This window comes from Zea mays, chromosome 1 (genome assembly GCF_902167145.1).
Source record: "Zea mays cultivar B73 chromosome 1, Zm-B73-REFERENCE-NAM-5.0, whole genome shotgun sequence".
Taxonomy (NCBI): domain Eukaryota; kingdom Viridiplantae; phylum Streptophyta; class Magnoliopsida; order Poales; family Poaceae; genus Zea; species Zea mays.
In genome coordinates, this window is record NC_050096.1 from 183,672,252 (window position 1) to 183,728,537 (window position 56,286).

General features: G+C 49.2%; 3 protein-coding genes and 1 pseudogene across 10 annotated transcripts; 1 reads left to right on the forward strand and 3 right to left on the reverse strand.

The window, feature by feature from the left end:
- The first annotated feature begins 1,947 nt into the window (after positions 1-1,947).
- Positions 1,948-6,454, forward strand: LOC100192481 (uncharacterized). Of its 2 annotated transcripts, none has more exons than NM_001137701.1 (5): positions 1,948-2,021; positions 3,175-4,138; positions 4,240-4,616; positions 4,716-4,776; positions 4,871-5,751. In NM_001137701.1, the coding sequence occupies exons 2-5, from the start codon at positions 3,287-3,289 to the stop codon at positions 5,585-5,587; spliced, it is 2,007 nt and encodes a 668-aa protein (NP_001131173.1). In that variant the 5' UTR covers positions 1,948-2,021; positions 3,175-3,286; the 3' UTR covers positions 5,588-5,751. The 2 variants fall into 2 exon arrangements, with proteins under 2 accessions (NP_001131173.1, XP_008677487.1); XM_008679265.4 differs by lacking the exon at positions 1,948-2,021 and adding an exon at positions 2,030-2,194 and having other exon boundaries at positions 4,871-6,454.
- A 330-nt stretch (positions 6,455-6,784) lies between these two features.
- LOC103645096 (heat shock protein sti1 homolog) lies at positions 6,785-11,047 on the reverse strand. 7 transcript variants are annotated; one of them, XM_020546549.2, is made up of 10 exons: positions 10,889-11,047; positions 10,705-10,776; positions 10,133-10,271; positions 9,742-9,827; positions 9,475-9,601; positions 8,693-8,837; positions 8,130-8,231; positions 7,387-7,557; positions 7,216-7,295; positions 6,785-7,117 (listed from the first exon to the last, which is right to left on the reverse strand). In XM_020546549.2, the coding sequence occupies exons 6-10, from the start codon at positions 8,711-8,713 to the stop codon at positions 7,096-7,098; spliced, it is 396 nt and encodes a 131-aa protein (XP_020402138.1). In that variant the 5' UTR covers positions 8,714-8,837; positions 9,475-9,601; positions 9,742-9,827; positions 10,133-10,271; positions 10,705-10,776; positions 10,889-11,047; the 3' UTR covers positions 6,785-7,095. The 7 variants fall into 7 exon arrangements, with proteins under 7 accessions (XP_020402138.1, XP_020402141.1, XP_035820047.1 ...); XM_020546552.2 differs by lacking the exon at positions 9,742-9,827; XM_035964154.1 differs by having other exon boundaries at positions 8,693-9,601.
- A 481-nt stretch (positions 11,048-11,528) lies between these two features.
- Positions 11,529-16,720, reverse strand: LOC100283782 (RING finger protein 5). Its single transcript, NM_001156681.2, has 2 exons — positions 16,586-16,720; positions 11,529-12,505 (listed from the first exon to the last, which is right to left on the reverse strand). The coding sequence occupies exon 2, from the start codon at positions 12,472-12,474 to the stop codon at positions 11,749-11,751; it is 726 nt and encodes a 241-aa protein (NP_001150153.2). The 5' UTR covers positions 12,475-12,505; positions 16,586-16,720; the 3' UTR covers positions 11,529-11,748.
- A 2,272-nt stretch (positions 16,721-18,992) lies between these two features.
- Positions 18,993-21,213, reverse strand: LOC103645097 (uncharacterized; annotated as a pseudogene).
- Positions 21,214-56,286: the final 35,073 nt, after the last annotated feature.

Genomic DNA, 56,286 nt, shown 5'->3' on the forward strand with positions numbered 1-56,286 from the left:
GTCCAAAGAACAAGGTAGCGATCAAACTAATTAATCTCGTTCGAATAAGATATATATCGATGGCGGGCGGTTGCTGGAAACTGGCTTCAACTTGTATCGAAGCATCCAATCGATGCGTTTCCCGGGTCTAACAAGGCATCTTTAATTAAATTTTTTTCCTTTCTTGTGAAGATAATATATATGTAATTCATGTAGGTGGGGTAATCGGTCGCGCGAGGCTTTATTTTTACTCAAAAGATAATATATGTAATTCCTGTAGAGGCTGTATGCTTGTAGCGAGTGATCTGGGATAGATCGTTGCTCATCTTTTTACCAGATCGGATTACCATGTTTAAAACACGGAAGCAAACTTAACAAGTGGTTTAATTATTAGTGGGTGCATGGAAATTATTAAGTAAAAAAAAGAAAAGAAAAGACTGGGCAGTAGATTGTAAGAAAGTGGGCAGTAGCTAGGAATCTAGGATATAAAAAAGGGAGAGGCAGGCATGCACTCACTCGACACTACAGGCTACTTACTGCAGGTAGAGTGGAGGGGTGGATGGATGGATTTGAAGTCCAAGACAATGCAAGCCTAGATGGAATGGATTGTTTATATAAATATAGTATTAGGTCCACCCACTGGTTGTTAGCTTGGGAGATCGATGACTAGATGATGAGACGAAGGGCATCCATCCGTCCGTCCGTCCGTCTCTAACCACAGTCAGCACCCAGGCCATGCATGCAAACCTTTGATTTGAAGAGAGGTTACTAGCTAGTAAGCATCAACGCCGTACGTGCGGCTAGCTAATAAGCCAGCTCTGCAATTTGGTGCACAAAGAAATGAGGGGAGGGTCTGGTCTGGTTGGTGGACCCGTGCCACCGCGTAAGCTCGTGGACCACCCAACGAGGAGGAGGTGGTGGGGACGGGAATGCAATTGCAAGGAAGAAGAAAGGGGGAGGGGAGGGGAGATGGCCCCCGCCCGCCACTAATTGTTTTTGGGGTTGGGGGTGTCACACGTGATAAATCCCCTTCGCCTGCCTCCATGCCTTTGTCCTCAGATGATCTCTCTCTCTCTCTCTCATGATTCTGCGTATCTCGCCCATCAGCTGTAGCTGGCATCAGAACCAACGGAAAAGGGCAGCAGGGTGCACTATAGGAGCGGGCACTGATGGAGTGATGGGAGTCGTCACCAGTGATTTCCAACGCGATCCATCTCCAGCTTTTTCATCAGTCTTGTTTTTACTGCACGAGACAAACCAATCTTCATCACAAATCAGTTTTTTTTTACTGCACAAGAGAAGCCATAGCAGGCCAGCACAAGGGCTCGCTATAGCTAAGGTAGATAGATATAGACAGCGAACGATATGTAAAACGAGCGAGAGATGCAGATGCCTAGGCTTTGTCGTAAAGAAACAACTCGGCGGCAAGTAGCTGGAGAGGAGACGGCTCCTACTCCTGCTCTGCTCCTGTGGTGGTTACACCAGCAAATAAACTCCAAGCTGCCCCAACAGTAGCGAAGGGAAGGGAGGGAGGGGTTAGTTAACCCTGGCCTGCCCAGCAACCAATTCATACATTTAATTTAATAAAGTGGGGGCAAAAAATCATTTCTTTTTTGGAGGGAGGAGGCACGCATTATTCCATATTTGGTGCTGTTGTTAGTGGGTGCTGCTATAGCCAAGCACAGCTTCAGCTCCAGCTTCTTGTCCCCTCCCAGCCCTTTTCCATATCACTCGAGGTCAAGGAGGAGAGGGAGGGAGCTCAGACTCTTGCCTGCCTGGTGCTCTGCAGAGGAGAGAGAGGAGGAAGAGGAGGAAAGGGAGCTATAGATTAGCTCCTTTTTTTTCTTTCTTTCTGGAGCTGTTATTTTATCCGGGGAAGGATCTGGTTTTGTCCCCCGTATTGGGAGGATTTATTATCTTTCTCCTTCTTCCCCCTCCCCTCGACCCTCTCAGCCTCACCAGGATCAGCTTTGTTGCTGCGGAGGCAATCCCTGTCGCCTGCTCCCTCCCCATGAGAGTACCACGCCACGCACACCCTTCAGGTCCAGCTCGCCTCCCCTCCCATTTTCTCAGTACAATCTGCACCATGCTGCTGCATGAGCAGACGGAATTCTTCTATCTGGTTCGCCCGATGAGAAGAAAAAAAAAAGTAGTCTGAATTCTGCTTTCTCACGCTTGCTGTTCATCGCTTCCCGAGCCGATTAGCAGAGAGTCGGTAGGGTGCTGCTGTTTCTTCTCTCTGAATTTGGATGGAGAGACTGAGCTCCGAATTCAGTTTCGACACGGACGCGGGACGATGAATCAGTTGGTCTTTTTTTTTTCTTTTTCTTGTGCTGCTGTTGGGTTTTCTGAGATTGAGGTGGTGGCACGCGCACGCGCTCACCAAAGTTCTTCCTTCCCTCGCTCTGCCGTACGCACCGACGACCAAAGTTACTGATGATGCTGCCGAACCACGTAGTATCCCGGTTCCTTCGAATTCTCTCTTTGTTTCTAGCGTTGGGGCCCTCGGGGTTGGGGATGGATGAATTCTCCGAATTCCCCCTTCCTCTTTGGATGTTTCTACCATTGGAAGAAAGCCAAGCTCTGTTCCCTTTACTCCTGCCCTTTTTTTATGTGGTTCTATTTGTGCTGTGTTGCAATTACTTATTACTGCACCCCAAGTGCGTTTTTCGACCAAGGAAATCTTACGTCTTTTCATCTTCTTCTCTGTTATCTAGTATTATACAGCCGCATCTGTTGTTGCAGCTGTTCGGATTGGTATAGCTGCAATCCGTAGAAATACTGTGCCAGTCACAACTGAATTAAAGCTGCGGGTGTTTTTTTTTTTTTGCCTCCTAATTCTCTCCTGCTTTCAGCCACTTTTACGTCGTGAATATATAGTTTCTACTAGAATTTTTTTTGTTGTTTTTGTTGTGTGTGCCTCAAGACCGTGGACGAGGAGGCTAAGCAGTTTTATCTCTTCTCCCAGATTGAACAGAAAAAGGGCTTATTAGTTCGAATTATTTGATTTTTGGTTTCTTGAGGCGTGTGATTGTTTGTCTTGGTATAGCAGATCGAATTTTGTTTCGTACTAAACCGTTTTTTGCGAACAAAGTTTCTGTTTTTTTTTGGGTACTAAATCGGCGTGTCATTTATACTGCTGCAGAGAAGAGAGAACTTATAATCGATCTTGGATTTCTTGTGACTCGATTTCAGGAACGCCGTAAGCTGAAGCTTTCAGTCGGCTGCTGAAACCTCGTTCATCAGTCAGTCTCCAAGGCGGTTCGATCGTGGTGGCCATCATCAGCCGAGCGGCCAGAGCTGCACGATGGCTACCTACTACTCGAGCCAGGGCAGTGAAAGGGAGCCGTCGCAGAACATGTACTCCAGAGACCCCGGCAATGGCACCGCGTCCTACCCTCCTCTGCCGTCGGCTCTGGGGAACTTGCTCTACTTGAACAGCCCGGCTTCTGGCGGGCCGTACACGGATTTCGGCGGCGTCCAGCAGGACTGCATCGAGATGCCTGAACCTGGACATCCTTCGGTGATGTCCCATGACTCGTCTGCCAGGGAGATCGAGCCCGACATGCTGGGGCAGCAGCGGCGCTCGTTCGGCCTAGCCAGAGGCATGAAGGACGAGGTGCTGATGCGCATGATGGATGGATCAGGATCACATAGCAGCGCAGCCGATGCCATCCATGACGACGCCCCGAATGGCATACAGCTCGATTTCGGCGTTCTGGGCAGCCACGGCCCGCCGGCGCAGGGCGGCCAAGGCTCCTTGTCTCTGAGCCTCAACACGCACATCATGGCGCCTGCCTTGCCGTACTGGCCTGTCGTCAAGGCAGACATGCTGTCGCCGCACTCCTACGACCATGGCTGCGGCGGCGGCAGCGGCGGCCTTGGCTCGGAGCCGTCGCGGGCGATCCGGAACTCGAGGTATCTGAAGGCGGCACAGGAGCTGCTTGACGAGGTCGTCAACGTCTGGAACAGCATCAAGCAGAAGGCCCAGAAAGAGCAGGTGGAGGCAGGGAAGACGGAAGGGAAGGAGAACGAGGGAGGAGGGCCCAAGAGTGAGGGTCCGCAGGAGTCTGGCGCCAACGCTGCACCGGAGCTTTCTACTGCCGAGAAGCAGGAGCTTCAGAACAAGATGGCGAAGCTGATGGCGATGCTGGACGAGGTGGGTGACTGAAAACTGAAAACTTCTTCTTCCTCCTCCTCTTCTTCTTCTTCATAATTTCTTTTTTTTTTCTTAATGCTGTGGAAACGTATTATTCCCAGGTGGACCGGAAGTACAAGCACTACTACCACCAAATGCAGAGCGTGGTCTCGTCCTTCGACATGGTAGCGGGGGCTGGAGCCGCCAAGCCATACACCGCGGTGGCTCTGCAGACGATCTCGCGCCACTTCCGGTGCCTCAAGGACGCCATCAACGACCAGATCAGCGTCATCAGGAAGAAGCTCGGGGAGGAGGAGAGCTCGTCCGGCAGGGAGGGCAGGCTGACCCGTCTCCGCTACATCGACCAGCAGCTCAGGCAGCAGCGGGCGTTCCAGCAGTACGGCATGATCCCGCAGAACGCTTGGCGGCCACAGAGGGGCCTTCCTGAGAACTCCGTCACCATTCTTCGTGCTTGGCTCTTCGAGCACTTCCTTCACCCGTAAGCAGCAGCTTCTCACCTGTGGCTGTGGCGCGCGCTAGCTGTTCTTTTCTCCTTCTTCCTCACCATCTTGTCATGGCTGATGGCACTGTCCTGCAGGTACCCTAAGGATTCTGAAAAGCTGATGCTGGCAAGGCAAACAGGCCTGACGAGGAGTCAGGTGACGACGATGCCTCTGATTAATCAAGACTAGAGTCGTCTCATGAATCTTTACCTCTGTATTCTGACCGTGCTCCCATGCCTCGGGTCTCCAGATTTCGAACTGGTTCATCAACGCCCGCGTCCGCCTCTGGAAACCCATGATCGAGGACATGTACAAGGAAGAGACCGGAGACATCGAGCAAGACTCCAACTCCTCCTCCGACAACGCGCCAGCAGGAAGCAAGGCCAAGACGGCGTCTTCGCGAGACAAGGAGGACCACCTGGCGAGAAGCTGCTGCACGCCGCGGGCCGTCTGCGAGAGCAGCAGCCAGCTGAGCGAGCCACCAGGAGGAGCCAGCATGAGGGCCATGAGCGTCGCCGCCGCCGCCGCTGGAGCGCCCATGGGGTTATTCCAGAACGAGCCTGGCCACGACCACGACCACGACGACAGCTTCATGAGCCTGATGCTCAAGGAGCAGCGACCGAACGACGGCGGCGGCGGCCTCCTCCTCCACCACAGCGCCGTGGCGCAGCACCAGGACGAGAACGCCCGGTTCATGGCGTACCACCTGGCGGAGCTGGGCAGGTACGGCAACGGCAACGTGTCGCTCACCCTGGGGCTGCAGCGCTCCAGCAGCAGCCTCTCGGTTCCGCACGCTCAGCAGAGCTTCCCCGGTGTCGGAATCGGTGTCGGAGACGACGACATCTACAATGCCACCGCCGCTCCTCTCGGTGTCAGCGTGGCGTCGCCGGACTACGAGTCCATGAGCCAGATGGATCAGCGGCAACGGTTCGAGCAGTCGCCCCTTCTCCATGATTTTGTGGCGTGATTGTTCGTTTGCCTATACTCACTCTCCGTTCCAAATCGCAAGACGTTTTTTTTTTTGGCTTTTCTAAATCCATGGCCTTTGCTATACTAAATATAAGATATGTGTTTAGATATACCCAAAACGTTTTATAATTTGGAACGGAAGAGAGTACCTCAGATGATTATATATGTGTTACATATGTGCCTGAAAGGAGCATTGGGTTGTAGTAGCCTGTAGTTTTTCAATTGTATACAGATTGGTGGTATACTGGTATAGCAGGAAATGTAATGTAGCGTAGGTGGGTTGGGGTGATAGGGGTGAAAAGGAAAAGGGAAAGGATCTTGTAAAGATGAAACACACTATACTATACGTGTAAAAGCTTGTGATTTGGCCACCATACTGTTGTTATGTGATGACATTCGAACGGGGCCTAGCCAGTTTAGACCAGTAATCAAGTTTTAAAAGCATTTCTACGAGTTCATCGCAATCAGGTGTGCGAATGACATCTAAACCATGTCCAGAACAACAGCTCCTATGAACATACACACTGCTCCTTCGTGTCAAGTCTGGTGACCTGAGAGATGTATGCAAATGAAAGATGAAATGCATTTAGAGAGGATGTGTTTAAATGCACTAGAGCTAATAGTTAGCTTAGGGGGTGTTTGGTTGTAGGGACTAAAGTTTAGTCCGGGTCACATCAAGCATTTGACTTTCAAATAGGAGTATGAAATATAGACCCAACCAACTGGACTAGATTCGTCTCGTCTTTTAATCTTCGGCTGAGAAATTAGTTTTATAATCCGACTACATTTAATACCCGGAACGGAGGTTCAAACATTCGATATGACAGAGGCTAAATTTTAGTTTGGGGTAACCAAACACCCCCTTAATAGTTAGCTGTTAAAATTAGTTAAAGACATCTAAACATTATAGTTAATAATTTAACTATTAGCTACTTTTAGCAAATTACCTAATAGTTAGATATTTACTTGTTAGCTAGCTAACTCTACTAGTAACTTTTTAGCCAACTACATATTAGATCTAGTGCATTCAAACACACCGTATTTATGAAACAACAAAGCTTGTTGCAGGTCAGTTCTGTCATATCACCTCAGCAATAGAAGGAAGATATGCTACGACCTTGGCACACTTCCTACTTTGTAAGTACTTTGCTCCGATCAAACAACACGAGTTAGCCAAGCAAAAACATGTGAAGGGGGACCAAGCATGTCGGCAAAGGCATCTCGGTGAACACATCGTTTCAGTTAACAGGGCGTCAGAAGCGTTGTAGCTGCGGCTACCACGATCATATCAAAGATAGTTAGCAGCCTGCGGTGGTCTCTAAACTGCCGCTACCCTCCGTGAATTACACACGACAGAAAAAAAGAGGCAGCATCGTTTCAGGACTAGCAAACTTAGGTCAATGCAAAAGTAGGCAACCATCCGAGTGTTCGTGTCAATTCTACGACACCAAAATTGAAGAGATTCCAGTTCTCAAGTCATCTTCTTACGATCCAAGACATCAACTACTACTTCAGGTCCATCGCCTCCCTGCAGCAACCAGATGGCCATAAGGACATGAAGCAAAAGAGGGTGCCAAGACAAGGGCATTGGAGCACAGTGGAGCTACAGCTAGTGATTTCTCCTACCAAAGCATTTTCTCCATCTCTTCGCTTTCTGGGTCCAACTCCAAGCCATGAGAGAACGCATCATAAGCACTGCTGTAATCCTGAGCAAAGCAAGTGCATAGTACTGACTTAGGTAGCAGATGAGGAACAGCAGAGGTTCTTAATCTGTAATGTAATCTTCTGTTGCTGCACCTCCAGAGACATCAGGGCAGCTCCTTGCCGGTAGTAGGCTTTTCCCCAATTCGGACGCAGATGTTTGCACTCTATAGCATCGAGCAAAGCCTTCTTTCCATCACCCAGGCGAAGCCAGCAAAGGCTCCTGTTTGAGAACAGTGTTGCGTCGAACTGATCAACCTTCAGGGCCTGCAGTCAACAAGACAGTATCAAATGTGTGTGTGTGTTTGTGTGTTTTGGCTGCCGCCACATCCGAGAAAGTACCACTTGATTTAGAGAAGTCATTTGCCATTTGGTCTTTAGGTGGGATTGTTTAAGTGTATAAGTGGATTGACTACCTTCTCCTATCGGCTTAAACTTTTGGTTTGAATTGTTTAGTGCGTCTACTCTAACAAGGATGAACAAAATTCAAATGCCATGTAGAATAGCAACCCAACCCAAATGCAGAATTGCTCCAAAAGCAACCAGAGTATGTATCAGTGCCATGTATTGTTGAGGTGATCCTAATCTTTTTAAGGAGCCGCGTGGGTAGTAGTATAAAAATGTTGCCGGGGATTTTTTGTTAAGTCAGCTAACAATATCACCCAAACAAAGAGAAAGGCAGTCAAGATAAACAGCTTGGACCCCCCCCCCCCCCAATTTCAGTAGGACAAAACACAGGAAATCGTAGATCGAGGTGACTATACAAAGGCACACTAAGGAAGAACATGCTTCATGGACATGGATCTGCCTCCAAGTGAAAGTGATGTCTAAGACCATACCTGTGTGTAGAATACTGACGCGTTTAGATAATCCTCCTTGCTAAACGCATCAGCTCCTTGTCGTTTCAGCTCGGACTTTTTCTTATTGACAATTTCGTCATCCTAGACAACTCACAGCAAACTAAATCAGGCGTAGGTCCAACGATCCAGTGCATGTAGAAAAGAGGCAATGGTATAACAGGTTGTTATGGTGAAGCGTAACGATTTTTTTCATTGTGTTGCTTATCGTTGTAACAGTCCCAGTTCTGACTTTGCTATTCCAGACAGAAAAAATACTCATTTGAGAAACTGGTCTACGTGGGTCCTTTGAATAGTACAGGAGTTAAGGAATCTCCTAAGCCTATTCAAGAAAGCATCATTCAATCAAACAGTTATCCAGGAAGGGAGTTTAGGGAGCAGCTCAGATGCATCTCTAATACAAATTAAACACACATGCATATCACATTTGATAGGTCAATAGAAACTCATTAAATGTTGATTCAACAAGGTTATGGTCATAATTGTACAAGGAATGAATGTGCACAGAACTGTTGATGATGCATGATCATGTTGAAGTGGCATACCTCTAGTTGTGTGACTTCCATGTGTACATTACTAATTACTCCATTAACACTCCAATCTGCCACTGTTGGAATTTTGGAAGTGACAGGGAATAGAAGTTCAACATCTTCCCATGTACCATACTCAGCAGCCAATTCTATTGGCAGCCTACCAAAATGTTGAGCAAACAAACATATTGATGAAGTATAGAAAATTTTAAAATAAAAAGAATAGCAAATTGAGCATTCTCCAACTAAATATTATTAATTCTTGACGGACTATGCTCCAGCAGTAGCTACACTAAATCCTGAAGTGAACAAAATCAGAGTAAGCGCCTAAAAACTATTAATCTTTGAAGAACATTGCTCCAGCAGCAAGAACACTAAATCCTGAACACAATCAAAGTAAACGCTAACAAAGTACTTAACTACTTATAGATCCAGAACGCAATCACTTCTAAGTCCATTCCATACACAGACCAACGCAAAGATTATTAATTCACTCCTGTCATAGCAGGTCAAGGAAGCCTATTATGTTGCAACCATATGTATTCCTAACATAACTAAAACATAAGACTTGCCAAAACAGTAATAAGCTTATGCAGAAAATAAGTAAGCAAGCAAAGCAGTCCGACCACATCTTATTGTTTACTTCCCACACAGACCTTGTACTGTCATAAGAACATTCTTGTATGGCATCATATTTTGTGTTACCAGCATTGCATATGTGTATTAGATTACGCTATGGAAGATATAAAATCAAGCAAATCACTATAGTGATGCATGTAACAAGAAGCAAATCTCACTGTGTCAGGAACGTTTGGATTTGCACCAGCTTCCAACAAGCACTTGATAGCTTCAGTCAAACCTTTCTCTGCAGCTCTTGCCAAGGGATTATAAGATAGATCCAAAACCATTCACATTAGCTCCAGCCTACAAAGGTAATTTAAGAAGACAAAGGAATCATACGCTTTCTCCATAAACCGATGACTAACAAAGACATAATTGCAGAGCTAGACCCAGCATCAGTAGGGGGAAATTCGATTGCAGTCGGAATGTAGCAAACAGCTTACTTGAACCAAAAGTTTCAAACAAGACACATAAGAGTGTTTTAATGCCATGCTTAATGGTGTAACTTTATCAATCAAAGCTCGTTGGGCTGCAAGAACCGAAAAATCAATATCAATGCCAAAAGAAAAAAAACGCACTAGAGAAGCAGAGAATTTCAGATGGAAAAAAAACAATAGTATATTATTGAAGTGTATATGTTCCTAATGTCCTACTGTTTGAATTTTAGAACATCATAGCTGCTTATGTCTGGGTGTCCAGTTACCCATATCTTTGATCAGGGTCACACATCAGTAGTTCAGAGAAACTGAGAATACAACCGGGAACAATGTGGGAGAGCAGTGAACCGTGCAGGTTCCAGAGCAAATAAAAATAAGAGTTACAATTAGCACATACATCTGCACCGTGCTCCAATAAAATCTTCACGATACTAGATATCCTCTAAAGGTAGCAATAATCAGTGGGGTCAAGACACTTGATTCCACATCAACACGAACTCCTTTAGAAAGCAAGAATTTGGCTATTTCAGGACGCCCTGAAGAAACATATGAAAAAACAGATGGTCACAGAATGTATAGTAAATAAATGGTTTCTGGGGAATAAGTTTTAAATTTCAATAGCTACAGTGCTACTCCAAATAAAATGCTTTTGTTCGCAGTTCCTTGAAGGGCATACATGGAAACCAATGATTATCCGTACAAGAACTAACAAATTTGTCCATTTCATTTCCGTGCGATGATCAAACCATACGCTGTGATGGCGCAGTGCAATTTGTGATGGAGATGCACCAAGCCATACGCTTGGAATCAGGTAAGTCCCAACACAGCACAAACATCGATCGATCAGTCATCATTGTAAATGATCAAACCCCTTAATCTGACAGTAACACTTCCCCTAACGCAAAAGGCAAAACCCCTGAGCCGTGGCGGAGGGCTGGAGAGGGGGCGTACGCAGCAGGCAGCACGTACCCTTGAGGCGGCGGATGTCGCCGTAGTAGGCGGCCACGAGGAGGCCCGCTGCGGGAGGCCAGTTGTCCCGATCTGCTCGGAGCCAGAACCGCCAATGCAGCACAGCAGCCAGCAGCAGTGAGTGAGACGGGGAGGGTTTAGCGGATTCGGAAGAAAGAGAACAGAAACGAAACACACGACGAACCTTTGCCGAGGACGAGATTGAAGGCGTCGGGCAGCGACACCTCCCGGCGCGGCATCCTCTCTCCTGTTCGGTAGCGGTACGGTTGGCGGAGGCGCGGCGGCCTCGAATCGATCGGAGAAGAGTGGTTGGGCTTTGGAGGTGTGGGGACTGGGGAGTGAAGTGCAGTGGAGGGTTAAAAGGAAGAGACAGGCGGGAGGGCAGCGCGGGCACGAGTGGGAGCTCGACACGTGTGCTCCTCCCCCCACTCTGCCTCTGGAGCAGCAGAGTCAAAGCTATTTTCAGCTTCCGCCGAACCTCAGCCAGTGTTTTAAAAAACCGATTTGATAAAAACTAGCTAAAATTAATATAAATATATATTCGGTTGAGTCGTTATAATATTAAAAATTTATTATTTTCTTTTCTGGATTATGAACCATGTAGACACCTTAATATTCCTTAGTATATAATCTTATCGATACTTAGATTTTCTTTACAACCATATTCTTTCCATTATCAGAAAAACTAATTAAAAAAAGTTGAACCAAATAGAACCAAAGCTGCCACACAGGGAAGAAGGTATCAGATTCATCCTTTCAAATTGGAACCAAATCGCATTTGACATGAAGGTTTTCATTGTTTCTTCACAGCAAACGAATACAGATTACTTCAAACAGAGCCTCCAGATTATTATTCGATAATAATGTATGTTCAAAGACCACAGTATACAATCATGTATCAGCATGTACAACAACAACCCTTCTATCAACACATTGCACCGCTCTGAATAATTCAGTTTCGGTCGTGTTGTCTCTGTCTCTCTCTCTTATTTATTACCAGCAAGGCAGCAACAATATGATGAACACCTACCAACAGGCGACGCCCTAGAACGTGACGAGGCTCGCGATAACCAGAACGCCGACTAGGATGAGCAGCGCCTTAAGGTACACATCCGCCTGCTGCTGCTGGTGCTGCGCGTGCCGAGGAGCTGCAGCTGCGGCGTGGGCATGTGCTCCAGCGTGCCCGCCATGAAAAGCGTGGCCGTGGCCGTACCCGTACGGGAACCCAGCTGGCTGGCCATAGGCCGTGGCGTCCGGGAACCCGTGCACCTGGAAGCTGAGCAGCGGGAACAGCCCACCGAACGCCGCCGAGAAGGTGTAGTTCCCCCAGCGCGCGTTGGCCAGCGGGATGCCTCCGCCGCCGCCGCCCATGAACCACGGGTTCGCCGGGTTGGCGGCGTTGGGGAAGTGGGCGTTGTTGGGGTCCGCCTGCGGAGCCGTGGCCGGCCTCTGCCCAGCCGGACGGCTGGGGATGTCGGCCGCCCCGGGGACGTTCTTGGACCTCGGGTCGACGCGGTCCTTGCCGCGGCCGTACAGGGGCACGAGCTTCTCCTCCTCGACCACGGCCTTGCACACCGGGCACTCGGGCGAGTGCGAGTGGATGCGCAGCCACTTGTAGAGGCACGGCCAGCAGAAGAGGTGCCCGCACAGCGTCACGATCGGCTCCTGCGGCAGCTCGAAGCATATGTTGCACTCGAATCCGCCCCCGGCGTCGGCGCCGCTGCTGCTGCTGCCGCCGCTTGTTGATTCCCCAACATTAGCGGCCGCCATGTCGAGTGCTCTTGGAACTGGAATTACCTACCTGCAGAATGGAAATTGCCACAATTGTCATGCACACAATTGCTCTTGGAAGACTGTGCTGTAATCGAATCGCTTGCAGTGATTTGCAGCTATCATACTCGGCCGTTCTGTTTTTAAGGTGTTAGGCATAGTGCCATGTGTGTGATGTGTTGGTTTTGAATTGGAATACCATCTAGGTGTTGTTTGGTTCAAAAAAATGTAACGCAAATGGTAATGGTAACGGTTTACGATCTATTACTAGTGGTAACAAATTTAAATAGGCTGGTATCAATTTTTAGTGTGGTATGTGATTACGGTTAGACTAAAACAAACATGATTTAACGTTATCAGTTACCCATTACGTTACAAATATATGAACCAAACGGCACCCTATAGAGCCAAAGCTCTTAAAAGCCATCCGGGACATAAACTCCTAGTTAGACTTTTTTAAAAAAAAATCAGACGCTCAGGCAACCAATCAGGAGCATATTTCTTGAAGAATAATTGTTTTCCCCTCTTTTTGTTCTTTGTTTTTTTCCCTGTCGGCACCAACTACTGCTTGCATTACACCAAATGTAGAAGTGTTTCCATGTCCAAAAGGAGTAAAAAAATGCGTGTGTCACATAGGGGCTCGGGCTGCAAGCACATTGGTGTACCGAACAGAACAGAACAGAAATACTGCGTACTTTACTGATGAAACAGGAACATAGCTTTGCTTTGCTTTCAGTCCCCAACCTGAGGTAGTGAGTTTGAGGACTGCATTCAGCTCTAGTTGGCACTCAATGAGCATGATACGCAGTAGCAGCATAACGCAGCACAAACGAATGATGCCGTCTGTTCGTGAGCATGTGGAGGACTGGAGGAAGCAAACGACTACAGTACTAGCATGGTGGAAACGAAAGCTGAAATACCAAGTGATTGTGACTGTGCCTGTAAGTGCGAGTGCTCCGTTGCACCCAGGGAGATCCCCCACCCCCACCCCCCACTTGACATCTATCCAGGGTCTCACATGACAGTCTGCTGACATTCCCCACCGTTTGAAATGCAGCTTGTCCCCAAGCTGCTGGTCTGCTGATCATTCCATGTGTCTCACTGCTCAAAATTGTAAAGAGCATCCCAGTTGCTCTGCGGCTGGTAGAATTCCGTCGAGTCGAGTCATACGATCATGTGCTGCCTGCTTGTGTCAATCCAGATATCATGGAGAAATACATAACTGCATCCGGTCGATGCCCATGGTCCGCCATCTCATGCAACAACGCCATACGTGCCTTTGCAGTCAGAGCAGCTTCACTCATTTGAACTCTCTCTCTCTCTCTCTCTGAGCACATTTATCAAATATCTCAAATCCTCGTGCACGTGCATAGTCTCCAAGCTCATCTCCTACTAGTATGCTAATTGTTTGTGCCTTCAAACCACCTGGAAGCAAATCGACCTCGCTTGTCCGTTGATCATGACCAAGACCTTCAGCAACAAGCTTGCGCTCTGGACTGATCTCCTCGGTATGGATGTCGGCAATGCTCGCAACGCAGTTGGAGTGCATAGGTGGCGGCCATGGTTGCCTGTTGGGCAAGGCGTTGAGAACCTCGTCCACCTCCTCGGACACCACCAACTCGTCCACCATGCTCGTCATTGTGCACACCCACATGCACGGCTTCCCGTTGACGCTAGCACAGACGATGGGCGCGAGGTGGTACAGCTCGGAAACACCGTTGTCGTGGACGAAGCTGTTGGCCTTGGCGATCAGGTCACGCTCGAACGCCTTGACGCCCTCGATGATGGCCTTGAGGAACGCAGTGTGGTCATCGAGGAACTTGAACATCCAGGTGAGCACGGTGGCGGTGGCTTCGCGGGCGACGAACATGACGTCGATCACGTTGTCGGAGATCTGGGCGTCGGTGAGCGTCTTGCGCTGTCCAGGATGGAGGCCAGGAACAGGAGGTCGCACTCTCACGGCTGCCCGCGCTGGTACTGGCTGATGTGGTCCACGATGGCACCCAGCCGCTTGAGGGCCTTCATGGCCTCGTGAAACAGGGTGCCCGGCTGGCTCACCGTCATCGAGTGGAACCCCTTCTCCAGTGACATATAACACTGCTTCAACTCCTCGATGTACCGCATCTCCTTCTCGCCGAAGATGGACATCACATTCAGCGCGAACAGCTTCATCTCTTGGAAGGTGTTGATGAGGAGGTTGGTGTTCCCTTGTAGGACCCGCTCACGGACCTCGGGGTCCATGACCTCGAGTCCGGGTCTGAGCAGTAGGGGTCGCCGACGACGACACGGATGTCCAGGAGCAAGGCGACGAGGGAGCAGGCGATGGTGGTCTGCTGCTCTGCAAGAAGGGTTCGCTCAATATGGGCACCCCCGCACAGAGGCTCTCTAGGGAGAAGTTCCAGCGGGAGTGAGTGAGAAACACCCCGACCGCCTCATGCTAGAGTGCCGCCTCCTGCGGCCACCACGTCGTTAGCAACGTGCGGCCCTCGACGGCAGACACGAACTCCGGTGGAAGCACGGCGGAGACGCCCTTCACCAGGTCCAGCCGGATGTCGAACGGTACCCGCTGTTGGCCAGGTCCCACGTGAACTCGAGCAGCTGCGCGTTGGTGGAATGTTGCGATTGAAGGTTGCCCCCTTCGTCGGCAGATGCTTTAAGAGGAGGGTTGGGGACGAAGTAGGCACCACGGTTGAGGACCAGCATCGAACACTTGGTGGGCACGGTGGCAAGCTCGGTGTAGGGGAAGTAGCCCAGGGCCATGTGGTCCAGGAGGAAGTGGTGTCGTGAGCACTCGTGGCAGTAGTCAAAGAGGTCACGCCAGTAGGCGGCCGAGAAGCGGGGCAGTGCCTCCATGTCATGCCGCACGTCGAGGAGGCCCCCCCGAGCTGGAGTGGTACACGATCTCATCCAAGGAGTAGCACTCGCTAGGTCGCCGGTCAGGACTAGTGGGAAGGGCCCGTACCACACCGAGAGGCCCTACTTCAGGGCCGGGTACCGCGCCGCCTCCTCGTAGATGTTCTCATCCGTCGTATGTTGGTGCTTGGTAGTGACCGCGGGGAAAAGGACGGCGGTGGCGGTGGCGGTGGCGCAGCAGACGCGGTGGGCTGCCGGGCAGAGCGGGTGGTACAACTCGTAGACAATGGGAGGAGGAGTCACAGGCTCTAACTCGGACGATGCCACCATCTCCGCTTGCGACTGCGGGGCCTCCTCGGCAGAGGGATCCTGGGCGGCCATGGGGGTGAGGTTGTCCAAGCCGAACACCCCACCGAAGAGGTGGTCGACAGCGAGGTCTGCGACGACGCTCTCGGGGAAGTTGCGGCCGCGGTTGCCGACCGTGGCCTACGTATCAGAGAGCGAGGAACGCCCCTCAATTGCATCGGTGATACGAGCCTCCATCAGCGCCATTTCATCGAGCAGGCGCTGCATCATCGCATCCATGGTGGAGGTAGATCGTCCAGGATTGCAACTAGTCTAATACCAAATGTTAGCAACACTCGTCTCACGAACTCAAACCAATAGCGAGAGGAACACTGCGCATATGTTTCTGGACAAATTCAGAGTAGCACCTAAAGGTACTAGAAAGAGGATCCGGGTACATGAGAGGAAGAAGATGAACAGTAAATGTGAAGTAGAGATTTCAATTCTTCAACTGATTCTGCCGCTTGGCCTGCACGTTTGTCCTTTTTTGTAGGCAGAGATGCCCCCACCTGCCATCTATCCAGGACTACATGACAGTCTGCTGACCCTCCCCCCCCCCCCCCCCCCCCCCAAAACAAATCCCATATTCTCATCCCATTCCTGTCGAGGATACGACGTCGCGGCAGGGATCGAGGAAAAACAACAGCCGAGGCGATCGATCTGGTTAGTATAGTAGTAACAAATAATAAGTAAGCTAACGTAGCAGCTGGTGCCTGCCCAGCCCAGGCGCATCCGATGGGCGGAAGTGCGGAACCGGAATCGGGCGGAGTACCCAAGGGATCCGGGGACGGTCTGATCTGACTTACTCTAGTCCTAGTGCTAGTCAATCTGTAGGTGCAGGAGGAACCCAGCCGTGCGGTAGCAGGCAGCAGAGGGAGGGAGGGAGGAGATGAGGAGTGGCGGCGGAAGTTACCGGCGGTCGGGGCGGTGGCGTGGGAGACTGGACACGGCCACCCAGGAGACGCGAGAAGCTTCGAGAGAGGCAGGCAGAGCCGCAGAGGCAGGCGACAAGATCACAAGAGGAAGACGGGGACGCGAGAGGAGACGCACGCCTGGACCTGGACGCGGCGCGTTTTTTATAATTATTTTTTATTTTATTTACTTATTTAATTTAATTAATAATAATCAGTGTCGGTGTGTATGTACGGCTCTCGGGCCGTATGCGTATCATCCAGTAGACCAGTACACGTGCAACTGTAAGTAAGTTGGGCCTTTTCGCGAGCCCGGCCCGGATAGATGGCGCTACGAAATAGGAATGGCAACATAAAATTTCTCATTGCGAAATAGCTCCTCATTCGCGTCCTGATAAAAAAACTTTATCTTCGTCCCACAAATACTCACGGAGAGTTTTTTTCTCTTGTCTATGTCCCGTCGGGAAATTTATTCCCACGGATAAACCATACTCATCAGAAAGTGCAATATTTAAAGGAAAATTTAAATTGATTATATCAAATCAATATAATTTGTGCAAACAAGATTTAAAATTATAAGAAACATCTATTTTAGAGTTTAGTTCAACATTTTTAATAGGCTATGCATATAGATGGCCTAACGGGCCGGCTCGGCCTGGTACAACCCGTCATGGGCATGGCCTGCTAGACCTGACTTATTAATTGGGTCATGTCGAGCAGGCCCAGGCACTTCGCTAGGTCGGCTAACCGCGTTGGGCTGGCCCACTAGGCCACTAGCACCGTGGTCCATTCGAATATATTGTATACTAGGTGTATGCTCGTGCGTTGCTACGGGGCCAACATATAATGCTAAGATACATTAAGATAAGAAAGCACTATAATAAAATATATTGATATACAAAAACACTAATTGTTATTCGACACTTTTTATTAGCATCACTAAAAGGGAATGTTTACATACCTCAAAAAATATAAATATAGTTAGATAATTGTGTGTTGCTACAATTTTTATATATCACAAGTAGACCTTTTTTAATAGAATAGTTATTCAAACATATTCTAATCCGAGAAGTCTCTGTCCACTCCTATCCTCCGTTAAATAAACGGATGGTCCAAGAAAGAACGAAATGTTAGACTATACAAGATGTAGGATCAGCTACAGAAAAAGCAGAGCATCCAAATATCTTGCTTCCAAAACTCTAAGAGTTAGATGAAATGGGAAGGAACATGAGAAAACTGTGATAAACCACCGGCTTCCATACATGCTTGGGTTTATCATTTATTCAACAAAGTGTTCTCCCAATTTTGGCATGAGCTCCATAACTAATTTCTCAAACTGAGACAGATATTGTTGCAAGAGCGGCAAACCAGGCTATTCCAATGATAAAAACATATCAGTACAAGTTTATAGTATGTAGGTTTACTCAAGAAAAGAAGAAATTTTATATTTTTTTGAATCTTCAGCATTACTGATCACTCAAAACTGAAGATGAACACATAGCAAAATTGTTTTCAAATCCTAAAAAGTCTAAAATTCGAGTTGAACATGCATCAAGTAGGAACAGAAGAAGTCCAAGGATCGGATCAGACCAGAAGGTCAAACCAGTTCCATATTTGAACACAACTGCAAAACACATAAGCATGTAAGTTTCCTCCATTACAACAACACCATAGTTTTAAGAAAGCCCACAATTTAATGCACAGAATTTATTTCCTTGTTCTCATAATGGGAGAATGTATAACTTATTGTTCGCGTGCAATATCATTAATAGAAAATTAATATATAATGAAATGCACCAAGTGTATGAAGACAGGAAGAAGTGCTCCAACTAAAATAAGCCATTTTAAATATTAACCATACCGAAGGGTAAAACATTTATATGAAGTAACTAATCACCCATGTTCACTTGGTCTGTAAAAAAATTCTACAGAAGTAAAAAAGCTCTACAGAACCCATGATTCATGTTGGCCATGATAAATGTACTAAATATACTATTCCAATCACACAGAGATGGTTGAGATAGTAACAGGACAAAGATGTAATGCTTTGAATATCATACCTCTAAACTTTCATAAATGTAGGAATCAGTTCACATACTATACCCTATCCGCCAATCGTTGAACAGGGACCACCCTTGTCTGGGCTTCTTCGACTAAGTGAAGTATGTTAGACATGGCAGTCTCACCACCAGGTCTTCTAACTTTGACAATGAGTTTACCATTCAAGTTAATACTTCCTGATGATACCGGGGAACATTATGCAAGCGTCGTACTGCCTGTTAAAAGTAGATGTTTACATACCTTAAAAGATATATAAGATTAGATTGTATCCATGCTTTGTCATTGATAAAAATAAACAATGATAAATATGTAGTGAATATTAATCAACATCTCAAAAAACACGTTGACTCCATAAAAGGATAGTATATTATATAAGATTTAACAAGAAAAGTTAATGACAAAATTAAGAATGATCTTTCATAGATCATCATAGTTTAGATATTTAGATAACATAAGCATAAGTTCATTCATGAGAGCAAAATGATCAGCATCAGTAAAATGGTTTATGCCCTTCAAAAGTTCTTTCATTTGCCATCATTCTTCCTGTGTTCTTTGTCATTCATGAGCCATCAAAGTTGTCTACCCTTGGCAACGACACGGTTCAAAAAGACAAGATCGTCAAGAGACAACAACATGGGAATGCCAATTCCTTCCACTGCATAGTAGGATTGATGAGCTTGCCTAAAGATTTTAAGAAATCAAGAAGCCTTTCCTCATCCATGTGGTTGGCAAAAGATAAGAGAACTGCTCATCCATAAAAAATCAATCACATGTCATGCGTATTAGGAGTTCTCCTGGTACATGAAGTATAAAAATTGATCTACAAAATATTCTCCATTGGTATTTCACCATTTTAATAGAATTACCAAGCTCATCAGCAGACCAGAAATCTGACATACTCCAAGAAATTATCCATGACCCGGAGAACATCAGATCACGAAAATAGTGAGGCTTGGTAGCAACTACAACAAGATATTATCCATACTTGCCTTTTCACTCGAATTCTATCTGGCAGCTGCCATGATTTACAAATGCAAACTCAGAAAGTGCCTTAGCTCCCTTTCTATGTGTGGATTCCCCAGTAACAGCAAAGTGCCAAAGTGGCCAAACCACTGCATTATCCTCTTTGGATTTCTTGCAGATAGTCATAGGGGCATGTAAATTGTAAGCAATGAAAGCTGCCCCAAATAGCATCTCAACTAATTCTTGTTACATGGCAACCGTTCAATAGGGAATATAAAATATCACACTTAAGTACTTAACTTGACTGAGGGACTACTAAAGCAGTCAAGAAAATGGAGCAACAAAGCACGCTCAGGACAAAAGTGCCTTATTGATTTTGCTAGAGACTTAAGTAAGCAGACAAACATAGACATACGTAAATAATTGCAAGAAGTTTCAAGACAAAACTCCAGCACTACATGCCCACACAACATTCAGAGATATAGGTCGTACCTAGATACAATTAAAAATAGGCTGAGAGACTAATATGATGTAATTATCACGGAAACACTATTTTGGTTTCCTTTTTGTTCACAACAGTGTGTTACTAATTTCCATACAATGTTAGCAAATTTACATGATAGAGACACTAAAATAGGGTGAAAGATATGCCATTTACAACATAATAGTCCTTATAGACAACACAAGTTCAAATTGAGAATGTCGAGTTAGGGCCCTATTTTATATAGTTTTATGGCAACATATTTGGGCATATAAATAAAGCAAAACAAGATGTATTTGAGTAACAAATAAAATATAACAGTTTTAGCTCTTAGAAAATTTACCTCTGAAAACTCCTTCAATATATGGCATTTTCTTGCCAGAATAGACCTAACAATTTTGGGTTTCTTATCGAAAAACCATCCGTAGCAAACGAGCAATGACATTTCGCCTGTAATTCTTCCTCTCTAAGAGATAAATAAACAAGTCCCTCTAGTCACGGTCATTGAGCAAATGGACCAATGAGACAGTGGCACCAGAAATATAGAGCGACTACAAGTGAAGTATTACACATGCTAAGCAATGAACGAGGCGGAACTCGGAAAACATGGGCACATACAGTAAAGAGGATGTAACTATTGAAAAACAAATATCCAAAGACAGTAGGCACATATACACTTGCAATTAGATTAGATCCAAATACACATATCCAAAGACTGTAGTCTTTCTATTTTTCTCATTTGTTTGAAATTTGAATCCCTATGGCAGGTTGTTTGTTGTCTATTTTTTCTAATCATGGATATTTTCTTCCAGCCAACCTTGGTTTTAGAAAACTTTATACCACTTAATCCTTAGTATGCATATTTTGTTGGGTAATGTAACTTGTTGTTAAATACAAGTAGTCGTGTAACTTGCTTGGCAATTATTTTGGAACTACAATGAAATCTAAAAAGTGCATGAAAAGTACAAGAAAATCTAAAAAAGAGAAGCTTGTTTTTACCTAGGAGAATTTAGTTAGTCGTTTCTAGAGATCCTTTCGCCTACGGAGCTTCAAGTTCCTTTGTCGATGTTCTCTCTATATAGTTGGACAACAAATACGAAGACATTCAGTAAATACTCTATTCATATCAACACGCATGCATGCTAACTGCTTCAATTAATGCTTTATACCACTTAATCCTTAGTATGCATATTTTATTGGGTAATGTAACTTGCCGTTAAATACAAGTAGTCGTGTAACTTGCTTGGCAATTATTTTGGAACTACAATGAAATCTGAAAAGTGCATGAAAAGTACAAGAAAATCTAAAAAAGAGAAGCTTGTTATTACCTAGGAGAATTTAGTTAGTCGTTTCTAGAGATCCTTTCGCCTATGGAGCTTCAAGTTCCTTTGTCGATGTTCTCTCTATATAGTTGGACAACAAATACAAAGGCATTCAGTAAATACTTTATTCATATCAACACGCATGCATGCTAACTGCTTCAATCAATGCTTTATACCACTTAATCCTTAGTATGCATATTTTGTTGGGTAATGTAACTTGCTGTTAAATACAAGTAGACGTGTAACTTGCTTGGCAATTATTTGGGAACTACAATGAAATCTGAAAAGTACATGAGAAGTACAAGAAAATCTAAAAAAAGAGAAGCTTGTTATTACCTAGGAGAATTTAGTTAGCCGTTTCTAGAGATCCTTTCGACTACGGAGCTTCAAGTTCCTTTGTCGATGTTCTCTCTATATAGTTGGACAACAAATACGAAGACATTCAGTAAATACTCTATTCATATCAACACGCACGCATGCTAACTGCTTCAATCAATGCCAACTTAGGCAAAACACGCATGATCACCTGGGAGGCGAAGAGATTTGATTGATGGCTTTTTAATTAACTAACAGATCGGCATCCTCGTCTCTTTCTCCTGCCTTTATTTTGTCTGGTCTCAAGAGCCAAATGTTGCTTTGTCTCTGATTAACATTACGAGTGATGCAGTGCAGCAGCAGGCCACGCTGAAGCTGAACCTCATCTGCACGGGCACGGGCAAGGAGTAGATGGCGGTAGTGTAGTGACGCTAGTTCATGGAAAAAAGGTAGAACGATCTGAAGTAGGAGTTACAGACAATGAGGGAGATGTCAATGAGGGAGATGCGCTTGTTAACAACTCCCTAAAAAAGAGAGAGAAATGCGTCGACAAGGCCAACCTTGTTCATCATTTGGTTTGGATTTTTTTTGGGGGGGAGGGAAGGGAATCAAGTTGGTGTAAGCTGTAGTTGCTTTGTTCTGACCATTGGCTACCTGAATGAGTGGATTAAAATTAAACAGCCACTGCGCTAATTAAGTGCTGAATCGTGTTTGGAGTCTGTACAGATGGAGGTTTCTTATGGAGTACATGCTAGCAATGCAGAGATGATGGTTCCACGCATTGTCGCTGGTGCTAATAATCTACATAGTATTGGAGTAATACGACCTATACAATATTAGAGAGAGTCATTTAGGTCAAACTAATGAAAAAGTTTAAATGACAATACCGCCTGAGATTTATTTCCAACAGATCTAGTTAGTTTTTACATTTAAAATATTGAGATTCGATCATGGTGTTTTTTATTTGATTCTTTTATAGAACATGCCAACCTTGCAATATGAAAACAAGTGGCATTGTAATGTGAAAGAAGTGGTTGCAGCTAAAAGAGGTATTTAATATGCATAACAACATGTGTGATTTAGACAGAGATCAAGAGGTACTCACATCACTTGCCAAAACAAATAAAAGAGCTCCTGCAGCAATACCGCATGGAGGATCATCAATGTCCAGAACCAAAATAGCATCGATAATTTGTTGTACCAGTCTACAGGATATAAGAAAGGAAGGCATTTGTATAAGTAATAGAATGTGAAAAAGGTGACAGATCTAATATTGTGTTTGTTAATTGTTAAATGTTAACATCTTTAGAGCTGGAGAAGTTCTTAGATTCAATAATAATTTAATTATTCTTTTGGACTTAGAACATTTGACCTTGCTCCAAGAACTGAATCCCAGGTCAGACAGCAAAACAGATATCCCACACCTTCAAGGCTTCAACTTAAAACTTATTCTAACCAAGGTATTATGCTTTTAACTTAAAAATGAAGTACAACATCAATGTTGGCATAATTGTGAGTGTAAGAGTAAACCTATGAATCTATGATACATTTCAGCTCAAGTGAAACTTTCAGTTTATAAGATAATAATTATTATTGTTCAATCCCAACTAGAAACATGCCCAATTCTCAGAAGTCGTATATGCTTATTGTCTAAGGAGAAAAGTTTAGCTACACCTCAATAATTTCCATTTCTACCAAACAACATTTGTCAGATAACTTGCAATGATGCTTGAGCTGAGCAGTTATAATTCAGCCAAGATAGACCAAATTCTAGGCACAACCGCACAATTAAACACTAACCATGCTACTGTTTCAGGGACCATGCAGGATACAATCTCTCAGCTTAAGAAGATACCAATCTGCTAGAAATCTTCCTAGGCAACTCAAATGCGTGTGCATACTTCTTAAACACATTTGTAAAATTAGGTTCTAAACCAACGGAAGTGACACTAATGTTTGTTGTAATCAACAGTGTCAGTTCTACAATAATACAGAAAGAGTTCTGGGCAAGGAATTAGCCTACAAACAGAGAACCATTGAACCATATAACCAATATACTTGAGTTTTGGGCAAGGAATTAGCCATCTATTGCGAAACCAATCAAACAAAGGAAGCCCATGGTCCAAAGGCAGAAAGGTGGTCCCTTTCTCAAGGAAACCCTAGTCTTGAGCCCCAATCGCACAAGAAAACCACCACGCTTCTCGATTTTCCGGTCAAGATTACCAAGAAAGACAAGCAAGAACCTAATTGATATTCTTGGCTGAGCACAAGGGAAAAGAGGTGCCTTTGATGCACTCACCCTTGGGACCGGAGCACGCGGCGGCGCTCGGTGGAGGCGCAGATCCCGAGCAGCGCGAGCAGGCTAGCCCGCTGCGTCCGCTTCTGCGCTGCGGGTCAGAGCCCGTCGAGCGCGAATGTGACTTCGCCCACGCTCTCCATCATCTCTCCGTACTCCTCCGCCTCCATCAGCATTGCCGTCGGCGCCACCGCAGGGGCTTTCGCGAGCTCCCACCCTCCTCTTCTTGTCCCGCGCCGCCGCCTCTCCGGCCGGGGCCGCGACGAGGACGGAGGTGGGTCCTCGTCGAAGTCCCACATCGAAGAGGACTCCTACGATGGCGGGAGCGGGAGAGGCTACGAGGCCGACGACACCAGCAAGTCGGCGGCGGCGGCGCAGTCGAACGCGTCCTGCGAGGACGAGACCCCGCCCCCTCCGTCGGAGAAGGAGCGGGATCTGCGCCCGTACGTTCGCAGGATCATGGCGTCCGCACCATCGTCGAGGCACGGTGAGAGATAGGAATTGGGCGTGGCTTGGGTGTGTTCGGGGCGGAGGTTGTTGAGAGCGGGCGTAACGGGTGGTGGCGAGAGGTTCGGGAAGGGGGATTCGCCGCGGGTGGGAGGGGAATCGCGGCGGGGGCGGTCGTGCGCGCGATTCGCGGCATGCGTGCTGGGCTGCTGAGGCGGGGGCAGTCTACACTGTCCCCTTAATAGTTAGTAGAGATATCAGCAAAAATATGTGAAAGAGAGAGGGATTGAACCCATAACCAGCTATGCAAAGGGCTTAAAAGCACCCACATAATCAATGCATCTAAAGTTTGGTTGTGTTATATAATGAATTTGATATAATAAATATATATACTATTAATTTTAAAATTAAAAATATAACCGTGTCATGCCCGTGCAGCACTACGGGTCGAGACTCAAGCATGGCACTATAGCCGTGTCGTGCCATGCACTGGCACTATACTAGTGTAAAGCCCGAATTAGGTAAAAAATAATAATAAATAAAATAAAATAAACAAATATATTTATGATAGCGTTTTGAGAATTGTTGAAAACCCTTAAATGAGAATATAACATAACTTCTTTCAAAATAAATAGATAATGAAAATTTATTCTTGAAGTAACCTCTAATTCTTATCCCACATCCAAAACTCTATTGTCCTAAAAAGAAAGGAATAATATGAGTGTGTTTCAAACATCTACCAAACAAATAAAGTAATTAAAATAAATATTGTATCATGATTGATTTTGAGTGCACATTTGGAAAACATTTGCATAAATAAATAAAATGGTAGATAAATCACTATCATAAATTATATTGTGCATGCTGGATTCCTTTGAATGGGCATTATAATTGAGTTTGAAAATTTAGATCTTGTTTGAATTCAGTTTGAAAAAGAAATGGAAAAACATAAATTAAACAAAAAAAGAGCATGACAACCTCGCCTGGGCCGATTCTCCCCCACCTGCGGCCCACCTCCACTTTTAGCCCTCGCGCCAGCCCACTAATCGGCCAGCCCAACACCCCACAACGCGCGCTCCTGTGGCCACTGAACGATGGGACCCGCGGGTCGGGCGCTTGACGTTGTGCGCGCGAAGACAATGACATATGGGGCCCGATTGTCTGATGCGTCTCCTTCACCGTAACAACTCCTCCGCGTTTGCCGCCGCGCGCCACCAAATCCTGGTGTTCCAGTCTCAGCGGTTCCCTGAAAAGCTGGGTGAACTCCGGGCCGCGGGCGTATCCTACCTCCTGGTTGCGACTCGGACTCGCGGCTAGCAACGGAATCCACGGACCTCGCGCGGCAGAGAACTCCGTGCTCACCCAAATTCCGCACCTCAACCACCGAGCTCCTCGGCGCAATTTTCTTCCCCACGCCTCTATAAAAGTACTCGCGCAGCAGAAGCATGGAGAGCTTGGGCGTCGATGCTTGTGCTCTGGCATCGCGCTGCCGTAACCGAGCACCAAGAGCGAGAAGAGGGAGAGAAAATGGATGCCGCCGTCGGGGTAACATGCCACCACCACCGTTGGTGCCCCGCTGGCTGACCAAGGAGTTTCGCCCTGTCGTCAGGAACATTCTTGTAGCCTTCTCGGGTGGGGTGGATCACCGAACCACTGGTGATTGCTCACCGGTGCCCCGTGTCTGCCGCAGTCCGCATCCCATTGTGGTCGATCCTCACCACCGCTTAAGCACCGGTATGATCACGTCTCCCTAACTCGCCATCGACCCCTCTTCTTGTAGCATCCATCCAATCGGGGTTTGGGGCGACTAATGCGCCAATTGCACGTCTCACCGGCGTGCGCCGTCGCGGGCGCTTAGGCGCCGCCGTGCTGGTAGTTCTGGGAGGGGAGATGTGTCGATCACCGTTGATCCTAGACTCGATGGCCAAGATTATAACACAGGGTACCCCTTCGCTTAATTAAACCAGGACCGTTGAGAACAGATCGGTGGGCTGGGAATAGATCACAGCGGGGACGTCTATCAACCGCTGATTCTGGATCTGAGGGCTTAGATCGCATACCGGTTGAATTCAATAACAGATCTAATCTGGAACATTGTTTTTGATCGGACGGCCGAGAATTAACCGTACCCCTTCGCGGCTGCATCTTTTCAAAAGGGTCCCTGTTCTTTTATAAAATAAACATGTCGTCCGCGTGGGGTGAATCCTGAGTCTTGGGACATTTTGTGAGTTAACCCCTGTATTCCTCTGTTTTTTACGCCCAGTCCAGAGAATTAGAAAATCCAGTAAAAGTAAATAGGAAATGATTTTTAATGTGAAAATAAATGCTAGAAACATGTGAAATTCATAGTTAATTCATTTTAACTCCAAATTGAGTCATTCCAGTTGAAATAATTTTGTATTAACATTGTCTATCAACTAGTAACACTGTTTAGCCATGAAACTTGAATTAAAAAATTTCATTTGGATTAACCTATTCTAAGTGTTAAATAACTTCAGGAATTCATAGCTTAATAATCGTAGCTCCGAATTTAGTGGTTCTTGTTTCTACGATCTCGTTAGGACGCGTAGAATATTCTTATATAGTTTGTTCTTATGTTTGGTGTGATGTTAATTTTGTCTATACCATGCTTGTCTGTATTGCTACGTTTAGCAGTGAGGACACGTGTCACCTGAAGAGCAAGTTGGTACCTTCTCAAGTGCCAGGCAAGTTGTGCCCTTGATCACTTCTTTTTACCCAGTCATGTTCTGATTAATCATAATGATTTGCATAGGTTAATTTTGATGGGACCCAATAGGTTACCCTAGTTTGATTATCTTTATACCTTGACTCCACTAAACTTTTTGGGTAGTATCTGCTATTGCTTTATGTGGTTTTGGGTATGAAGATTACACTATTCATGATTATACTTTTGTTATCAGTTGTTATTTATTGTTCATGTTAAGATCATTATGTTAATTGGAACATGGAGAACCACCCGGGAAAACAGTGCTACCACAAGGGTTTATGGACGCCCTTGGCTGATTAACTAGGAAAGCTAGTGGATGATTACCTTACCTGAAAGGGGCAAGGGCAGTAGGGGAGTGGTCAGTGTAGGGAGGTCCTTGGTTGATTTTGCTGCGATGGCGGTCAGTCGAGGGACTCCTGCACTGGAGCTTCCTATAAACTGTAGCGGGTTTTCTGAAGCTAGTGGAACTTTGTAAAGGCCGCGTAGTGTTACCCTGCCTTGCCTCCTCGGTAGAGGTGTATGGGATTGGCCGTCTCTTAGCAGATGGGTAACATGACTTGTGGGTAAAGATGTGCAACCTCTGCAGAGTGTAAAACTGGTATACTAGTCGTGCTCATGGTCATGAGCAGCTTAGACACTCACATGATTAATTTGTGGAACTAAATTCAATTTGTCATATGCATTGCATCGCAGGTGACGTTGTTACTTTTGTTCTACTACTTAATTGGATTGGTATTTACTTATACTTAGTAACTGCTAATAAAATTTTGACCAACTTTAAAAGCAATGCTCAGCTCTAACCATCCTCTTTGGTAAGCCTTACACTTCACGTGAGCTCCCACCTTTGGCGAGTTCATGCACATTATTCCCCACGACTTGTTGAGCTATGAACGTATGTGAGCTCACTCTTGCTGTCTCACACCCCCACAGGTCAAGAACAGGTACCGCAGGATGAGGCGCTTGGAGGATGTTGTGACGTGTTCGTGAGAGGTCTAGGTCGTTGTCTCCCAGTCAACTTTAGGTTGCTGGACCATTGTCTCCTTATAATGTAATTATTTATTTATTTTGTACAGAACTCCTATTATATAGTAAAGATGTGACATTCGATCATGTGCCATGATTCATCATATGTGTGAGACTTGGTCCCATCACACCTGGTGATTATGTTCGCGCCCGAGTTTTGGACCCCCTAAAACCCGGGTGTGACAGAAGTGGTATCAGAGGAATGTTGACTATAGGACGAAACCTAGATAGAACTGGACAACCAATACTTACTTACCTTTGCTACTCTGATTCTTTCTAAACTTTTCTTAATCTTTTCTCATCTATTTCCGCTTTACTCTGATTATTCTTATATTTTGCTTCTAAAGACAAAACTTGGATTTCACACTTTGAAATCTTGTGCCTAATGTGACCTTTAAGAATAGGAGACATAATCTTAGGAACAAAAAAAATATTTTTGTAGGTATCTATACACTTGAATGCTTGTTCGTATGATACTTGTTTGATTTAGATCTTTGATTGAGTGTGATGAGTTGTGGAGTAATGTCCACAATTACATCTATACATATATATATAGAGAAAAAAATGTTAATAAAAATAACTAGCCAACTTAGATTATTCCCCACTAAAAGATATTAAGCTTAGTAGATTCATCTTATCTTGAATGATACTCCATTACCTTAGTAGACTCATCTTGAAAAGATTTTATCTTATCTGACTGACCTCAAAAGATTCTACCTTATCCCTATGGATTCATCTTGCCCTAATAAGCATATTTACCCCACACTAGTGTAACAACCATGATTTAATCCAAAGTAATTAGATATTGTTTAATCTAATCTAGTGATATCGATCTAATCTAGACTCCATCTAATATACTATGATCCAATCTAAAATGAGTTACCTAACAAGATAGTCAATCCTGGTGGAATACATTAGACCCTGCTCCTTTAAACAAGTTTGAGATCTTAGATCAACTTGACCCTACCCAACAACTTGACCTACAAAACAGGTTACACAACTAATTCCATCTAGCATATAGCTATTGAACCCTTTACCCATCTTAAACCCGGATGAAGACACCAAAGCTCGAGGAAGAAAGGATCAACCGTGTTAAGGAAGGATAAGAGTCAAGCCAAATATGGTCTTCAGCCCCAACTCAAGCCTTCAAAGACCAAGCTGGATCATCAGATGAGTCAAGATCCACTATGCATGATGGAGACTTTCCTTGCCAAAATCTTTCTTTCTTATACTTGTCTTGATCTTTCTTACCCCAACTTTCTTACTAATAGTTAAAACATGGTTATAAGGTACCCATGCTATCCTACTCACCTACTAGTTAGTCTTAAAAACACTTTATCGTTTGGTACCAATTGGAAACTAGAAGCGAAATACAAACAAAACCTTCTATATCCCCTTTCTTAGCAATCTCGGGGACGAGATTATTTTTAAGAGGGGTAGGTTTTGTAAAGCCCGAATTGGGTAAAAAAATAATAAATAAAATAAAATAAACAAATATATTTATGATAGCGTTTTGAGAATTGTTGAAAACCGTTAAATGAGAATATAACATAACTTCTTTCAAAATAAATAGATAATGAAAATTTATTCTTGAAGTAACCTCTAATTCTTATCCCACATCCAAAATTCTATTGTCCTAAAAAGAAAGGAATAATATGAGTGTGTTTCAAACATCTACCAAACAAATAAAGTAACTAAAATAAATATTGTATCATGATTGATTTTGAGTGCACATTTGGAAAACATTTGCATAAATAAATAAAATGGTAGATAAATCACTATCATAAATTATATTGTGCATGCTGGATTCCTTTGAATGGGCATTATAATTGAGTTTGAAAATTTAGATCTTGTTTGAATTCAGTTTGAAAAAGAAATGGAAAAACAGAAATTAAACAAAAAAAAGAGCATGGCAACCTCGCCTGGGCCGATTCTCCCCCACCTGCGGCCCACCTCCACTTTTAGCCCCTGCGCCAGCCCACTAATCGGCCAGCCCAACACCCCACCATGTGCGCTCCTGTGGCCACTGAACGGTGGGACCCGCGGGTCGGGCGCTTGACGTTGTGCGCGCGAAGACAATGACATATGGGGCCCGATTGTCTGATGAGTCTCCTTCACCGTAACAACTCCTCCGCGTTTGCCGCCGCGCGCCACCAAATCTTAGTGTTCCAGTCTCAGCGGTTCCCTGGAAAGCTGGGTGAACTCCGGGCCGCGGGCGTATCCTACCTCCTGGTTGCGACTCGGACTCGCGGCTAGCAACGGAATCCACGGACCTCGCGCGGCAGAGAACTCCGTGCTCGCCCAAATTCCGCACCTCAACCACCGAGCTCCTCGGCGCAATTTTCTTCCCCATGCCTCTATAAAAGTACCCGTGCAGCAGAAGCATGGAGAGCTTGGGCGTCGATGCTTGTGCTCTGGCATCGCGCTGCCGTAACCGAGCACCAAGAGCGAGAAGAGGGAGAGAAAATGGATGTCGCCGTCGGGGTAACATGCCACCACCACCGTTGGTGCCCCGCTGGCTAACCAATGAGCTTTGCCCTGTCGTCAGGAACTGTCACACCCTGTTTTGAAGGTAAACCGAATGCGAACCATGTACGTGCCAGGATCAGTAATTCACGTACACAGCGATTACATAAATGACTCATCATAGCACAATGCTTTGAATTACAATAAGGAGTAAGTAATAATATTACAGACTAGAGCCATTTACATAATATAAATCAAAGTACACAGAATCGAAACGTAGCCAACGTAAACAACCCACCACAGGAAGCTGACTGGGGTAGGTCGCTAGCCTAATCCTCGAACTCGTCGACGTCCTGGAACTCCTGGAGATCTGCCTCGACACCTTCTTTACCTGAGCATAGATTGCACCAAAGGCAACCTGGTGTTTTGTGAAAGCAAGGGTGAGTACAAATCAACGTACTCAGCAAATGTCCCGTTTGGCTGTAGTGGACTAGCTTTATGTGGGGTTAAGGTCAAGCAGTTGCTTTTAGTTGGTCATGTAATTATTACTAGTATAGAGCCAGGTTTTAGCATTAACCCAAGTTGTTAACCCAAAAGTACTCTTTCCAAATGGAAAGAATACCACTTACTATTACCATAGTCAATACCAAAACCATCATTCTCATCACCACCTGTCGTCCGAACATCTCTGATCAAGTATCACTAATCAATGGAGCTCCCTTGGCCGCTCATAACCGCGAGCACGACTGATATATCAGTTTCAAACACTCTGCAGAGGTTGCGCACTTTACCCACAAGTCGTGATTCCCTCTCTAGCCCGGGCTTGCAAGACCCTTATTCACTACCAAGGTGAATGGCCAGGGATTCACTACGAAGCCTTTACAAATATTCCCTGAGGCTGTAGCCGCCCGTTAGGTTTCCTAAATGCACCGCACTCCTCCCCAAGGGGCGAACCAACCTTGGCAGAGCGAGCCGCATACACCGAGCCCCATTAACGGCACGACGGCGAAGCGAACTACACCCCAGTTCCTCTAATTAGTCAGCTAAGGGCATCCCATTCCACTCTCATGGTTGCACTGTTGTCCCGGGCGGTCATCCAACGAACAGGTCCTTACGGAGAGGCACTCGAGAAACCGCTCGAGCCCCCTTGAGTGCCGCAAGTATAACATCATAACCATAGTGACAACATCGTATCATAAATGTTCACATCATGTTCATTGATTAAAGTAAAGCGATAGCATGAATCTAACCATAGTAGCTCAAAAGGTAATCAAGGACCAGGTAAATAGAAAGCTAGTCAATCCTTAGGTTGTTCATAGTATGCGGGACAGTGAATTATAAAGTAAATGAGACATAATGGGTCAGAGGACACTTGCCTTTACCAAACAGATGTTCAGGGTCTTCAACTTAGTGGAACTCGAGGAGCCTGATCACTTGGTCGCCAACTCTTGATCTTCGATCCCTCGAAGCTCGGAAACGGATCGCAAACTATTCGCGACGCACATCGAATACCAACAGGCACAAACAAACAAACAAATATATGTATATGCGTAAGAACATTACACCATTCAAATAAAACATAATAAAATATACACAACGAAATAGAGCTCGCTACTATGGCCGCACGAGGAGAAGAATTGTCGAACTCGAGACTACGGTCGGGAAGATATCACGTTTACGCTAAATAAATATTAACTATAACATTTAATTCGATATTATAAAATATAAATAATATTTACCATTTAGTTTTCGATTAATCCGTTACACTAGCCGTTGTTAGTTAAACTAGTAATTTAATTAAAGTTAGAGATTCTAAGTGAGGCGAATCTAGGACGTGCGAAACAACACGACAGCGCGCGAACGATGCAGGGACACACGCGACATAGCACACGAACGATGCACAAGACAGCGCGCGCGACCAGCACGAACGACGCGCGAAACAGACGTCACCGCGTGCTGAACAACACGCGCGACATAGGCGAGAAAGCTAAATCGGTAACGTGTTTATACTAAACAAGTCTTAATTAGAATATTAGTTCGACATAATTAATTACGTGAATTGACATTATCAGATCAAATATAAATTAAAACTACTACTTAGCTTTGACTAACTTACTATTTTAATAGTGGACGATTAAACAAATAGTTAACTAATTGACCTTAGTGATTATAATCGAACGGCTTTAATATCGCGCGCGGACAGCACATGAACGACGCGCGAAGCAAACGCCACCGTGCGCGGAACAGCACCCGCGACAAACGAGAATAACTAAACGGGTGACACGTTCATACTAAACGAATGTTAAATAAATAGAAAGTAGTTAAATTAATATTAGCCATGTTAATATTTATTATAAGAGTCCAAGACAAACACTACACATTTAATCTGATTGGAATATTAATCTAATAAATATTAGTCGAGCAATCCTTAAGTTAGTTATCTAAAATATATGACATGATGTATTAACATAGTTGACATGAGTGTTTATAAGCGACAAACTATTCATTATAACGACACACGTGATCGTCACGCGACGACGCACGCACACGACGTGTGACAATGCGTGAGAACGGCACGCGCGATACACGCAAAACAACGCGCGCGACAGTGCATGACACGCACGAGTCGACGTGACTATGCACGCGAACATCACGATGACGCACACACGATGTCGCGCACGAACAACAAACAAATATTTAATGAAAAGTATTTAAGCTAATATTGATCAAATTAATTATCGTTTATTTATAAAAGCGCGAGTTAAAACTATAAAACAGTTTTAAGTAGAGGGTCATTTTATTTACTAAATGTAGAATGAACAATTAATTAAACCATTAAAATTTGTGACATGATAAAATATGTTACTAATATGAAATCGGCGTTGCCACAGAGTTAAAGCGACTGAAACGAATAGATACGGGTTTATGGCGCATTATATATAATAGGTGACAATTCATGGCTAATAAGCACTTTTATTAAAGCGAGCGAATCACGACTCGCACGAACGACGACACGTGAACAGCACGCACGAACGTCGTGTGGATAGAACACGCGATACGCGTAGAACAGAGCACGCGACATGAGAGAATTACTAACTAAATGTTCTTTTATACTAACACTAAATAGATATTAATTACAGGTTGTTAAAATCACATTACCACGTACTTACAACCGCATAACTAAATTCATAATTTTGATCCGATTGAGTAGTTAATTTAATGACAGACAACCAAGCAATTAATCGATTAATCAACCTAAACGATATGACGAGATGGTTTTACTCAACCGCACACATAACGATTCACGCGAGCGACAATGCGGGAGCTGGTAGACGAGGGCAGATATGGGTGGACTGCTACGTCTAGAGGTAGTCGAGGGGCTAGGCGAGCGTCGTCGGAGTCCCGACGCGCAACGAATGACGATGCCATGGGCAGTGGGGCGCGAATGCGACGGGCATCGCACGCGCAGGAACGAGCCGATGCGACTGGGGACGAGAGGTCACGCATGCTGCACGGACTGCGCCGGGGCACGCTACTCGTCGCGGCCGTGCACGAACTGCCAAGCGAGTTGCGCACCGAGGTCGGGTACCGAGCGCGCCGCCGCGCGGGACTAGAGAGGGATCAGAGACTGGGCGAGAGAGGACCACGTGGGTTGCGCCATGATGGCTTCCAACGACGACAACGAAAATCGCAGAAGGCAGATTGATGAACGTGCTCACCAGTGGACTCACCCGATAACCGAGCAGGATCGGCCTGATGGCGTTGTGGCCCAACGTCACGGTTGCTGGCCGAGAACAGAGGGGAGGCAAACCGCGCCTGGCGGGGGGGGGGGGGGGGGGGGGGTCTGCCGGCGCGCCCGTGTAGAGCCTTGCCGCGCAGGGAGTGCTCAACTGCCATGGCCGCTTGGTCGACGCAGTGATTGAGGTCGGCTAGGGCTTGGGGGCGGGCAGCAGGAGGGCGAGGTGGGGGGGAGAGAGAGTGTTGGGCGACGTGGGAGGGAGAAGGGAGCAGGAGACACCAGGATAAGCGGGGAAGACGGACGCGTGGGCTCCTCCAGGCAGCAGCGATGGCGGCGGCCAAACCCGTCCACGTGCCTGCGCTGGCGGCCGAGGTGGCCAGGCCATGCGGGAGGGAGGAGGGGCGCGCCTGGTGGGCCGCACGGATGGGCGAGGTGGGCCGCGCAGGAAGCGCGCGCGCTGGATGGGTGGCTGCGACCGCGGGGAGCTGGGCCGAGGAGGGGAGGGCAGCTGGGCCACGAGCTAGGCCTGGTCGCTGGGAGAGCTGGACCTTTTCCATTTCTTTCCTATTCTTTTCTTATCTTTTGTTCTTTTCTATTCTTTCCACCATTTAAAATCGAATTCCCTATTAAACGGATGCTCCACAAAATCACCCATCCAACAAAATAAAAGTATGCTCCGGCATGATACAAAATTAGAGCACCTCTTAAAGTTTTATTTTACTATGCTTACACACTTACACATAGACACAAAACAAAATATTACTCCACTATTTAGGCAAAAGAAAAGAATAGCAAGGAAAAGAGAGGTAACACCCAAATTTGGTGGATATTAGAAAAGAAATGTTATACCCCAAATTCAGGGTGTTACAAGTCTAACCCCCTTAACAGGAATCTCGCCCTCGAGATTTGTCGGGAACCATAATTAGGGGTACCCTCAATACTCCTAATTCTCAGCTGGTAACCCCCATCAGCACAAAGCTGCAAAGGCCTGATGGGTGCGACTAAGTCAGGGATCGGTCCATTCGAGGGACTCGATCACGCCTCGCCCGAGCTCAGCCTCGGGCAAGGGCAGCCGACCCCGGAGGATCTACGTCTCGCCCGAGGCCCCCCTCCAGCGACGAACATACTTCCGGCTCGCCCGAGGCCCAGTCTTCGCCAAGAAGCAACCCTAGCCAAATCGCCACGCCAACCGACCAAATCGCAGGGGCATTTAATGCAAAGGTGGCCTGACACCTTTATCCTGACGCACGTCCTCCAGTCGACAGAGCCGAAGTGACCGCAATCACTTCGCCGCTCCACTGATCGACCTGACAGAAGGACAGCGCCGCCTGCGCCGCTCCGACTGCTGTGCTACTCGACAGAGTGAGGCTGACAGGCAGCCAGGCCCGGCCTCAGGCACCGTAGGAAACTCCGCTTCTGATAGTCGCCTAGAAAGGGGGGGGGGGTGAATAGGGCGAAACTGAAATTCTCAAAAATAATCACAACTACAAGCCGGGTTAGCGTTAGAAATGTGAACGAGTCCGCGAGAGGGCGTAAAAACAAATCGCAAGCGAGTAAAGTGGTGAGACACAAAGATTTGTTTTACCGAGGTTCGGTTTTCGCAAACCTACTCCCCGTTGAGGAGGCCACAAAGGCCGGGTCTCTTTCAACCCTTTCCCTCTCTCAAACGGTCCCTCGGACCGGGTGAGCTTTCTCTTCTCAATTACTCGGAACACAAAGTTCCTACAAGGATCACCACAAGATTGGTGTCTCTTGCCTCAATTACAAGTGGGTTTGATTGCAATAAAGAATCAAGAAGGAAGAAAGCAATCCAAGCGCAAGAGCTCGAAAGAACACAAGCAAATCTCTCTCACTAGTCACTAAAACTTTGTGTGGAATTTTGGGAGAGGATTTGATCTCTTGAGTGTGTCTAGAATTGAATGCCTAGCTCTTGTAAGTGGTTGGGAGTGTGAAAACTTGGATGCAATGAATGGTGGGTGGTTGGGGGTATTTATAGCCCCAACCACCACACTAGCCGTTTGGTGGGGCTGACTGTCGTATGGTGCACCGGACAGTCCGGTGTACACTGGACATGTCCGGTGCGCCAGCCACGTCACCAAAGCCGTTGGGTTCCGACCGTTGGAGCTCTGTCTTCTAGGCCCGCCTGGATGTCCGGTGGCGCACCGGACATGTACTGTAGAGTGTCCGGTGCGCCAGTATGGGCATGCCTGACTTCTGCGCGCGCTGGCGCGCATTCAATGCGCTGCAGGTAGCCGTTGGCGCCGAAGTATCCGTTGCTTCGATGTTACACCGGACAGTCCGGTGTACACCGGACATGTCCGGTGAATTATAGCGGACTAGCCGTTGCGAATTCCCGAAGCTGGCGAGTTCCTGAGGCGCCGTTCCTTGGAGCACCGGACACAGTCCGGTGTACACCGGACAGTCCGGTGAATTATAGCGGAGCGCCTCTGGATTTTCCCGAAGGTGACGAGATTGACTGGGAGTCCTCTGGTGCACCGGACACTGTCCGGTACAGTCCGGTGCACCAGACCAGAGGTGCCTTCGGTTGTCCCTTTGCTCTTTTGTTGAACCCGATACTTTGTCTTTTTATTGGCTAAGTGTGAACCTTTGGCACCTGTATAACTTATACACTAGAGCAAACTAGTTAGTCCAATTATTTGTGTTGGGCAATTCAACCACCAAAATCAATTAGGAACTAGGTGTAAGCCTAATTCCCTTTCAATCTCCCCCTTTTTGGTGATTGATGCCAACACAAACCAAAGCAAATATAGAAGTGCATAATGGAACTAGCTTGCATAATGTAAGTGCAATGGTTGCTTGGAATTGAGCCAATACTTATAAGATATCCATGGATTGTTTCTTCAATTTTTGACATTTTGGACCACGCTTGCACCACATGTTTTGTTTTTGCAAATTCTTTTGTAAATCCTTTTCAAAGTTCTTTTGCAAATAGTCAAAGGTAAATGGATAAGATTTTGCGAAGCATTTTCAAGATTTGAAATTTTCTCCCCTTGTTTTAAATGCTTTTTCTTTGACTAAACAAAACTCCCCCTAAATGAAATTCTCCTCTTAGTGTTCAAGAGGGTTTTGTCATATTAATTTTGAACAATTACTCTCTCCCCCTGGTGAACACAATGAGATACCAATTTGAAATTTACCAATTTGAAAATCCTTAGTTTTTGAAAAATAGGTGGTGGTGCGGTCCTTTTGCTTTGGGCTCATACTTTCTCCCCCTTTGGCATGAATCGCCAAAAACGGAATCATTAGAGCCCTAAAATTACTTTCTCCCCCTTTGGTCATAAGTAAATGAGTGAAGATTATACCAAAGACGAAGTCCTTTTGCTTTGGAGAGATGCGAGGAGCGACGGCGAAGGATGTGTTACGGAGTGGAAGCCTTTGTCTTCACCGAAGACTCCAATTCCCTTTCAATATACCTATGACTTGGTTTGAAATTCACTTGAAAACCCATTAGTCATAGCAATATGAAAGATACATTATCAAAGGTATATAAATGAGCTATGTGTGCAAATCAACAAAAGAAGTTCCTAGAATCAAGAATGTTTAGCTCATGCCTAAGTTTGTTAAAAGTTTGTTCATCAAGTGGCTTGGTAAAGATATCGGCCCATTAATCTTTAGTATTAATGTAAGAAATTTCGATATCTCCCTTTTGTTGGTGATCCCTTAAAAAGTGATACCGAATGGCTATGTGTTTAGTGCGGCTATGCTCGACGGGATTATCCGCCATGCGGATTGCTCTCTCATTATCACATAGAAGAGGGACTTTGGTTAATTTGTAACCGTAGTCTCTAAGGGTTTGCCTCATCCAAAGTAATTGTGCGCAACAATGGCCTGCGGCAATGTACTCGGCTTCGGCGGTAGAAAGAGCTACGGAATTTTGCTTCTTTGAAGCCCAAGACACCAAGGATCTTCCCAAGAACTGGCAAGTCCCCGATGTGTTCTTTCTATTGATTTTACACCCCGCCCAATCGGCATCTGAATAACCAATCAAATCAAATGTGGATCCCCGAGGGTACCAAAGCCCAAACTTAGGAGTATAAGCCAAATATCTCAAGATTCGTTTTACGGCCGTAAGGTGGGATTCCTTAGGGTCGGATTGGAATCTTGCACACATGCAAACGGAAAGTAGAATCTCAAGATTTGTTTTAGTAAATAAAGTAGAATCGGCCTTTCCAACTTTGAAGCCATTAGCAATGAGGAAATCTCTAAGGCATTCATACCATGCTCTTGGGGCTTGCTTGAGCCCATAAAGTGCCTTAGAGAGCCTATAGACATGGTTAGGGTACTCACTATCTTCAAAGCCGGGAGGTTGCTCAACATAGACCTCTTCCTTGATTGGTCCATTGAGGAAGGCACTCTTCACGTCCATTTGGTAAAGCTTGAAGCCATGGTAAGTAGCATAGGCTAATAATATACGAATGGACTCAAGCCTAGCTACGGGTGCATAGGTTTCACCGAAATCCAAACCTTCGACTTGGGAGTATCCCTTGGCCACAAGTCGGGCTTTGTTCCTTGTCACCACACCATGCTCGTCTTGCTTGTTGCGGAAGACCCACTTGGTTCCTACAACATTTTGGTTAGGACGTGGAACTAAATGTCATACCTCGTTCCTAGTGAAATTGTTGAGCTCCTCTTGCATCGCCATCACCCAATCCGAATCTTGGAGTGCTTCCTCTACCCTGTGTGGCTCAATAGAGGAAACAAAAGAGTAATGTTCACAGAAATGTGCAACACGAGATCGAGTAGTTACCCCCTTATGAATATCGCCGAGGATGGTGTCGATGGGATGATCTCGTTGTATTGCTTGGTGGACTCTTGGGTGTGGCAGCCTTGGTTCTTCATCCTCCTTGTCTTGATCATTTGCATCTTCCCCTTGATCATTGTCGTCATCTTGAGGTAGCTCATCTCTTTGATCTTCTCCTTCATCAACTTGAGCCTCGTCCTCATTTTGGGTTGGTGGAGATGCTTGCGTGGAGGAGGATGATTGATCTTGTGCATTTGGAGGCTCTTCGGATTCCTTAGGACACACATCCCTAATGGACATGTTCCTTAGTGCGATGCACGGAGCCTCTTCACCTATCTCATCAAGATCAACTTGCTCTACTTGAGAGCCGTTAGTCTCATCAAACACAACGTCACAAGAAACTTCAACAAGTCCTGAGGACTTGTTAAAGACTCTATATGCCCTTGTGTTTGAGTCATATCCTAGTAAAAAGCCTTCTACAGTTTTAGGAGCAAATTTAGATTTTCTACCTCTTTTAACAAGAATAAAGCATTTGCTACCAAAAACTCTAAAATATGAAATATTGGGCTTTTTACCGGTTAGGAGTTCATAAGATGTCTTCTTGAGGATTCGGTGTAGATATAGCCGGTTGATGGCGTAGCAAGAGGTGTTAACTGCCTCGGCCCAAAACCGATCCGGTGTCTTGTACTCATCAAGCATGGTTCTTGCCATGTCCAATAGAGTTTGATTCTTCCTCTCCACTACACCATTTTGTTGTGGCGTGTAGGGAGATGAGAACTCATGCTTGATGCCCTCCTCCTCAAGGGAGTCTTCAATTTGAGAGTTCTTGAACTCCGTCCCGTTGTCGCTTCTAATTTTCTTGATCCTTAAGCCGAACTCATTTTGAGCCCGTCTCAAGAATCCCTTTAAGGTCTCTTGAGTTTGAGATTTTTCCTGTAAAAAGAATACCCAAGTGAAGCGAGAATAATCATCCACTATTACAAGACAATACTTACTCCCGCCGATGCTTATGTAAGCAATCGGGCTGAATAGATCCATGTGGAGTAGCTCAAGCGGCCTATTGGTCGTCATGATGTTCTTGTGTGGATGATGGGCACCAACTTGCTTTCCTGCTTGGCATGCGCTACAAACCCTGTCCTTCTCAAAATGAACATTGGTTAGTCCTAAAATGTGCTCTCCCTTTAGAAGCTTATGAAGATTCTTCATCCCAACATGGGCTAGTCGACGGTGCCAGAGCCAACCCATGTTAGTCTTAGCAATTAAGCAAGTGTCGAGTTCAGCTCTATCAAAATCTACCAAGTATAGCTGACCCTCCAACACTCCCTTAAATGCTATTGAATCCTCACTTCTTCTAAAGACAGTGACACCTACATCAGTGAAAAGACAGTTGTAACCCATTTTGCATAATTGAGATACAGAAAGCAAATTGCAATCTAATGAATCTACAAGAAAAACATTGGAAATAGAATGGTCAGGAGATATAGCAATTTTACCCAATCCTTTGACCAAACCTTGGTTTCCATCCCCGAATGTGATCGCTCGTTGGGGATCTTGGTTTTTCTCGTAGGAGGACAACATCTTCTTCTCCCCTGTCATGTGGTTTGTGCACCCGCTGTCGATGATCCAGCTTGAGCCCCCGGATGCATAAACCTACAAAACAAGTTTAGTTCTTGACTTTAGGTACCCAAACGGTTTTGGGTCCTTTGGCATTAGAAACAAGAACTTTGGGTACCCAAACACAAGTCTTGGAGCCCTTGTGTTTGCCCCCAACAAACTTGGCAACTACTTTGCCAGATTTGTTAGTTAAAACATATGATGCATCAAAAGTTTTGAATGATATGTCATGATCATTTGATGCATTAGGAGTTCTCTTCTTAGGCAACTTAGCACGGGTTGTTTGCCTAGAACTAGATGTCTCACCCTTTATACATAAAAGCATGATTTGGGCCAGAGTGAGACTTCCTAGAGTGAATTCTCCTAATCTTGCTCTCGGGATAACCGGCAGGGTACAAAATGTAACCCTCGTTATCCTGAGGCATAGGAGCCTTGCCCTTAACAAAATTAGACAATCTTTTAGGAGGGGCACTAATTTTGACATTGCCCCCCTGTTGGAAACCAATGCCATCCTTAATGCCAGAGCGTCTCCCTCTATAGAGCATGCTTCTAGAAAATTTAATTTTTTCATTTTCTATGTCATGCTCGGCAATCTTAGCATCTAGTTTTGCTATATGATCATTTTGTTGTTTAATTAAAGCCATGTGATCATGAATAGCATTAACATCAACATCATCATCTCTAGGATTGGAAGTTGAGACATTACAAACATGGAAATCAACCTTAGCAATTAATTTAGTATTTTCATGTCTAAGGTTGTCAATAGTCTCATGGCAAGTGCTTAGCTCACTAGATAGTTTTTCACATTTTTCTACTTCTAGAGCATAAGCATTTTTAACCTTAACATGCTTCTTATTTTCTTTAATAAGGAAGTCCTCTTGGGAGTCCAAGAGATCATCCTTTTCATGAATAGCACTAATTAGCTCATTTAGTTTTTCATTTTGTTGCATGTTGAGGTCGCCAAAAAGGGTACGCAAATTATCCTCCTCATCACTAGCATTATCATCACTAGAAGACTCATATTTAGTGCAGGATTTGGATTTAACCTTCTACCTTTTGCCGTCCTTTGCCATGAGGCACTTGTGGCCGACGTTTGGGAAGAGAAGTCCCTTGGTGACGGCGATGTTGGCGGCGTCCTCGTCGGAGGAGGAGTCAGTGGAGCTCTCGTCCGAGTCCCACTCCCAGCAAATATGGGCATCGCCACCCCTCTTCTTGTAGTGCCTCTTCTTCTCCTTTCTTCTTCCCTTCTTGTCGTCGCCCCTGTCACTATCACTTGATAATGGACATTTAGCAATAAAGTGACCGGGCTTACCACACTTGTAGCAAACCTTTTTGGAACGGGATTTGTAATCCTTCCCCTTCCGTTGCTTGAGAATTTGGCGAAAGCTTTTGATGATGAGCGCCATGTCCTCGTTGTCGAGCTTGGAGGCGTCGATGGGTGTTCGACTTGGAGTAGATTCCTCCCTTTTTTCTTCCGTCGCCTTGAATGCGACCGGTTGTGCCTCGGGCGTGGAGGAGGTGCCTTGCTCGATGATTTTCTTTGAGCCTTTAATCATTAGCTCAAAGCTCACAAATTTACCTATTACTTCCTCGGGAGACATTAGCTTATATCTAGGATCACCTCGAATTAATTGAACTTGTGTAGGATTAAGAAATACGAGGGATCTAAGAATAACCTTGACCATCTCATGGTCATCCCATTTTTCGCTCCCGAGGTTGCGCACTTGGTTCACCAAGGTCTTCAAGCGGTTGTACATAGCTTGTGGATCCTCCCCTTGGTGAAGCATGAAGCGACCGAGCTCCCCCTCGATCGTCTCCTGCTTGGTGATCTTTGTCACCTCGTCTCCCTCGTGCGCGGTCTTGAGTACGTCCCAAATTTCCTGCGCACTTTTTAACCCTTGCACCTTATTATACTCCTCTCGACTTAGAGAGGCGAGGAGTATAGTAGTGGCTTGGGAGTTAAAGTGGTGAATTTGGGCCACCTCGTCCGAGTCGTAGTCTTCATCCCCTACGGATGGTACCTGTACACCAAACTCAACAACATTCCATATGCTTGTGTGGAGTGAGGTTAGATGATGCCTCATTTTGTCACTCCACATATTATAATCTTCACCGTCAAAAACCGGTGGTTTGCCTAATGGAACGGAGAGCAAAGGAGTACATTTTGAAACATGGGGATAGCGTAGAGGAATCTTACTATACTTCTTGCGCTCTTGGCGCTTAGAAGTAACGCACGGTGCATCGGAGTCGGAGGTCGATGGTGATGAAGAGTCGGTCTCGTAGTAGACCACTTTCCTCATCCTCTTGTGTTTGTCGCCTCTCCGATCCAACTTGTGGGAAGAGGATTTCTTTTCCTTCCCTTTCCCTTTGTTGAAGGAGTTTTTCTTCTCCTTCCTCTTGTTGCGGGACTCTTCCGATGAAGTCGACCCGTGGCTTGTAGCGGGTTTGTCGCCGGTCTCCATCTCCTTCTTGGCGTGTTCTCCCGACATCACTTCGAGCGGTTAGGCTCTAATGAAGTACCAGGCTCTGATACCAATTGATAGTCGCCTAGAGGGGGGGTGAATAGGGCGAAACTGAAATTCTCAAAAATAATCACAACTACAAGCCGGGTTAGCGTTAGAAATGTGAACGAGTCCGCGAGAGGGCGTAAAAACAAATCGCAAGCGAGTAAAGTGGTGAGACACAAAGATTTGTTTTACCGAGGTTCGGTTTTCACAAACCTACTCCCCGTTGAGGAGGCCACAAAGGCCGGGTCTCTTTCAACCCTTTCCCTCTCTCAAACGGTCCCTCGGACCGGGTGAGCTTTCTCTTCTCAATCACTCGGAACACAAAGTTCCTACAAGGATCACCACAAGATTGGTGTCTCTTGCCTCAATTACAAGTGGGTTTGATTGCAATAAAGAATCAAGAAGGAAGAAAGCAATCCAAGCGCAAGAGCTCGAAAGAACACAAGCAAATCTCTCTCACTAGTCACTAAAACTTTGTGTGGAATTTTGGGAGAGGATTTGATCTCTTAAGTGTGTCTAGAATTGAATGCCTAGCTCTTGTAAGTGGTTGGGAGTGTGAAAACTTGGATGCAATGAATGGTGGGTGGTTGGGGGTATTTATAGCCCCAACCACCACACTAGCCGTTTGGTGGGGGCTGACTGTCGTATGGTGCACCGGATAGTCCGGTGTACACCGGACATGTCCGGTGCGCCAGCCACGTCACCAAAGTCGTTGGGTTCCGACTGTTGGAGCTCTGTCTTCTGGGCCCGCCTGGATGTCCGGTGGCGCACCGGACATGTACTGTAGAGTGTCCGGTGCGCCAGTATGGGCGTGCCTGACTTCTGCGCGCGCTGGCGCACATTCAATGCGCTGCAGGTAGCCATTGGCGCCAAAGTATCCGTTGCTTCGATGTTACACCGGACAGTCCGGTGTACACCGGACATGTCCGGTGAATTATAGCGGACTAGCCGTCGCGAATTCCCAAAGCTGGCGAGTTCCTGAGGCACCGTTCCTCCGGTGAATTATAGCGGAGCGCCTCTGGATTTTCCCGAAGGTGACGAGATTGACTGGGAGTCCTCTGGTGCACCGGACACTGTCCACTAGTGCACCGGACACTGTCCGGTGGCACAGCGGACAGTCCGGTGCGCCAGACCAGAGGTGCCTTCGGTTGTCCCTTTGCTCTTTTGTTGAACCCGATACTTTGTCTTTTATTGGCTAAGTGTGAACCTTTGGCACCTGTATAACTTATACACTAGAGCAAACTAGTTAGTCCAATTATTTGTGTTGGGCAATTCAACCACCAAAATCAATTAGGAACTAGGTGTAAGCCTAATTCCCTTTCAGCTTCGCCCGACCCAGGGCTCGGACTCGGGCTCAGCCCCGGAAGACGGCGAACTCCGCTCCGCCCGACCCAGGGCTCAGACTCGGGCTCAGCCCCGGAAGACGGCGAACTCCGCTCCGCCCGACCCAGGGCTCGGACTCAGGCTCAGCCCCGGAAGACGGCGAACTCCGCTCCGCCCGACCCAGGGCTCGGACTCGGGCTCAGCCCCGGAAGACGGCGAACTCCGCTCCGCCCGACCCAGGGCTCGGACTCGGGCTCAGCCCCGGAAGACGACGAACTCCGTTCCGCCCGACCCCAGGGCTCGGACTCAGCCCTGGCCTCAGCCGACGGTCTCCGCCTCGCCCAACCCAGGGGCTCGGACTCGACCTCGGCCTCGGAAGACAGACTCGACCTCGACCTCGGAGGAGCCTCCACATCGCCCAACCTAGGGCACGGACCGACCACGTCAACAGGGGGCACCATCATTACCCTACCCCAAGCTGACTCAGGCTACGGGAAACAAGACCGGCGTCCCATCTGGCTCACTCCGCCAGACATGCAATGATGGCGCCCCGCACGCTCTATGACGACGGCGGCTCTCAGCCCCCTTACGGAAGCAAGAGTACGTCAGCAAGGACTCGACAGCTCCGACAGCTGTCCTTCCGCCAGGCTCCAGCGCTCCTCCGACGGCCACGACACCACACGAACCGGGTGCCAAAACCTCTCCGGCTGCCACGATGGCATGTACTTAGGGCGCTAGCTCTCCTCCGCTAGACACGTTAGCACTCTGCTACACCCCCCATTGTACACCTGGATCCTCTCCTTACGCCTATAAAAAGAAGGACCAGGGCCCTCTTACAGAAGGTTGGCCGCGCGGGGAAGAGGACGGGACAGGCGCTCGCGTGAGGCCGCTCGCTCCCTCCCGCGTGGACGCTTGTAACCCCCAACTGCAAGCGCACCCGACCTAGGCGCGGGACAAACACGAAGGCCGCGGGATTTCCACCTCTCACGCCCGTCTCCTCCCCCCCTTCGCGCTCCGTCTCGCGCCGACCCATCTAGGCTGGGGCACGCGGCGACATTTCACTCGTCGGTCCAAGGACCCCCCGGTCTCGAAACGCCGACAGTTGGCGCGCCAGGTAGGGGCCTGCTGCGTGTTGACGAACAGCTTCCCGTCAAGCTCCGAATAGGCAGTCTCCAGCAACCTTTCCAGCCCGGGACGGTGCTTCGTTTCGGGAGTCTTGAGTTCATGTCCCTCGACGGCAGCTACGACATGATACTCCTTCCCCCGCCGTGCGACAGCGACAATGGCGGCCGACAGCCCGCCCGCCGGCGGCGGAATCGACGATGTCTTCCCCGCGTGGTGGAAGAACAACTTTCGAGCTCACCCCGTCCCCTCCCCCGCTGACGGAGGAGGAGGCGGGGCGACCAAGGCCAAGCAGGAGGCGGCACCTCGTCGGCTGTCGAGCGAGTCGACGGCGTCGGCGCCCCAACGGGGGGCACGTCGAGCATCGACCTCGCGTCTGAGACGAAGACGAGCGTCGTCTCCCCGCAACACGCCAATCCCGAGCAAATGGACGACGCCAGCACGCTCGCGAAAGGCTTGCTGGGCGTCACCCTCGTACCTGAGACGACGGCGCAGTCAGTCCCTGACGTGACTACGTCACCGCCCGTCGACCAAGAGGTACCCACCGATTCCCATCTCACGCCTTTCGGATTCAGCCTCGACCCGCCAAGCGGGTTCGCTTTGGCGAGCGCTCTCGTAGAGCCGAGTCCAAACCCTCTGGGGTATCGTATGCGGTCACCCTGGGACCGGCTGACGGACGTCTCGACCTACGGGCCCTCGGAGTCCGAGGAAGATGACGAGCCCGACTTCTGTTGGGACTTCTCCGGACTTGGTAACCCCAGTGCCATGCAGGACTTCATAACCGCATGTGACTACTGCCTTTCCGACTGTTCTGACGGTAGCCGCAGCCTCAGCGACGAGGATTGCGGCCCAAGTCGTGAATGTTTCCACGTCGATCTAGGGGGTCCCTCCGAAGGCAACCATCTTGGTATGCCAGAGAACGGTGATCTCCCTAGGCATGTGCCTCGCATTGACATCCTACGAGAGCTAGCTGTGGTCCCCGTTCCGGTGGGGGGTCATGACCCACAGCTCGAGCAAATCCGCGGGGTGCAGGCTAGGCTCGACGAGGGAGCAGGAACACTTGAGCCGATCCGCCGGGACGTCGGGCAGGAATGGGCGGGCCAACCTCCGGCCGGAGAAGTGCGTCATCTACCCTAGGGTATCCAGCACCGCATTGCCAGCGAAGTCAGGGTGAGGCCACCACCCACTTCCAGTGGAGTCGGCCAGAACCTGACTGCAGCGGCAATGCTCCTCCGCGTGATGCTGGAGCCGTCAACCACCGAGTGGCGGCGAATTCAGGGAGAGCTCAAGAATCTCCTGGAGGACGCCGCGGTCCGACGGGACGAAAGCTCCGCCTCCCGAAGGCAGGGGTACCCCTCGGAACACCGCGCCGCGACTTCCCGATTCATGCGGGAAGCCTCGGTCCACACCGGGCACACGCGCAACACAGCGCCTGCGGCCCCGGGTCGCCTCGGCAACGAGCACCATCACCGCGACCGTCGGGCCACCTCGACGAGAGGGTGCGCCGAGGCTACCACCCCAGGCGTGTGGGACGCTACGACAGCGGGGAGGATCGGAGTCCCTCGCCCGAACCACCCGGTCCGCAGGCTTTCAACCGCGCCATACGACGGGCGCCGTTCCCGACCCTGTTCCGAACCCCGACTACTATCACAAAGTACTCAGGGGAGATGAGACCGGAACTGTGGCTCGCAGACTACCGGCTGGCCTGCCAACTGGGTGGAACGGACGATGACAACCTCATCATCCGCAACCTCCCCTTGTTCCTCTCCGACACCGCTCGAGCCTGGTTGGAGCACCTGCCTCCGGGGCAGATCTCAAACTGGGACGACCTGGTCCAAGCCTTCGCCGACAATTTCCAGGTCACGTACGTGCGCCCTAGAAACTCTTGGGACCTCCGAAGCTGCCGACAGCAGCCGGGAGAGTCTCTCCGGGACTACATCCGGCGATTCTCGAAGCAGCGCACCGAGCTGCCCAACATCACCGATTCAGATGTCATCGGCGCGTTCCTCGCCGGCACCACTTGCCGCGACCTGGTGAGCAAGCTGGGTCGCAAGACCCCCACCAGGGCGAGCGAGCTGATGGACATCGCCACCAAGTTCGCCTCTGGCCAGGAGGCGGTTGAGGCTATCTTCCGGAAGGACAAGCAGCCCCAGGACCGCCCACCGGAAGGTGCCCCCGAGGCGTCAACTCAGCGCGGCGCCAAGAAGAAAGGCAAGAAGAAGTCGCAAGCGAAACGCGACGCCGCCAACGCGGACCTTGTCGCCGCCGCCGAGTACAAGAACCCTCGAAAACCCCCCGGAGGTGCCAACCTCTTCGACAAGATGCTCAAGGAGTCGTGCCCCTATCATCAGAGGCCCGTCAAGCACACCCTTGAGGAGTGCGCTATGGTTCGGCGCCACTTCCACAGGGCCGGGCCACCCGCGGAGGGTGGCATGGCTCGCAACGACGACAAGAAGGAAGATCACCAGGCAGGAGAGTTCCCTGAGGTCCGCGACTGCTTCATGATCTACGGTGGGCAAGCGGCGAACGCCTCGGCTCGGCACCGCAAGCAAGAGCGTCGGGAGGTCTGTTCGGTAAAGGTGGCGGCGCCAGTCTACCTAGACTGGTCCGACAAGCCCATCACCTTCGACCAAGTCGATCACCCCGACCACGTGCCGAGCGCGGGGAAATACCCGCTCGTTGTCGACCCCGTCATCGGCGACGTCAGACTCACCATGGTCCTCATGGACGGAGGCAGCAGCCTCAACATCATCTACGCCGAGACCCTCGGACTCCTGCGTGTTGACCTGTCCTCGGTCCGGGCAGGCGCTGCACCTTTCCACGGGATCATCCCCGGGAAGCGCGTCCAACCCCTCGGACAACTCGATCTTCCCGTCTGCTTTGGGACGCCCTCCAACTTCCGAAGGGAGACCCTCGCGTTCGAGGTGGTCGGGTTCTGAGGAACCTACCACGCAGTACTGGGGAGGCCATGCTACGCGAAGTTCATGCCCGTCCCCAACTACACCTACCTCAAGCTCAAGATGCCGGGCCCCAACGGGGTCATCACCGTCGGCCCCACGTACCGACACGCGTTCGAATGCGACGTGGAGTGCGTGGAGTACGCTGAGGCCCTCGCTGAATCCGAGGCCCTCATCGCCGACCTGGAGAGCCTCTCTGAGGAGGTGCCAGACGTGAAGCGCCACGCCGGCAACTTCGAGCCAGCGGAGACGGTTAAATCCGTCCCCCTCGACCCCAGCAGCGACGCTTCCAAGCAGATCCGGATCGGCTCCGAGCTTGATCCTAAATAGGAAGCAGTGCTCGTCGACTTTCTCCGTGCGAACGCCGACGTTTTTGCGTGGAGTCCCTCGGACATGCCCGGCATACCGAGGGATGTCGCCGAGCACTCGCTGGATATCCGAGCCGGAGCCCGACCCGTCAAGCAGCCTCTGCGCCGATTCGACGAAGAAAAGCGCAGAGCCATAGGCGAGGAGATCCACAAGCTAATGGCGGCAGGGTTCATCAAGGAGGTATTCCATCCCGAATGGCTTGCCAACCCTGTGCTTGTGAGAAAGAAAGGAGGGAAATGGCAGATGTGTGTAGACTACACCGGTCTAAACAAAGCATGTCCGAAGGTTCCCTACCCTCTGCCTCGCATCGATCAAATCGTGGATTCCACTGCTGGGTGCGAAACCCTGTCTTTCCTCGATGCCTACTCAGGGTATCACCAAATCAGGATGAAAGAGTCCGACCAGCTCGCAACCTCTTTCATCACACCCTTCGGCATGTATTGCTATGTCACCATGCCGTTCGACTTGAGGAATGCGGGTGCGACGTACCAGCGGTGCATGAACCATGTGTTCGGCGAACACATTGGCCGGACGGTCGAGGCCTACGTCGATGACATCGTAGTCAAGACGAGGAAAGCCTACGACCTCCTTTCCGACCTTGAAGTGACATTCCGATGTCTCAAGGCGAAAGGCGTGAAGCTTAATCCCGAGAAGTGTGTCTTCGGGTTCCCCGAGGCATGCTCTTGGGGTTCATCGTCTCCGAGCGGGGCATCGAGGCCAACCTAGAGAAGATCGCGGCCATCACCAGCATGGGGCCCATCAAGGACTTGAAAGGCGTACAGAGAGTCATGGGATGTCTTGCGGCTCTGAGCCGCTTCATCTCACGCCTCGGCGAAAGAGGCCTACCTCTGTACCGCCTCTTAAGGAAGGCCGAGTGTTTCACTTGGACCCCTGAGGCCGAGGAAGCCCTCGGGAACCTGAAGGCGCTCCTCACCAACGCGCCTATCTTGGTGCCTCCCGCTGCCGGAGAAGCCCTCTTGATCTACGTCGCCGCGACCACTCAGGTGGTTAGCGCCGCGATCGTGGTTGAGAGACGAGAAGAGGGGCAGGCATTGCCCGTCCAGAGGCCAGTCTACTTCATCAGCGAGGTACTATCCGAAACCAAGATCCGCTACCCACAAATTCAGAAGCTGCTGTACGCGGTGATCCTGACGCGACGGAAGTTGCGACACTACTTCGAGTCTCATCCGGTAACCGTGGTATCATCCTTCCCCCTGGGGGAGATCATCCAGTGCCGAGAGGCCTCAGGTAGAATCGCAAAGTGGGCGGTGGAAATTATGGGCGAAACGATCTCGTTCGCCCCTCGGAAGGCCATCAAGTCCCAGGTCTTAGTGGACTTCGTGGCTGAATGGGTCGACACCCAGCTCCCAACAGTTCCGATCCAACCGGAACTCTGGACCATGTTCTTCGACGGGTCGCTGATGAAGACAGGAGCAGGCGCAGGCCTGCTCTTCATCTCGCCCCTCGGAAAGCATCTACGCTACGTGCTACGCCTCCACTTCCCGGCGTCCAACAATGTGACCGAGTACGAGGCTCTGGTCAACGGGTTGCGCATCGCCATCGAGCTAGGGGTCCGACGCCTCGACGCTCGCGGTGACTCGCAACTCGTCATCGACCAAGTCATGAAGAACTCCCACTGCCGCGACCCGAAGATGGAAGCCTACTGCGATGAGGTTCGGCGTCTGGAAGACAAGTTCTACGGGCTCGAGCTCAACCACATCGCCCGACGCTACAACGAGACTGCGGACGAGCTGGCTAAAATAGCCTCGGGGCGAACAACGGTTCCCCCGGACGTCTTCTCCCGAGACCTGCATCAACCCTCCGTCGAGACCGACGACACGCCCGAGCCCGAGAAGGCCTCGGCACAGTCTGAGGTACCCTCGGCTCGGCCCGAGGCACCCTCGGCTCAACCCGAGGTACCCTCAGCTCAGCCCGAGGTACCCTCGGCCCCTGAGGGTGAGGCACTGCACGTCGAGGAGGAGCGAAGCGGGGTCGCGCCTAATCGAAACTGGCAGACCCCGTACCTGCAATATCTCCACCGAGGAGAGCTACCCCTCGACCGAGCCGAAGCTCGGCGGTTGGCGCGGCGCGCCAAGTCGTTCGTCTTGTTGGGAGATGGGAAGGAGCTCTACCACCGCAGCCCCTCAGGCATCCTACAGCGATGCATTTCCATCGCCGAAGGTCAGGAGCTCCTACAAGAGATACACTCGGGGGCTTGCGGCCATCACGCAGCACCTCGAGCCCTTGTTGGAAACGCCTTCCGACAAGGTTTCTACTGGCCGACGGCGGTGGCCGACGCCACTAGAATTGTCCGCACCTGCGAAGGGTGTCAGTTCTACGCAAGGCAGACCCACCTGCCTGCTCAGGCCCTGCAGACGATACCCATCACCTGGCCTTTTGCTGTGTGGGGTCTGGACCTCGTCGGCTCCTTGTAGAAGGCACTCGGGGGCTACACGCACCTGTTGGTCGCCATCGACAAATTCTCCAAGTGGATCGAGGTCCGACCCCTAAACAGCATCAGGTCCGAACAGGCGGTGACGTTCTTCACCAACATCATCCATCATTTTGGGGTCCTGAACTCCATCATCACCGACAATGGCACCCAGTTCACCGGCAGAAAGTTCCTGTACTTCTGCGAGGATCACCACATCTGGGTGGACTGGGCCGCCGTGGCTCACCCCATGACGAATGGGCAAGTAGAGCGTGCCAACGGCATGATTCTACAAGGACTCAAGCCTCGGATCTATAACGACCTCAACAAGTTCGGCAAGCGATGGATAAAGGAACTCCCCTCGGTGGTCTGGAGTCTGAGGACAACGCCGAGCCGAGCCACGGGCTTCACGTCGTTCTTTCTAGTCTATGGGGCCGAGGCCATCTTGCCCACAGACTTAGAATACGGTTCCCCGAGAACGAGGGCCTACGCCGACCAAAGCAACCAAGCTAGTCGAGAAGACTCGCTGGACCAGCTGGAAGAGGCTCGGGACATGGCCTTACTACACTCGGCGCGGTACCAGCAGTCCCTGCGACGCTACCACGCCCGAGGGGTCCGGTCCCGAGACCTCCAGGTGGGCGACCTGGTGCTTCGGCTGCGACAGGACGCCCGAGGGCGGCACAAGCTCACACCTCCCTGGGAAGGGCCGTTCGTCATCGCCAAAGTTCTGAAGCCCGGAACGTACAAGCTGGCCAACAGTCAAGGCAAGGTCTACAACAACGCTTGGAACATCCAACAGCTACGTCGCTTCTACCCTTAAGATGCTTTCAAGTTGTTCATATACCTCGTTCCCACGCAAAGTTTAGTCATCAAGGAAGGGTCAGCCTTGCCTCGGCAAAGCCCGACCCTCCCTCGGGGGCTAAAAGGGGGGAACCCCCTCTGCGTCGAAATTTTCCTCGAAAAAAGATCCTTTCTGCCAGAATGTCTTTCGTGCTTTTCGACTACTTCGAAAGTGGATCCTGAAAACGGCGGAGTACACGTAAGCAGCCAAGGCTGACCGAGCCGAGGTACTCCTACGCCTCCGGGATACGGATACCTCACTCATCACCTTCTGCGATAAGTAACTCGGCGTTCGGATAAGTGATTCTATGGACCGAACAAGTCTTCACGCTCGAAAGCTCCTCTGCCGAAGCGATTCTTCGGGCCTTCTCGACTGCGTCGGTGACAGAACCCTATGGACGGGCAAGAGTGCGCGTAAGCGGCAAGGCCGACCGAGCCGAGGGATTCCTACGCCTCCGGGATACGGATACCTCACTCATCACCTTCCGTGAAAAGCAACTCTCGCTCGCACAGACTATTCTGTTACCGACGAAAAAGTCCAGATACTCGAAACAAGAGGAAAAGAAGCGCAGCTTTACAACACGACGATGGCGTGTTTGGGCCTCGGCGGCCGCAGAAAACACACGCAACAAGATAATCCGATCCTGCAGGCTCGGATCTCGATAGTTGAAGGGAGCAGCAGCACCCTCGGCGTCGACTACACCTTCGGCGAGGTCCGACCTAGCCTCAGACGGCGACGCGGTCCGAGGATCTCCACTCTGAAGGACGACGTCATCATCACGCCCGGGCCATCGCCGCCAGGGTCTTCTCCAAGAATCCGGCTCGAGCAGGCGGCTCGGCTAGTCATCCCGAGGCCTCGGCCAGCTGTCCCCCGAAGACATCAGCCCAGCCCGAGGCCTCGGCAGATCAACTCCGGCGTCGGTCCCGCTAACGGACGACCCGGCCAGGCATCGGCCGACCAAGTCTTCTTTTCGAGCCAACTCTGCCTCTGTCCGTGCTGACACCGCTACCCCTGGCTTCGGCTCATCGAAGAGCGGCCGAGGGGTTCCTTTAACTAAGCAAGAGAAGCCTCGGACAACAAGGCCGACCGAGCCAAGGGACTCCTACGCCTCCGGGATACGGATACCTCACTCGTCACCTTTGCACGGGGCGACTCACGCTTGCTGAAGCGGTTCAGACAACCAACAAACTGCACCGCCACTCGCACCACTACCACGCCTCCTCGACTGCGGAACCAGTACCGCGACTCGAGGCGACCCTGCGTACGACCCAGCAGTGCCAGCCTGGCGCGACGGTCAATACGGCCAAAAATGGGCCGGCAGTCATGGCGGTGGCAGGCGGGCAGGAGCAGCGGTCACGTCGTCAGCCAAGCTTACGTCCCATCCAGGAACAGCGAGAGAAACCTCTCTCACGGCGTGAAGAAGGCGCGCCCGTGTTCCATTCCTTGAACGGCTCGCGCACGCGCAACGGTCGCCCCGCGAACCACTCGGCCCGTCGCATTAACTCCGCGACGGGACAGGCGGCGCCTTTGGCAGGGGAAGCGAGCGACGCTTCGCCTTCGCCATAATGACCGCGTCAAAAAAGGTATGCCACGTCATTTGATTTCATATCCTTTTCCTTTTCCTCTTTCTCTCTCTTACAACAGGGACCGGGAAAGGGGGATACCCCGAAAAGGATCCTTCTCCGTGAAGGAAACAGGATCCGAGCCTCCCTACTGATCAGAGGTTCAAAGGCTGGCCCCTCGGAGGGGTTTAACAGCCGCCTCAGAGCGCGTGGGCTCCACACCCACTACTGGTCAGAGGTTCGAAGGCCGGCCCCTCGGAAGGGTTCAACGGCCGCCTCAGGCCACTCGGGCTCCGCGCCCACTACTGATCAGGGGTTCGTAGGCTGGCCCTCGAAGGGTTCACAACCGCCTCAGACATAGAGCGAGGGATGACCCTAGGTACGTTCGATACATAACCAAGGCTCGGGCTATGCTCCCGAGGTACCCTAGGACATTTCCGAGACCAGCAGGAACGATCTTGTAATGGAATCCCATCAGAGGGAGGCATCGAGCCCTCGGACCCCGTCGACAGGGGACCGGGTCCGGCAGATCACCCGCAGGTACTTTTGAGCGCGCCTCCGGGCCTCTAGCCGACCCCTAACAAATGGGGCACGGGCGCCCACTCGGATTACCCGCCAGCAGCTCACCGGAGACACCATGTTCGGCGCCCTCCGAGGGCAACATGGCGCTTTCCCCCCCCTCCTCCTTGCGGAAAGGCGACGCAGGGGCGTATGTAAAAAAGTCGAGTCTGTCCTTGACCGTCCTCTCGCCCTGTGCAGAGGCTCGGGGGCTGCTCTCGCAAACCCGGCTCCGGCCAAACCGTTGACAGCGTCAACATACCAGCCCGAGAACTTGGGACCCGACCGTGCACCCGGGCTACGGCCAGCTCGCATGAGGGAACGACTAGACCAGCCGAAGCATTGTGCGAGACATTAAGACCTCGGAGGAGTCAAACCACTCCTCCGAGGCCTCGGGGGCTACACCCGGCGGGTGCGCTCGCGCGCACCCACCGGAACAAAACGCAACCGAGAAAGGCTGGTCCCCTTGCAAAAAAGTGCGACAAAAGCCTCCAAGCGAGTGTTAACACTCCCTTCGAGGCTCGGGGGCTACTGTCGGGGACCATAATTAGGGGTACCCTCAATACTCCTAATTCTCAGCTGGTAACCCCCATCAGCACAAAGCTGCAAAGGCCTGATGGGTGCGACTAAGTCAGGGATCGGTCCATTCGAGGGACTCGATCACGCCTCGCCCGAGCTCAGCCTCGGGCAAGGGCAGCCGACCCCGGAGGATCTACGTCTCGCCCGAGGCCCCCCTCCAGCGACGAACATACTTCCGGCTCGCCCGAGGCCCAATCTTCGCCAAGAAGCAACCCTGGCCAAATCGCCACGCCAAACGACCAAATCGCAGGGGCATTTAATGCAAAGGTGGCCTGACACCTTTATCCTGAAGCACGTCCTCCAGTCGACAGAGCCGAAGTGACCGCAGTCACTTCGCCGCTCCACTGACCGACCTGACAGAAGGACAGCACCGCCTGCGCCGCTCCGACTGCTGTGCCACTCGACAGAGTGAGGCTGACAGGCAGCCAGGCCCGGCCTCAGGCACCGTAGGAAACTCCGCTTCGCCCGACCCAGGGCTCGGACTCGGGCTCAGCCCCGGAAGACGGCGAACTCCGCTCCGCCTGACCCAAGGCTCGGACTCGGGCTCAGCCCCGGAAGACGGCGAACTCCGCTCCGCCCGACCCAGGGCTCGGACTCGGGCTCAGCCCCGGAAGACGGCGAACTCCGCTCCGCCCGACCCAGGGCTCGGACTCGGGCTCAGCCCCGGAAGACAGCGAACTCCGCTCCGCCCGACCCAGGGCTCGGACTCGGGCTCAGCCCCGGAAGCCGGCGAACTCCGCTCCGCCCGACCTAGGGCTCGGACTCGGGCTCAGCCCCGGAAGACGACGAACTCCGTTCCGCCCGACCACAGGGCTCGGACTCAGCCCTGGCCTCAGCCGACGGTCTCTGCCTCGCCCGACCCAGGGGCTCGGACTCGACCTCGGCCTCGGAAGACAGACTCGACCTCGACCTCGGAGGAGCCTCCACATCGCCCAACCTAGGGCACGGACCGACCACGTCCACAGGGGACGCCATCATTACCCTACCCCAAGCTGACTCAGGCTACGGGAAACAAGACCGGTGTCCCATCTGGCTCGCTCCGCCAGACATGCAATGATGGCGCCCCGCACGCTCTATGACGACGGCGGCTCTCAGCCCCCTTACGGAAGCAAGAGGACGTCAGCAAGGACTCGACAGCTCCGACAGCTGTCCTTCCGCCAGGCTCCAGCGCTCCTCCGACGGCCACGACACCACACGAACCGGGTGCCAAAACCTCTTCGGCTGCCACGATGGCATG

Coding starts and splice junctions, on each gene's coding strand:
- LOC100192481 (NM_001137701.1), top strand. CDS start 3,287: ATGGCTACCTACTACTCGAGCCAGGGCAGTGAAAGGGAGCCGTCGCAG. Junction 4,139..4,239: donor TGATGGCGATGCTGGACGAG/GTGGGTGACTGA, acceptor TATTATTCCCAG/GTGGACCGGAAGTACAAGCA. Junction 4,777..4,870: donor CAGGCCTGACGAGGAGTCAG/GTGACGACGATG, acceptor TCGGGTCTCCAG/ATTTCGAACTGGTTCATCAA.
- LOC103645096 (XM_020546553.2), bottom strand. CDS start 8,713: ATGGAAGTCACACAACTAGAG. Junction 7,296..7,386: donor CTGCCCTGATGTCTCTGGAG/GTGCAGCAACAG, acceptor TGCTTTGCTCAG/GATTACAGCAGTGCTTATGA. Junction 7,118..7,215: donor GAGATGGAGAAAATGCTTTG/GTAGGAGAAATC, acceptor TGGTTGCTGCAG/GGAGGCGATGGACCTGAAGT.
- LOC100283782 (NM_001156681.2), bottom strand. CDS start 12,474: ATGGCGGCCGCTAATGTTGGGGAATCAACAAGCGGCGGCAGCAGCAGC.